The sequence below is a fragment of the Pistacia vera genome, unplaced genomic scaffold (genome assembly GCF_008641045.1).
Source record: "Pistacia vera cultivar Batoury unplaced genomic scaffold, PisVer_v2 Contig272, whole genome shotgun sequence".
NCBI lineage: Eukaryota > Viridiplantae > Streptophyta > Magnoliopsida > Sapindales > Anacardiaceae > Pistacia > Pistacia vera.
This window is the reverse complement of record NW_022196082.1, coordinates 1-60906: the sequence shown is the minus strand read 5'-3', so window position 1 is coordinate 60906 and position 60906 is coordinate 1. Positions and strand designations below refer to the sequence as shown.

Sequence of the window (60906 nt, the reverse complement as noted above, 5' to 3'; positions counted from 1 at the left end):
GATAAAAAAAACCACCTTCTTATTGTTTTTTTCTCTTCTATTTCGGACAAAAAATGTTATTATTTGAAAAAAAAAAAAAAAAAAAAAAACTCATATTCACATAAATATGGTTCCACATTTCTTTTTGAATAATTTATCTTTTATTAATAAATAATAATCAATAATACTACGTTCATAACCAAATATACAAAATGATTTTGATTAGACCAAAGAAACGGTCGTTTTTTATGAAATAATGGTTCATTCCTCACAAAAGGAATGACTGTTCCTTCGTAAAGAACAATCGTTCTTTTATGAAGGAATGACCGTTCATACCAAAGAAGTGGTCGTTCGTCTCTAAGAAATGACTGTTCGTATTTAGTTAAAGTCATTTAGTAGGTGTGGTGGGTGATGAATAATTTTACAACCTCGTAAGTGCACAAATCGCTCTCATAGTCTAGTATGCAAAAGCAAGGCTCAATCTCATATAGATTTGTAAGCATTTTACTAATCCTAACAACTATGCTTCAAATAAAAATAATAATAAGACTTAATAATAAAGAATTAAGAAAAATCACTTTAAAAGCAATGACTGAATAAAACTAAAATTAAACAATTATTAAAATTATCTAAATCCCAATTGACCAAAACCTAGGGCTCCAATTTCACCATAACTGTCCAGTTCTATGTCAACCATCTATCTATTGTTTATCAATTCACTCTCTAGGGTTCACACTCACTAAATCAAGGTATTACCATAAGGCTTTTGTGATTAACCTAGTATTTTTAACACAAAACCAGCTAGGGCGTATAGTCTAGCCTATGAATTAAAAACCGATTAAACACAGGAATACTTGAAATTAAGAACAAAGGCGCATCTATCAGGGCGTATGTGCAGACACTAATTATTCAAGAAATCATGAACCTACTAATACTCTGCCAAGGCGTATGCACAAAGTACTAATCATTCATTCACACGAGTTCTTCAAGACTAAAACGTATTATATGTCTAATCTCAACACATACAATCTAATAATTTACACTAAGTGTCGTCACACAATAATGAATATTAAAGATTACGATAATAACGTGAATGAATCAAGATTTCCATTAAATTGATAACAATAACAGATGTTTAACACATAGCCTTCCAATTAGGCTACATTGGATTTTTAGAGAAGAAATTAGTTACACATTGACATCAAGAAAACAAACCTCAATTCCCCCAAAAGCATGACAATCCAAAACCCTAGGAAGAATCTCCTTATGTTTCTTGCTACCAAGTGACTCTCGATTTAGGTCAAAGTGTCCCTAAAATAAATTATAAAGTCCTATTTATACTTTTCCTTTACTAGGGGTGCTTTGGGGAAAATACAAGTTCAAGCCGGAGTTGAGAAGTACTGTGAGATTTTTCCTTTCTTCGCGATCCATGCTGCGACATGCTTTTATGGCGTTGTAACATTGAATTCTCCCACAATCCTAAAAACCTTGTCATGCCGCAGCGCCGACTTCTTCACGCCTCGGTGCCGCGACATAAACCTTCTACCCAGATCACTCTTTTACGCCACGGTGCAATAAAACCTTACTACGATGCCATCTAGTTATTTCACATTTTTCTTCCTCTTGATAATTTGGTTTCTCTCTCTTAGCACGTCCAAGGCCTCCAACCATTGTGCGAGCATAAAATCATCACCTTTCCACCTAAAAACCTGAAACTCATATACATACCCGTGTTTCTTAAAAATAGAAATATATAAAGAAGCTTGCATAAAAATAATCCTTTAAAGTCATGAATTCCATACAATCTACCCATTAAATCATGATATATATATATAACATTTCACCACTCATCACAACCCCCAACCAACGTTTTGCTAGTCTCTAGCAATCAAAGTGATCGAAAATAACCTAAGCCTATTCTAATACTTTAAACTCAACTCTTTTCATAGGTTGACACGGTTGCATTTAGCGTATGCAATAAGCCTTTAAACCCCTAGGTCCCCCTAGTGGACAAGTTATAGTCTCGTGAGGGTTTACAGCGATGCTATACACAAACATCCAACAAATCCTAACTAACACACAAACATTCACACATAAAATTAAAAAAAAAAAAAAAAACTTTTCCAACTAATGCATATAAGTGTCTCAAAAATCGCATACACACACAACATAGAGAATAATCAAACATCATCTCAAATCTAGGAACATCCCAAACATCAATCTCACCTTCGTTCTCAACTGTCTAACTAACATCCATCAATCCACAATCTATCAATTCTAACACTAGAGATAATTCCTTCTGCAACATCCATAGACAAAAAGTTGATCCCAATAATTATGAAATATTAATAAAATTATGTAACTACAAATTTTATAGGCCCACTTTTCAACCACTCTCTACTAATGTAGAACAATCACACAACTTTAGATCATTAGGACTTTATTGAGCTTGTAATGTTTAGGCTAAGGTATTGGGTTATGAAAGAATGGAAAGAAATCAAACAAAATAAGAGGATTAATCTTACTTATTTGCAACAACATCGCTCAAAGCATTTCACATTCTCTCTAAATTTACCAAGCCTTTGTTACATCTCTCTTCCCGACTGCATTTGCATTTACGCACTTTCCATACTTCCTTGATTCATTCTTCTCTCTCTCTCTCTTTTCCTTTTCTTTTTCTTCCTTTTTTTTCAGATTTTTCTTTTCTTTTCTTTTTCTTTTTCTTCCCTTTTATTTATTTATTTTTTTTTTCTGAAATGAAACTATAGTTAGGAAGTATGGATATTACAATCATTCCCCTTGTTACCTTGATATTCACAATACACCACAACCCCCAACCCATTCTTTTGAATATCCTTCAAAATTTTGAGATAACACTCTAAGCCACACACGAACACTCTCACTTTGCATAAATTCAGATTAAATCCTCTTAAAAATCATGGGTAGAATAGTGTGTTTAAGGGTTAAAAGGGTATGTTATTGTGGGATAAATGAAAGAAAATCAAGGCTAATATAAAATCAATATTGGCACAAAGGGGTGACAAGAGATAATAAAATGTAGGGTTGGCTTGAGAGGCACAAATAGTCCAAAGATAGCCTAAGTCATTTTTTTAGTCATGTGTCGTCTAGGATTTCGCCTCAAGTGGTCATCAAATAGGTTCTAGAACTTGGGGATCTCAACAATGTCATAGGATAATCACACACAAAACACCCTAATTGTTAGAACTAACCCTCCTTACAAAGCACATTCATGAAAGTCTCAAACTTAAGCAAAACCAACATTCAAAATTATTCTTAAACTAAAGTAAAATTTGACTTGTTCTAAATGCCTATATCATTGCAATCATGTTATTATCATTGACATATAAATTAATTCAGAAAAGCTGAAACACACTCAATTAAAAATAACATAAAAACACACCAAATCTAAAAAAAATTCACAAAAATTAAAAAAAAAATATTCACATAAATTCAATTAAGAAAATTCAGGAAAAGGGAACTTTCCCACCCCTAACCTAAAACCTACATTGTCCTCAATGTAACAATTAGAAAGGAAAAACAGAGAAGGAAAGAGAAAGTTACCCCCCTTTTAAAGACATCAAAACCTGTGTGGCATCTTGGAACCATTTGCATCACGTCGCGGCATCAAGTTGTTGCCCAAATTGCATTATTTCTCTTTCTTGCTCCGCTGCAGCAGAAATATGTTGTGCCGCGATGTGAAGCTCTTTTCCTACAAAAAAATAAACCATAAAATACAATGAAATAACCTAAAACAAAGCAATGAAAACACTTGAAAACTAAAGAAAATAAAACCATAAATGAAATTAACATAAAATTCAAAGTAAGAAAAGTTGGGTTGCTTCCTAAGAAACACTTTATTTAACGTCTAGGCTAGACAAAATGCGTGATCTATCAGGCTCAATCATTGGAATCTGAGGGAAACGCCAACGAATTGAAAACTAAGAACTCCACTGTTTCCTCCAAAACCATCATGGTGAGTTTGCCATTCTAAACATCAATCATTGTCTTAGTTGTAACCATAAATGGGTGGCCAAACAAAATGGGTAAATCTCTATCATGAGTTGACGACTTCTCCATATCTAAGACTACAAAATCAACAGGAATTATCAATTTATCAACTTTAACTAAGACATTCTCTACAATACCTCTTGGATATTTAACTGAATTGTCAGCCAGCTGTAGAGACATTATTGTTGGCTTTAATTCGCCCAATCCTAATCACAGATAAGTGGAGTAAGGCATAAGATTAATGCTTGCCCCTAAATCTAGCATTGCTCGTTCTTTCTTTTTATCACCCATGGTAAAGTTGATGATGAAGCTACTTGGATGTTTCAATTTGGGTGGCAAATTCCTTTGAAGCACAACACTTACCTTTTCAAGAACCATTACTTTTTCATTAGGTTTAGACTTACGCTTGTGAGTAATCAAATCCTTCAAGAACTTTGCATAAGCTGGCATATTCCTTATCACATCAAGCAAGGGTAAATTCACATTAACTTCATATAAAATATCATAAATTTCAGAGAATGACTTATTCCATTTACTTTTCTTCAATCGGCTTGGAAAAGGAATAGGTGGGACATAAGGCTTTGTTGGAGCAACGATGGGGCTGATCTCCTTATTCTAAATGGACACACATGATTGCTTCTCTTCACTTTATCTTCCCCTCATGATCAATTAAAGACTTATTAGATTCAGAATTAATTTCCTTCTGAATTACCTTACCACTTTGGAGCACTGTAACTACTTTCGCTTGCTCAGGTTGGCTTGGTAATTTCCAAGGAACATGATCTTGTACTGCTCTACTATCTGTCCTATTTGAACCTCTAGCTTTCTAATGGATGCCACTTGCTACTGAAACCTTTGTTCAAAGTTCAGTTGGTTCCGTTGAGACACTTGGATGAAGCTATTCAATGTCTCTTCTAGTGAAGATATCATTGATTGATCATTTGTAGTTGCTACGGACTCTCCCATTTGTTTATTTGAAAATTCTTATTTTATTCACATGATTAAAACTGCATTTTGTCTAGTAACAAGCTATTTGCAAGTGTACGAAATCGTGCAAGTAATAAAGCTTGAGTAAACGAGTGTCGAATCCTAAGAGAACTACCTACCAAGTACCAAACTAGTCTATTTTATTGCTATTTGATGAAATAGAATTTTAAGAATGAATTTATGAAAAAGAAAACAAACTAAAAACTAAACAAAAATATAATTTTATAAATACTTTGGTATAAAGATCAATATGACTAAACATAGGGCACAAATTTCACACCAATTTGATCCTCTGCATTGACAATTATTGCTAACCTAATTAAGCTTATTCTAAAGGTCAAACTCCCTGATATTCCACTAACTTTCTCTTGAACAATTAGCGAATTAACCCTTAAGCAACAACCTAAAATATCTCTAAGTTGGATTTAGGAGCCAAGAGATCATTAAGTTCTATGGAATTTACCAGAGCCTCATAGATCGCGGTAACCTATCTCTAGCATTCGCTCAATCTATGGTTTTATTACCTTACACACAATAATAAAACTTAGACTTAATGCTCAATAAGAATTAACAACAATAAAGTCAACACATATTCATAAATTGGGCTACATCTTTAGCCCTAGAAAAGGGATTTAGTTCATAATTGCAGTAATAAAAACAACCATTGTATTCAATAACATGAGTTCAAGAAAGAAAAATAGAAAAACTTCTCTAGTTGGCGAATGAGAACTGCAAGATTTCTGATCTCCAAAATAGTAGCCATCCTTTCTCCTTCTCTAATCTCCTAAAAACTAATTCCATTAAATTGATAACAATAACAGATGTTTAACACATAGCCTTCCAATTAGGCTACATTGGATTTGTAGAGAAGAAATTAGTTACACATTGACATCAAGAAAACAAACCTCAATTCCCCCAAAAGCATGAAAATCCAAAACCCTAGGAAGAATCTCCTTCTGTTTCTTGCTACCAAGTGGCTCTCGATTTAGGTCAAAGTGTCCCTAAAATAAATTACAAAGTCCTATTTATACTTTTCCTTTACTAGGGGTGCTTTGGGGAAAATACAAGTTCAAGTCGGAGTTGGAAAATGTGAGGTTTATATTTTTCTCGCGATCCATGCCGTGGCATGATTTTTTGGCACCGCAGCGCAAAATTCTTCCACAACCCTAAAGCATTCTCATGCTGCGGCGCCAACTTTTTCACGCTACGACATTAACTTTCTGCCCCAAATCATCTTTTCGTGCCACGGTGTAGAAAAACCATGCCATGGCGCCATCCAACAATTTCATATTATTTTTTTTTCTTGATGATTCGGTTTCTCTCTTTAGCACATCCAAAGCCTCCAACCATCGTGCGAGTATAAAGTCACCATTTTTCCGCCTAGAAACCTGAAACTCATATACATACCCGTGATTCTTGAAAATATAAATATATAAAAAAACTTGCATAAAAATAATCTATTAAAGTCATAAATTCCCCACAATCTACCCATAAAATCACGGAATATATATATCATTTCACCACTCATCACAACCCCCAACCAACGTTTTGCTCGTCTCTAGCAATCAAAGTGATCGAAAATAACCTAAGCCTATTCTAATATTTTAAACTAAACTCTTTTCATAGGTTGACACGATTGCATTTAGTGTATGCAATAAGCCTTTAAACCCCTAGGTCCCCCTAGTGAACGAGTTATAGTCTCGTGAGGGTTTACAACGATGTTATACACAAACATCCAACAAATCCTAACTAACACACAAACATTCACACATAAAATTAAAAAAAAAAAAAAAAAAATTTTGCAACTAATTCATATAAGTGTCTCAGAAATTGCATACACACACAACATAGAGAATAATCAAACATTAGCTCAAATCTAGGAACATCCCAAACATCAATCTCACCTTCGTTCTCAACTCTCTAACATCCATCAATCCACAATCTATCAATTCTAACACTAGAGATAATTCCTTCTACAACATCCATAGACAAAAATTTGATCCCAATAATTATGAAATATTAATAAAATTATGTTACTACAAACTTTATAGGCCCACTTTTCAAACCACTCTATACTAATGTAGAACAATCACACAACTTTAGATCATTAGGACTTTATTGAGCTTGTAATGTTTAGGCTAAGGTATTGGGTTATGAAAGAATGGAAAGAAATTAAACAAAATAAGAGGATTAATCTTACTTATTTGCAACAACATCGCTCAAAGCATTTCACATTCTCTCTAAATTTACCAAGCCTTTGTTACATCTCTCTTCCCGACTGCATTTGCATTTACGCACTTTCCATACTTCCTTGATTCATTCTTCTCTCTCTCTCTCTTTTCCTTTTCTTTTTCTTCCTTTTTTTTCAGATTTTTCTTTTCTTTTCTTTTTCTTTTTCTTCCCTTTTATTTATTTATTTTTTTTTTCTGAAATGAAACTATAGTTAGGAAGTATGGATATTACAATCATTCCCCTTGTTACCTTGATATTCACAATACACCACAACCCCCAACCCATTCTTTTGAATATCCTTCAAAATTTTGAGATAACACTCTGAGCCACACACGAACACTCTCACTTTGCATAAATTCAGATTAAATCCTCTTAAAAATCACGGGTAGAGTAGTGTGTTTAAGGGTTAAAAGGGTATGTTAGTGTGGGATAAATGAAAGAAAATCAATATTGGCACAAAAGGGTGACAAGAGATAATAAAATGTAGGGTTGGCTTGAGAGGCACAAATAGTCCAAAGATAGCCTAAGTCATTTCTTCAGTCATGTGTCGTCTAGGATTTCGCCTCAAGTGGTCATCAAATGGGTTCTAGAACTTGGGGGTCTCAACAATGTCATAGGATAATCACACACAAAACACCCTAATTGTTAGAACTAACCCACCTTACAAACCACATTCATGAAAGTGTCAAACTTAAGCAAAAACCAACATTCAGAATTATTCTTAAACTAAAGTAAAATTTGACTTGTTCTAAATGCCCATATCATTGCAATCATGTTATTATCATTGACATATAAATTAATTCAGAAAAGCTGAAACACACCCAATTAAAAATAACATAAAAACACACCAAATCTCAAAAAAATTAAAAAAAAAAATATTCACATAAATTCAATTAAGAAAATTCAGGAAAAGGGAACTTTCCCACCCCTAACCTAAAACCTACATTGTCCTCAATGTAACAATTAGAAAGGAAAAACAGAGAAGGAAAGAGAAAGTTGCCCCCCTTTTGAAGACATCAAAACCTGTGTGACACCTTGGAACCATTTGCATCACGTCGCGGCATCAAGTTGTTGCCCAAATTGCATTATGTCTCTTTCTTGCTCCGCTGCAGAAGAAATATGTTGCGCCGCGACGTGAAGCTCTTTTCCTACAAAACAACTAAACCATAAAATACAACGAAATAACCTAAAACAAAGCAATGACAACACTTGAAAACTAAAGAAAATAAAACCATAAACGAAATTAACATAAAATTCAAAGTAAAAAAAGTTGGGTTACTTCCCAAGAAGCGCTTTATTTAACGTCTAGGCTAGACGAAATGCGTGATCTATCAGGCTTAATCATTGGAATCTGAGGGAAATGCCAACGAATTGAAAACTAAGAACTCCACTGTTTCCTCCAAAACCGTCATGGTGAGTTTGCCATTCTAAACATCAATCATTGTCTTAGTTGTAACCATAAATGGGTGGCCGAGCAAAATGGGTATATCTCTATCATGAGTTGATGGCTTCTCCATATCTAAGACTACAAAATCAATAGGAATTATCAGTTTATCAACTTTAACTAAGACATTCTCTACAATACCTCTTGGATATTTAACTGAATTGTCAGCCAGCTGTAGAGACATTATTGTTGGCTTTAATTCCCCCAATCCTAATCACAAATAAGTGGAGTAAGGCATAAGATTAATGCTTGCCCCCAAATCTAGCATTGCTCGTTCTTTCTTTTTATCACCCATGGTAAAGTTAATGATGAAGCTACTTGGATCTTTCAATTTGGGTGGCAAATTCCTTTGAAGCACAACACTTACCTTTTCAAGAACCATCATTTTTTCATTAGGTTTAGACTTACGCTTGTGAGTAATCAAATCCTTCAAGAACTTTGCATAAGCTGGCATATTCCTTATCACATCAAGCAAGGGTAAATTCACATTAACTTCATATAAAATATCATAAATTTCAGAGAATGACTTATTCCATTTACTTTTCTTCAATCGGCTTGGAAAAGGAATAGGTGGGACATAAGGCTTTGGTGGAGCAACGATGGGGCTGATCTCCTTATTCTGAATGGACACACGTGATTGCTTCTCTTCACTTTATCTTCCCCTGCATGATCAATTAAAGACTTATTAGATTCAGAATTAATTTCCTTGTGAATTACCTTACCACTTTGGAGCATTGTAACTATAGGATAGTAGATATAGGTTTTAATTGGTTGTTTTATTTTCAAGCTTAGAGACTTATTTTATCGCTTAGTTTGCTAGGGACTAGCAAAAACCTGGTGAGGCGTTGTGATAAGAGCTTGAAAGTATATATTTTGTTAGTGATTGAAGTGGATTATTTGTGGAATTTGATTAATTATTTCATAAATAACTTTTACAGGATCACGGGTGTATTTTGAGTATTTTCAGGTTCAAACCGATATTTGAAGGAAAAAGAATGATGTCGATGGAATTCGTGACAAGTAGGAACAAACGGTGCAAGAATCGGAGTTGAAACGAGAAAGTTGTGACGCGTCGAAGATACAACGTAAAATCTGGAAATCCTTCAAGATGAGCATACTTCGATGTTTCGATCATAACTTGAGCTGTAGAAATCAGAATTAAACGATTCTTGTGGCGTTGGAAAGATTATTCAGAGAGCTATAAAGTTTATTTTTACAACTTTACCAAATTCTGAATATCATGGACTCGTGGGACAAAAAGAATGATCGCTGCAACGGCCGTTTCTTATCGCCGCAGCGATGGGTCACGGGCCTGTTTGGGTTATTGCATTCTCCTAGTCCAAATCTGAATGGGTTAGGGCATTTAATTCTTTCCTAAGTAACCTCTAAACCCTAGCACTATAAATAAGGGTCTTTAATTAGTTTTTAGGAGATTAGAGAAGGAGAAAGGACGGCTACTATTTTGGAGATTGGAATTCTTGTAGTTCTCATTCGCCAACTAGAGAAGTTTTTCTATTTTTCTTTCTTGAAGTCATGTTATTGAATACAATGGTTTTTTTTTATTACTGCAATTATGAACTAAATCCCTTTTCTAGGGCTAAAGATGTAGCCCAATTTATGAATATGTGTTGACTTTATTGTTGCTAATTCTTATTGAGCATTAATTCTTAGTTTTATTATTGTGTGTAATGCTTTCAATTCTTAAGGATCTGAGGGTTGAATGCGTTAGAGTAGATGCCCTAGAGCCAATCAATTATTGTAGAATTGACTCTTTCTAATAATGTTCATTAATCAATAAAAGACATTTTATTCTATATCGCGTAAATCATTATTATTGCAATATGTATTGATATATGTCCTTAGAATGGTAGAACCGTGACGAGGGTATCAAGTGTTTCAAATCTTGATAGTGAGAACCCTATGAGCACATAAGGTGGCCATTCTAGAAACGTCCGTAGCCCCAGTATTATTCTGAAGTAAGGGCACAGATAATACGGTAAGGCTATCATAGTGTTGAACGACCCTGTCGAAAGGCAGTGACTGATCTCACTTGTCAAGGTTGTTTGGTGACAACCTGGTGCAACACATGGGTGTTTGTTGTAGGCGATTACACCACAGCAAGTTCACTGGACTGACCCACCAGAGGATTCCATATGGATGGTAACCCCAGTGTCTATGGAACAAATCCTCTAACGAATGGTGGTGCATGTGATCCTTAGACTTGAGATCACCGGAGCGCCTTGTGCACCGATTGGTGTAGTTTGACACTAGCCTAACGCAGTTCTTTTCAGAGCTGTCAATACGGTGGTGATTGGCTGCATCAAGGAGTGTATCAAGACTATGGTGGATTGACAGAGGATTTATCACTCCCGGGTACGGGAGAAAGTTATCTCACGGCGCAATTCAGTATATGGCAATGACACTAAAACTGTGGCCACAGTGGGATTGAGTTGTTGCTCTATCCAGTTTATAATACGGGTCATTGGTCCAGAAACTGAATAAATAATATCGAGAGTAACCGAAGGTTGACACTATTTCTATGCCTTCGTCTCGTCGAGATAACGTATGATGAAAGGATCGAATTGCACGGTAACCATATCGTTGACAGGTAGCTACTTTGCTGAATCCGAATCTATCGGGTGGCCATGATGCCTTGCTAGGGGCCAATCTTGGTCTGTGTATTAGTGAGACGATTAATTGGTGTTAATCGCAATACTATACACTGCCGATATGATGAGGAGCCTAAGGGTCACACACATAGAAGACAATTTAAGATGCAAGAAGAAAGAAGGGCGTTTTCGTCTTTTAAGGCGAAAGGGTATTTTGGTAATTTCACAGTGCAATTAAATTTGCTGAAGGTCGTAGCCTTTATTTAATTAGAAAAATTAAATAAGTGAAATTACGTTTAAATATGTGTTCACATATATTTAATTAAATCATCATTATTGTTAAATGTTAATATATAGATTAAATATATATTAATTGAGTTTAATTGAGATAATGATGAAATAAATAAAATATCTAATTAGGGAGTGTTTGGTAACATAGGGTGTTTAGGTTGGAGCCCAAGCCTATTCCATATGGGAATAGGGCATTGAAGTTTTACTATAAAAGAAAACGTTTATTTGTAAAATAAAATAATTAATTGATTAGCTCATTTTTCATTGTAAAACCAAATACACAGCAGCCCCATTTCTCTCCCACGGCAGAAACCCATTTTGCCTAAAATCAATTCATTTTGATTTCATTCTTCTTTAATCTTAAAGCCAAAGAGGATCTAGCAAATCCCTCTTTGGTTATTTGTGATTGTCTTCGTGTGGACTTCATAAGTTCGATCCTATGCTTGGGTCGGTAGCAAATACGTACAAAGACTATTTTGTAGGAGCCTCCAAACGTGCGTATGTTATTCTAAACTCTTGATTAACCTTTTGTGCAGATTTTACTTTAATATAAATTGTAAAATTATACCTTTGATCTTGGCTCATGTAAACGATCCTTGTATTATATTTTTTTGTTTCCGCTGCGTATATGGATCATTTACTAACAGAATGATATCATGGGTTGGGTTGAGATCAGGAGATGAAACCTAATTAGTCTAAGGTAATAAAACCACAGATTGAGCGAACGCTAGAGATAGGTTACCGCGATCTATGAGGCTTTGGTAAATTCCATAGAACTTAATGATCTCTTAGCTCCTAAATCCAACTTAGAGATATTTTGGGTTGTTGCTTAAGGGTTAATTTGCTAATTGTTCAAAAGAAAGTTAGTGGAATATCAGGGAGTTTGACCTTTAAAATAAGCTTAATTAGGTTAGCAATAATTGTCAATGCATAGGATTAAATTGGTATGAAATTTGTGCCTTAGGTTTAGTCATATTGATCTTTATACAAAAGTATTTATAAAATTATGTTTCTGTTTAGTTTTTAGTTTGTTTTCTTTTTCATTAAATTCATTCTTAAAATTCTGTTTCATCAAATAGCAATAAATAGACTAGTTTGGTACTTGGTTGGTAGTTCTCTTGAGATTCAACACTCGTTTACTCGAGCTTTATTACTTGTACGATTTCGTATACTTGCGAATAGCCTGTCAGGTTTTTGACGCAGTTGCCGAGGAACTATTTCGTTTTACCAATATCAATACGAAATATTTAGTTGCTAATTTGATTTGTTTTATTTTTGTTTACTAATTAATTTATATTTTTGTTTTTTTTTTGTTTGTTGTTTTCAGCTAGAATCTAGAGAGTTTACGTTTAAGAGGTGGTGGTGATCTTAATCCACTAGATTTTGAGATCAAGAGAACCGCTAAACAGTTGAGAAAAGAAAGGAGGCAAGCTGAATATGAAAAATCAATGGCTAACACAGGAATTGTCAATCCTAATATGGGAAATCAAGAGAAGGAGAATTTTTTTTTTTTTTTAACAACAATAATAAGAAGAAAGTAGAAAACACACACACAGCGCCACTAATCTTACAAGCACTCCACAACCCCCAACCAATTTCTTCGCATAAACCTGGGTTGTGGCAAAACTATACTTCCTCACCAATACTTGTACTAAGCTTGAATAACAGTTAAGTCTCTTAAGGATAAAATGGGTAGGATTGTGTTTTAAGCTCATAATCAAGGTAGGGTAAAAATTAAGTTCAAATAAAAAAAAAAAAAAATAAAAAAAATAAAAAAAACAAAAAAAAAAAACAAGGCTAAATTGTGTTTAAAAGGCTCAAAGGGTTAACTAGCGATGATAATAAAAAACGTCGGCTTGAAAGACTAAATCGGTCCAAAAATAGCCTATATCATTTCCTAAGTGATGTGAACTCTAGGATTTCGCCTCGAGTGGTTGTCAAATGAGTTCTAGAGTTTGTTGAGATCGCAAAAATATTCATGGAAAATTCACACATAAAACGTCTCTAAGTAGGTAAACTTAATAACTTCCAATCCACAAATCGCTAGGGTCTCAAACTAAATGTCATTAACATTTACAATCATTCGTAATTAAAGACAAAAATTAATGTCCTCCATTTGTTACATGTTATTGCAATCACATTCCTATTATAGACATATAAATTAATTCAAGAATAGAATCAAAATTCAAAACATAACACAAAAATAAAAAAAAATAAAAAATTCTCATAAATCCACAAATTCGAAGTCTTTGGGAAGAAACTTCCCTTAGAGAACTGTAAGAATTCCGATCTCCAAAATAGTAGCCGTCCTTTCTCCTTATTCTATTTTCCTCACATGATTACTGAATTGTGTAAGCAAGCTCAAGTGCCTTTGAATGCTGAAGAAGTTTTAATCTTGCAAGGAGTGTGTTTTACGATGCAGTTTATGCTAAATCTCACCAGTGGGGGCAGAGTAGAAGTACCTAGGACCAAAGCCTCTTCATCGACGAAACTATCCCAAAGAGATCAATTGTTGAAGTTGAATGAAGACATTTAAAAATTGAAAAAGCAACAGAATTGTCAAGAAGCCTGGATGACGTGGATGAGTGGGCAAATGAGGGTGCAACATGAGATGCAAAGATTGCAACTTGCTCATGCTGGGATAGCAGCACTAGGGTGTGAATGGACTCATTTTGTATACCGAGCGGATGAGGAGCAAGGCGATGCTCCTGATGATGATTCTGAGGAGAGTATGGAGGAGTAGATTGAAAGTTCAGTTGTGTTTTTATTTAATATTGTCACTGTAGTTTGTTTTGTTGTTTTGTTTTGATGTACTTGTTTTTTTTTTTTTTGTTACTGTTTGTTCCTTAAGTCTTTGTGAACTCCTATTACATCTTTATTGATAAAGCTCTTTATATCCATTATTTTTTTCTGCATAACAGTGATGGCCGACAAGGTCTGTTTAGTGTTTTTTTTTTTTTTTTTAGAACGAATTTGGCGTATACGAACTGGACAGCCTTCTTACATTGAGGAATGTGGTAACGTTCTCTTTCTCTTGTTTCTACTCTTAACATTGAGGACAATGTTGACTTTTTGGTTGGGGGTAGCAATTTAAGGAATATAAAATTGAGCAGAATTTTTTTTTTGAATTTAGAGAGNTTTTGGGTTCACTACTAGAATAATTAACCCTTTATAATCACTGAAAATGAAAATTCTTATTTGCAACTTAAAATTTAGACTTAAAATCTAATGTCAAATTCTAGTTAAAAAGTTAATAAAACAAATAATTCTTGATATGTAAATAAAAAATTAAGGTAATAAATTATATATCAACGTTACACAAAATAAATTTGAGTTGAAATTTTGGGATTTTATTAGGGATTTATAGTATTAATCTAATTAAATTTTGTTTACCTTTTGGGTAACCTTTTATTAGAATTTTGTCATAATCTTCTATTCTTTTATCAATTTAGAATTATGTGATAATTAATTACCTCATTCTCTATTGAGATTTCACACCTACTAAGTATAGTACTTAAGCCTAGGGGCATTCCTACTTATCTGACTGGTCTTTTGGGCTCCAAGGCTTAAGCATCACACTTGGTGGGTGTAAGATCTCGATGTGGGATACTAACATTCTCAAATTTTCTGTTTAGAACTAATGTTAGCTTAACTAAACTTTTGTTGTTTCAGTTAGAGGTGAAGAGATTCCCGATTCAGCTTTTGAACTAGTCGAATGCCTTTGGAAAGAAGTTATGCATTTGGATGACTCCCAGATTTTGAAAATTATTAGAAAACCTTGGTCGCTAATATTCGAGGCTGCAAAACAAGGAAACCTTAGGTTTCTAGACATAATTTTCCATGAATATCCTGATCTGATGTTTGAAGTTGACGAAAATAATTACACCATATTTCATTATGCTGTTATGTATCGTCATTATAACATTTTCAAAATTATTTACACCATAGGTCCGTTGAAAAATTTGGTAGTTAAGAAAATAGATAAGAAAGGGAACAACATCTTGCATTTGGCTGCAGAGTTGCCTAAACAAGACACACCCGGTGCTGAATCAACTGCAACACATTTCAAAATGTCTATCGAGATGCGATGGTTCGAGGTGAATATTAATTAACTCCCCTCTTTCTTTTGAAAAAATAATATTTTTTTCCCTTGATTGATTGATAAATCATAATATTGTAGAGAGTGAAAAGAATTTTGCATCCAGTGGCTGCTGAAGCTGAGAATAACAAAGGGAAAACTGCTAAAGCTATATTCACTGAACAACATAGAGAGTTAAGAAAGGAAGCTGAGAAATGGACTAAGGACATTGCAAATGCAAACATCATGGGGGCAATACTTATTGCCACCGTGGTTTTCGCTGCAGCTTTCACAATACCAGGTAGCACTAATGAAGAAACAGGGACTCCACATTTTGTTCGAAGAGCTTCCTTCATAGTTTTTGCAATATCAGATACTATAGCATTACTATTGTCCTGTTTCTCCATACTAATGCTCATAACCGTTATCTCTTCCCGATGTGAAGAAGTAGATTTCCTTTGGCGGATACCTTTTGATTTGGCTTGGGGGTTAACCTTACTTCTTTTCTCAGTAGAAGCAATGGTGGTAGCGTTTTGTGCAACTATGTTCATTGTCTTCAAAGATGGGATGTTATGGATTCCTATTCTTGTTGCGGTAATGTCTTTTTTCACAATCTACAAGTTCTGTGACAGAACTTGGGCTCGCTTTGGAGATGTAATGCATATTGCCGTTATACCAGGTGAGAGTTTTTTAAAAGAAGAGAAACAACTCACAGTATTAGAAAAAATCATAGCGCCAATATGTACAATGTGAGTATTTATAATTTTATATCAATGTAATATAATAAACAAGTCAATCATTATTTTACTGCTAATGATTTATTTTAGCATGAGTTTACAATAAACAAATCCTACTTTTCTTTTTTTTTCACATTTAGTTTAGACTTGATATCTTCTTTAACTAATAATGTGTACTATTGAACATCAAACCCCTTCTCAAGATGCATGCCAAGGATATAAATTTGAAATTCAATAACGAGATACAAGTTTCCAAATGATAATTCCAAGAACTTTGGGATACAAAAGAATTCTTTGCAACATAATTAAACAACAATAAGTGTTAAATTGAAGTATTATTTCAAAATTCACAATCACATTTTTAAGGATAAAGCATTTCATTAATTTTATTCAAGAATTTAACAATATAAATAAAATTATAAAATCGTTTTGTTAAATATTTATAGAACCTAAAAATAACATGTGTTGATGCAAGAAATCGCAACAAAGAGTGGTATGTGATTGATAGTGTTAGAATCACGTCGGATGTTTATGTAATCTTAATGAATCAACGATGGGACAAAACGATTTATTTGATTTTAGGGGTGAGCAGTTCCGGGTATCCTGCACTTTTTGAAGGAATCAGAATCAAAACCGACTAGCTCCAAAGATTTGGAACCGGAACCCGGTTCTTAGGTTCCCAGAACCAGAATTGTAGGTTTCGATTCCTTACCCGGGTACCCTATAAAATTTTAATTACCCCTATTAATTTAAAAAATGACAAATAAACCTTAAAAAAATTACAAATACACCCCTAAATACAAATATTATATATTATTATAATTACTAGAGTAAAAGTGAAGTTTTTGAAATTTCCCATAAGTTAATTAAATATCTAATCATTTAATTAAATAATGTACTAATGTTCATCAATTTATCATATATAATTACTAATTTACTATAGATATGCTTATAACTTGATAATTGAAGTAAATATTATTTGGTCAAATATACTATTTTTGACACGACACATTGATAAGAGCTTGAAAGTTTATTTTTGTTAGTGATTTAATTGGAGTATTTATGGAAAAATATGTTTAAAATGTGGAATTTGAATTAATTCTTTCATAAATACCTTTTGTGGGATCACGAGTGTATTTTGAGTGTTTTCAGGCTCAAATAGATATTTGAAGGGAAAAGAATGATGTCGATGGAATTCATGATGCGTAGGAACAAACGGTACAAGAATCGGAGTTTAAACAAGAAAGTTGTGACACGTCGAAGATATAAAGTAAAATCTGGAAATCCTTCAAGATGAGCGTGCTTCGATGTTTCTATCATAACTTAAGCTGTAGAAATCAAAATTCAACGATTCTAGTGGCGTTGGAAAGCTTATTTAGAGAGCTACAAAGTTTGTGTGATGACTTTACCAAATTCTGAAGAATCACAGATGACTTAGACAGAAAGAATGATCGTCGCAGCGACTGTTCTTACCGCCGCAGTGATGGGTCATGGCCTTGTTAAGTTATTGCATTATCCTAATCCGAATCTGAATGGGCTAAGGCATTTACTCTTTTCCTAAGTAAGATCAAAACCCTAGGACTATAAATAAGGGTCTTTAAGAAGTTTAAGGGAGTTTTTTTTTTTTTTTTTTTGAGAGAAAGGAAAGGACGGCTACTAGTTTGGAGATCAGGATTCTTGAAGCTCTCGTTCACCAATTAGAGGAGTGTTTATATTTTTCTTTCTTGAACTCATGTTGTTGAATATAATGATGGTTTTTATTATTGTAACTATGAACTAATTCTCTTTTCTAGGGCTAAAGATGTAGCCTAATTTATGAATATGTGTTGACATTTTCTTTATTGATTTCTTATTAAGCATTGATTCTAAGTTTTATTATTGTGTGTAATGCTTTCAATTCTTAAGGATCCGAGGGTTGAATGATATCATGGGTTGGGTTGAGATCAAGAGATGAAACCTGATTTATCTAAGGTAATAAAACCATAGATTAAGCGAACGCTAGAGATAGGTTACCGTGATCTATGAGGCTCTGGTAAATTCCATAGAACTTAATGATCTCTTAGCTTCTAAATCCAATTTAGAGATATTTTGGGTTGTTGTTTAAGGGTTCATTCACTAATTATTTGAGAGAAAATTAGGGGAATATTAGAGAGTTTGGCCTTTAAAATAAGCTTAATTAGGTTAGGAATGATCGTCAATACATATGATTAAATTGGTGTGAAATCTGTGCCCTAGGTTTTAGCCATATTGATTTTTATACCAAAGTTATTCTAAAATTATGATTTCGTTTAGATTTTAATTTGTTTTCTTTTTCATTAAAGTCATTCATAAAGTTCTGTTTCATCAAATAGCAATAAGATAGACTAGTTTGGTACTTGGTAGATAGTTCTCTTGGGATTCGACACTCGTTCACTCGAGCTTTATTGCTTGCACGATTTCATACACTTGCGAACAGCTTGTCACATGTCCCGACTTTCCTTATCTCATAGGCTTTGGCTGCACCCATGAGACTTAGGTGACCGAGAAGTGTCATGTGGGAGAACTATGAAATTTGTTTATGAATTAAAGCGTCAGAAAACTCTTCTAACTAAAACATTTATAAGCACTCTTTTTTGTTTCTCACAAATAAATATAAAATCATTTGCAAATAAACAAATGCAACTGAATTTCTACAAAATGAAATGTATGGTATCAGATTTTTCCATATCTTTTACAATCCAAGACATGAAATAAATATATGATGAAGAAGCATAAACTTTGTAACAGAAAATAAAAACACAACTATGGCACAATGATAAAATGAAGGGTGTGTTTGTTTTGTTATTTTGGGTAGGATTTTTGAAATAGTATTGTTGAGTGGAGTTGGGTTATTATTATGAAAATAGGATTTGAACAAAATATGTTTGGTAGAGTATTTTGACTTTGTTATTTGAGTTGAATAAATTGTTGAATATTTGTTTGGTATATTTTTTTATAAATGATTTATTGATACAATATTTTGCTGCATTTTGTTAAAATAATTTATTATTATAACCTAAAAACTTATCAATTTGCATTTTAATAATATTAAGCACTTGATTGGTAATAACATAACTACTAAATTAAAAACAAATTTCCTATATTAATATTAAGTGCTCATCCAATTGTTTAAAAACAATACATTAATATATATATGACAAAGCTACTAATTATCAACCCTTAGAATCGCTTGTATACCTATACTCCATTAACAACTAAAGAAGAAAGAAGGAAAAGAGTAAAATGGTTGCAGATGCTAGGTGGAAGAGAGGGTTGTAGCGGTGGTTGGTGGTTGGAAGAAGACAGACTGAAGAAATAAAGAAGAAGAAGAAAGAAATAAAGAAGAAAGAAGGAAAAGAGAAAAAAACTTGCAGATGGCAGGTGGAAAAGAGAGTTGTCGCAGCGGTCGGAAGAAAACAGATTGAAGAAATAAAGAAGAAGAAGAAAGAAGGAAAAGATTAAAAAAAAACTTGTAGATGGCAAGCCCCACAAACAAACGGTCAAAAAATGCCAGGAATCAAATTTTTTGGATACAGTTTCCTTAGTAATAAAACAAATGCACATTCTAAAAATTGGAGCTCAAATAGTATCATAAATAGTAAGCAAACGCGCCCGAAGTCGTGTGGCCCAACCTTGAGTGGGATTCAGTCCTTTGCACCATGTCCTTCTTTGACTTAAACATCATGGGGACAATACTTATTGCCACCATGGTTTTCACTGCAGCTTGCACAATACCAGGTAGCACTAATGAAGAAACAGGGACTCCACATTTTGTTCGAAGAGCTTCCTTCATAGTTTTTGCAATATTAGATACTATAGCATTACTATTGTCCTGTTTCTCCATACTAATGCTCATAATCGTTCTCTTTCCATTATGAAAAAGTAGATTTTCTTTTGCGGGTGCCTTTTGATTTGGCTTGGGGATTAATCTTACTTCTTTTCTCAATAGAAGCAATGGTGGTATGTTTTGGGCAACTATGGTCATTGTCTTCAAAGACGGGATGTTATGGATTCCTATTCTTGTTGCAGTAATGTCTTTTTTCACAATTTACAAGACTTGACAGAATTTGGATTGGCTTTGGAGATGTAATGCATATTGCCCTTATACCAGATGAGAGTTTTTTAAAAGAAGAGAAACAACTCACGATATCACAAAAAATCATAGCAGCATTATTTTATGAAAGATGAGTATTTATGTTTTAGCTCTCATTATTTGTATCAATGTAATACAATAAAGGAGTCACTCGTTGTTTTACTGTTATTATTTATTGTAGGGTGATTTTACAATAATTATTTTTGGTTTTTCTTTAAAAAAAAAAAAAAAAAAAAAAACCTGAAATAAGGTACCCAATTACAAGTTTTATTTGACACGAACTTATTTCGTAAAAAAGTATTAGCGTTAATTCCTTATAACCGATGTTTAGCACTCATCTTTGTGGCCATTTATCTAACGGAATATTAATTTTGTAGGATTAGAACCATATCTTACAAATAAGAGTGGTTGTTCTCACGTTGAATGCTACTAATAATGTACCTTTTATAAGTCTTTTTGGAAAAAAAAAAAAAAAAAAGAAATGAAAAGAAAATACAATAGAATATTTTTATGAGATCTTCAATTCTATAAATAAATATAAGAGCGGCATTTATAGTTGGATGAAATACAAATTATATAAAAAAATAAAATTAATATTTAAGTGAATAAATCTTATCAATTATAATATTAGCTTTATAGCATAATAAAAGTTATTAAAAGATAAAATCCGTATCAATTACATAAAATTATAAAATCCTTTTTTTGGGTATATTTTTAGAACCTAAAAATAACATGTGTGTAAATTTATTATGAATTTAATGTGTCTCACATGGGAATTTAATTTGACATAATGTTTTTCCTTAGAGGTCTTTCTTTATGAGTCAACACACGTATATACTATATACAAATGTCAGGGGCAAAAACATTTTGGTCCATAAGGACATCTTAATCTTTTACTTTCAAAATCGCCCTTGAAACTCACAAACGTTACTATGAAAATTATCAGACAAAGGGTATATTCATCTTTTTAGAGCTGAAAAATAAAATATTATTATTTAAAAATAAATAATCTCTCTCTCTTAAATCTCAGTAGCAAAAACGCGGCAGCCACGCCATCCCTCTCGCCAGGCCATCACTTCCCACCAAAAACAGCATCACAAGTCACAACTAATAATCTTAACCCTTTAGGGCCAACAGCTTCACAAAATTCTAAATTTACAATGTTTTGTGAAGTGAAAAAAAAAAAAAAATCTCAATCACCAAATCCCAGCAACGAAAAGTCGGGTGTGGTGGAGATGCGATGGCAGTGGAGTGAAATGGAGATTAGGAGGGGTAGGGGTTACGAGGTCGGACATAACGGTGGGTTGTAGGCAACAGAAGGTTGCATAGGGGAGCGGCTGTGATGGGCTGGGGGGCTGGATATGCACGACCTACAAACTAGCGGAGCCATGGTTGGCGACGATAGCTGTGGGGCAAGTGAAGAAACGAGTCTGATGGTTTTGTTTAAATGGGTAAAAATTATGGGTTTTGCTGTGCGGTTTGTGGTGGATTTTGTTTCAAATGAGTTGTCGTGCTGGATTATTGATTTGAATATAACCAATGCATGCGATTTAGATTGATTGTGTTTGGTTATCTAATCCTGATTTTCTTTTTCAATTTCGTTGTGTTGATGCTTGATTTTGACACCAATGACTCGCACGTGCAAAATGCTAAGCTAGCCTAGAAGTTACACGTAATATGGAAATACGTAGCAAGAGGGTAAACAAAAGAGAGTTTTTAAAGTGGTTTAGATGCTCAAAAGCAATTCCTACATCCACTATGATTGTATTAATAAATGGTTACAATCAGGTCATACGTAGCAAGCTAAGTTACAATCTAGAAGAAAGAGAGAGAGAGTGTGTGTGTGTGTATGTTGTTTTAGACTAAGATAAGCTAATCCCGTAAATGAGAGAGGAGTCCTCTATTTATAGTGGGAGAATTCAAGGTAATGATTACAAGTCTGCAACTGGGTAGGTGTTGTGCATCTCTTTTCTTGCATCCCATTGGTTGTTTGCACAAGAGATATTCTCAAATTGCGTAGGGCTTTGGCAGCTAGACGATCCCTAGCCACTTGCAAGCCTGACAGTCACCTGTTACACTGACAAGAACCATACCTCTTCCGTCATTGTATAACGTGGCAACGTCTGGATGGCACAAAGCCTCCCTGAATTCTGATTGCCTCTTGCTGACGAGAGTCCATGTCAGCCCTGACTTTTTAGGCATAATAGAAGCCCACCAGTTTTTAAGGTTTAAGGATTGAACCTTGAGAACTTCATGATTATGCCACAACTTGACTTGTCCCAAATGATGTTTGGTCGATTCGATCGAGTTGAGGAGATCGCAGCATATACTTCTAAGAATAGCACCAGCGACCTGAGGTGGCCTTCTCCCACAGGTTCAATGACTTAGGTCAGACCCTACTTAGTGCCATATCGATATGCTTTGAATCTCATTCATAGCTCGCGACCTGAGAATACTTAGCATATTTTTTACTAAAAGCAAGGAATCACATCGTCTTGAAACCGATACATTACGAAGAGTGTTTCACTCGAATGACCTCTTCAGATGTTATCCATTGCACTTGACAGCTAGTCTAGTTAATAAAATAATCTTTATTCTAACAGACATGTCTATTGCACAATAAGTGCTAGCCATACGTATTAAATGCAAGCCATGCTGAAATGACATTCTCTTTCACAGCATTAAATACGGATGAGGGCACATTTAATGTGGAGGAGATAATTGAGTCGTCGCTTGGTTGCTCCAATGGAGGGAAGCATCAACAGCACTCTAGAAGTGTGGTGATTACTTCTTCTTGCTGATTAATGACATGTGGTCGCAATCAATGGAAAGAAACGCATCCCGCCCAAGCTTCGCTTGCCTAAGGAAGCAAATCATCATTTTTTCCCCTATAAAACCCTAGGCTCTCCTTAAGTTTTATACAGAACTCATATTTTTAGAGAAAGAACAATACTCTCACGAAATCAGTCTGCCCTTTTTCCAGTTGATGGGCACTCTCCGTTATGATAAGAAGCTCATTCCCTGCAACCAAGAGGTAAAGAGGATTTCTCTTTCGTTTTCTTTTATTATTTTGCTGGTTGCTTGACCTTTACGATAATGGTGGGTATGAACTGTCTAGTAAACTTTCATGGTGCATATTTCCGGACAGTAGTGAGAAGAGAGGTTTTGTCTTTATAAAGAGTGAGAACTTAGGGCACGAATCCTTGGGGATTCATCCCTAAGGGTTTTTAGGTTTTTTCTAGGGTTTAAGGAAGGCACAATAGTGTTTCTTTTGCCCTTCCATGTCATCATATAGAACACTATACGTAGACTGAGTTATCTCTACGTGTCGCCCCTTTTCCAGACTTTAGGAGCAATGGATACCTCAGCGACCACAACAGCCGAGAGGACGAGCTTGCAGGCACCGGGTTCCCCAACGGGTCCCGTGCAAGAGACCTTGTTAGTGGCCACCTAGGATGAGATATAGAAGGTAGTAGACCAATATGTGCTTAGCATGGATGTCTACTAGCATAGAACATACACAGCTTGGAATCCCCCAGAGGGAATGGCCACAATCTCGGAGGCGATCTTCAAATGTGGGGCGTTGATATCTTTTCACTCTTTCATTAGATAGATCCTCGACCACTTTGAGGTCACGCCATTACAATACACCTAATGGGTATATGATAGCTGCTGCTATATATATCACTTGTGGCAAGAACGACCTTGGTGATTTGACGACATTGGAGCTCGCATGCTCTTATTATGTGAAGAAGAGAAAAGATAAAGATTCCTTTTACCTCTCGAAACGATCTACGATCGATGGAGGAATATTTAGTTACCCCAATAATGTCAGGGCTTACGAAACCAAATTTTTTTTTTTTCAATATGATGGCATTGCCAGTTTAGGGAGCCGAGTAGGTTTTCCTTTCTTTCAATTTGCGAACTATTCCTTTTCCTTTAGTTTTTGTTTTCTAACGAACTTTTTCGTCTCATTGCAGGAAATAAGACAAGCAGATTGATGACTCTGATCAATTTCAACCGAATTGTGGTGTTTGGTAATCTACCTGAGCAAAATCACGGCATGAGACTGCTCGTGACCACTGCCAACTTGAGAAAATACAGTTTTTTTCAATCTGTAAGCATCCCTAGAACCTTTAGTCCGTAAGCATTCTCATGCTTAGAAACTCTTTCTTTTGCCTATAGTGGCCCTTTTACTAACATGCTTTCATGCAGCGACTATGCCACCCAGAATTTTAAGTCCGACGACGAGGACTGGGGGTTTATATTTCCTCAGGTCACCCCGACTGAGCCAACCGAGGCGATCCTTGGCAATGACCCTGCCAGAGGGATACAGATTAGTGTGCGACCACCTTCAGAACAACAAGGGGAAGCTTCTCAGTGTGCGGCTACTTGAGCCCCTAAGCAGAAAACCATAGGCTAAAAAACTAAGAAAAGAAAGCAGTTGTAGGTTGAAGAATCGGAGTCCGAGCTAGAGGGCTTAAGGCTGCAGCTTAGGAGATCACAGCCTTACAAAGCTTTTTGCTCCAGTGTGCCCCTGAGGCACGCACCTAGCATTTCGGTGATCCCTGTGAGCTCGCGTAGAGGAGAGGGAGAGGTTGCGGTTGCCCAAAGGAGAGTGGGCAAGCAACGGGCCAACGAGATACCAGTTCCTTCGGGGGCAGACACGCTTGTGTTGGACTCCATGGAGCAACTCCCGAAACATCTATAGCTGGTGGTATATACCCTACTAGAGTGCCAGCTGGCTACAACACTTGAGGAGTTTGTGGTTTCCTAACCCCTGGACCTGATAGTTGTAGCGCTTCAACTGCAAAGCCAAGTAAAGCAGCTCGTTCTCATCGAGGACTTCCCAATACAAGTTGATTTTCTTACCTTTTATGACTTTCAGAAAAATGAAGGTTAGCTCTTATTTCTTTTCTCATGCAGTCTTTGCTCGCCTTGCATATGGCCCAACACAAGATCAATCTAGACTCTACTAGAGGGCTCCACAAGCTAAGGGATGAGAATGTCAAGCTAAAAAAGGACTTCACAGCTCTGGACACAAAGACAAAGGTGTATCACATCTAGGCGAATCAATACTTGAAGGAGAGAAACTCTGCCCTCTGCATAGTGGAGTTCCAGAAGACTGAGCTCGAGAAAAAAGGCAAAGAGAACAAAGAGCTCCAAAGGACAGTGACCAGACTCACTAAAGAGTCTGGCGAGAAAGAGCAAGAGCTAAAGGTAAACTCTAGGCTAGCCATGAAGGCCAAATAAGAGAGAGCTGGACTGTGGGAAAATTCTAAGAAGCAAAAGAAAGCACTAGAAATGGACCTCGAGCTTTCCCAAAGGTGATTCGCTTCATTAAGTGATCAAATGAAACGGAAAAATCGTGAACTCGAGAGGAAGACTGCTGACTGGGCAATTCATGCCATCTACAGCTTGCGACCAAGGAATCCAGGGATAAACCTCTCTGACCTCCCGATTGAATATCAGGACATCCTTGCTTCTATGGCCCGAGCTGATGATGAGGCCGAAGAGGAAGAGGAAGAGGGACAAGAGCCTCCTCCAGAGGACGACTAGTAGGAGGAATATGTTCCTGAGGACCTAGTAGCTGACTGGATGGTTGGCGACCAACCAGGGGATACAGAGGTCGTGCCCATAAAGCTTAGAGGTGGAGACCAATGATCACTTCTTCTGCTTCTGCACAGCTTTTCTTTTGACTCTTTCTTTGTATTACTTATCTCTTTTTTGGTGCCCACTATACTTATTCGAATTACATATATATAAAAGAATTATTTTTAGCCATTTGTGATAGCACTTCTAATTTCGAGTACTTCACAAAGCTAATGTTACATATCCGAACAGGAAACTAGTAAAACATCATAACGAACAAGATCATACAAGGCATATTTGTTCAAGACAAAGAGGAACGATCTTATTTACAAAGGTTACAAGTAAAAGAAATGGAAATTTAAGAGCGAGTTCGGAATTATTGGTAATAGGAGCGAAGACACTCAACATTCCAAGCCTGTGTTACTTCGAAACCGTTAAGCCTCTTGAGGTGATACATTCCTAGTCGTATTACCTTGGAGATATGGTATGGGCCTTCCTAGTTAGGTCCTAGTAACCCCACACTTGATTCCCTTGTACTAAGAATGACTTCTTTCAGAATTAGGTCGCCGACCTGAAAATCTCTTCTCCTAACCTTAGAGTCAAAGAACCTTTTTCGCACGCTGCTGGTAGGATACTATCCTTAATCGAGTCTTGTCGTGATGTTCTTCAACTAGGTCCAGACTTGCACGTAAAAATGCTTCATTGTCTGTTTCATTGAATAGGTCTCTCCAGAGTGAACCAGTCCCTACTTCCACTGGGATCATAGCCTTGCAGCCATATGTTAGCAAGAAGGGCATTTCTGAAGTAGAGGTTCTCAGAGTTGTTCTATATGCCCATAGAACTTTTGAGAGGTTATCGACCCAATTACCCTTGGTAGTGCCAAGCTTGGCCTTCAAAGTGTGCTTAATGGTTTTGTTAATAGCTTCAACCTGACTATTGGCTTGCGGTCTTGCGACTGAGGCGAACTTCTTATGGGTCCCCAGCACATCACAAAACTATTTGAATTCCTCATTATCGAACTGCTTCCCATTATTAGAGATGAGTATATGAGGAATCCTGTAGTGGCAGCTATATTCTTGAAGACGAAGTCCTTGCGTTTCTTGGTAGTGATCGTGGCTAGAGGTTCAGCCTTGGCCCATTTGGTGAAGTAATCTACTGCGACCATAGCATACTTGACGCCCCCTTTTCCGGCTGGCATGAACCCAATTAGATCAATTCCTCACATGGAGAATGGCTAAGGGCTGGTCATTGTTGTTAGTTGGTGGGAAGAAGCTCGCGGGATGTTTGCGAACTACTAGCACTTGTTACACTTTTTCACAAAATTAAAAGTGCCTTCCTGAAGCAGGGCCAATAGTACCCTTGGTGGACAATTTTGTTGGTGAGGAATCATGCAGCAGTGTGCTTACCATAGATCCCTTCATGTATCTCCCTCATAATATAGTTTGCTTATTTGTCAGTTACACATCAGAGGAGAAGGGCGCTAAACCCTCACTTGTACAACTGATCTCCGACGAGCGTGTAACGAGCAGCTTTGGTGCCCAGGATTTTTGCCTTAGTCTTGTCACTGGGCAGAGTCTCATCTCGGAGATACTGAATGATTGGAGTCATCCAAGAAATTGACTCTGTTGTAGCTACGGTATGCTCGAGTGAGCTGATACTAGGAATCTCTATGTACTGAACTAGAATATTTCTGACACATCTGAGTCTGACAATGAGGCTATTATTTCCAAGGCGTCTGCAACAAAGTTACTTTCTCTTAGAATTTGCTTGATCGTGAAGTGCTTGAAATACTCGAGTGCGACCTTAGCTTTCTTTAGATAGCTGATCATTTTCTCTTCCTTGGCTTGATTTTCTCCAAGATCTAATTAACAACAAGCTGGGAATCGCTATGAATACTGATCGCGCTTGATCCCATTTCTCTTGCTAATCGCAGACCAGCGAGCACTGCTTCATATTCAGCCTCGTTGTTCGTAGCTTGGAACACTAATTGAAAATTTTCATGGATGTGAGTCCCTTTGGGACTGAGGAGGAGAAGACCTACCTGACTCTTTTTCTGTTTGAGGAACCATCGATATAGAGGCTCAAAGTCAATAAGTTCTGAATGGTTTCCTAGGTGACTTTGTTGGCTTGCTGCTCGGATTCTTGATTCGGCTAGTACGAGAATTTTGAAATGAAATCAGCAATAGCCTACCCTTTGATGGTTGTTTTTAGTCTATAATGAAAATCGAATTGCCCTTTAATGGTTGCTTTCAGTCTATAATGCAGATCGAACTGACTCAATTCCATTGCCCATTTGAGTAACTTACCTGAAGCTTCCGGCTTCTAAAGAACTTGCCTGAGGTTAGAACATGGATTGTGTGGGCATGGAAGAAGGGTCGCAACTTCCTAAAGGTGATCAGTAGGGCATAAGCTAATCGTTCCATTTCTGGATACTGTATCTTGGTGTCCAGTAATCGCTTGCTCACATAATACAGTGGCCATTGTACTATGTCCTCTTCCTGAATGAGATATTTGCTGACCGCATGCTGAGAGATAGACAAGTACAGGAGTAGAATTTCCTTGGGAAGAGACTTGGATAGAAGTGGTGACTTTCTGAGGTGTTCTTTTATACTCTGAAAAGCCTACTCGCACTCTGGAGTCCATTCAAAATTTTTTTTGGTCCTAAGTATATTAAAAAATGGCAAGCAACGATTTGTTCCTCTTGATATGAAGCGATTGAGAGCTGTTATTCTCCCATTCAGGCTCTTAACCTGTTTTCGGTTTGGGCTTTTCATATCAAGAAGAGCTTGGATTTTCTTGGGGTTGATTTCGATTCCCCTCTAGTTAACCATATACCCTAGGAATTTTCCTGAGGATACTCCGAATGAGCATTTAAGAGGATTGAGCTTCATTCTGTACCTTCAGAGTACGTCAAACATCTCTACAAGATGCGCTATGTGATCTGAAGTGACATGCGATTTGACCAACATTTCATCAAAATAGACTTCCATCGATTTTCTGATATACTCGAAAAACATATGGTTAACCAGTCACCGGTAAGTTGCCTCAATGGTTTTTAGGTTGAAAGGCATGACCTTGTAACAATATAGTCCTCAATCTGTAACGAATGATGTATGCTCTTTGTCTGATGCATACATCAGGATCTGATTATATCCCGAGTAAACGTCCATAAAACTCAGTAGCTCATGCTTGGAGGTGGCAGTGATGAGCTGGTCAATCCTTAGTAAGGGAAAGCTGTTTTTTGGACAGGCTTTGTTGTTGTCGGTGAAGTCAACACAGGTTCGCCACTTGCCATTGGGCTTCTTTACCAAGACCGGATTTGCAACCCAGCTTGGGTAAAGCGCTTCCCGAATGGTTCGGTTTAAAAGGAGCTTATCTACCTTAGTTTTCAAGGCAGTATAGCGTTCAAGGTCCATTGCTCTTCTCTTCTAGTGAACTGGCTTGACCGCACTGTCAATGTTTAGTGCATGACATATGACATTCAGGCTGATCCCGATCATGTTAGCATGAGTCCATGCAAAAATGTCGATAGTCTCTTTGAGGAAACTTGTTAGATTTTTGGCGATTTGAGGTTGAGATTACCCCTGATTCTCAACACTCGGGTCGGCTCATTTTGGTCAACTGACACCTTAGATAAGTCCTTAATTAGCCTACTGTGAGGGCACTCTTGGATGCAAGGATCCATGTTATCCTCTATTGGGCCGGGCTGTGACTCGATCCTATTGATCGCTATGGCCTACTAGGGGATGCTTATTGGCCTTCATTTTCCCTTGCACGCCATCTGCACTGACCTCATGTAGCAGTCGCGAGATTCGTATTGAGATCTGTTTGCTTCCCCGATCCCTATCGAGGTGAGAAACTTCATTTTTAGATGGTAGATGGAGGTGATTGCTTTATAATTTCTTAGTAGAGGTCCTCCCAAAATCCTATTGAAGGCAGACGGACAGTCTACCACTAAATATTCTGTCATTTAGGTCATTTCATTCTTTTCACCCAACATGACCGAGAATGAGATCGTTCCCCTAAGAATCAGATGATCCCTAGTAAAACCATAGAGAGGGATGGAGGCAGGCTTTAGGTCTATCTCATCTAGTTGTATTTTCTCAAAAGCTTGTTGAAACAGGAGATTCACAGTGGTTTTATTGTCCACCAATATTCTGTGGACTTCACACCGACCTATTTCAGGCACGATGACAAGTGCATCCTTATGGGGGTGATGCAATCCTATCGCATCTTTCTCAAAGAAGGTGATCTCTTCTTCCTTGTGAACCTTAATAGTTCGTGGCACCGTGCTCATTATACTCATGAGGTCATGATGGGCTTCCCAAGCGTACCTCTCCTAGGCGCTTTGAGAATTCTCCATGAGGTGCAGTCCCTTAAAGGTGATCTCTACACAGTAGAGAACCTTGTGACTATGGAGCTTCTTCCCTTGTTCCTTTTGATCCTTTTCCTAAACGGGAGTCAGACCATCAACGTACTCTTTGAAATGCCCCTCCCTAATGAGGTCTTTGATTGCTCGTTTGAGAGCCTGATACTCATGGGTATGATACCCATTATCCTGATGATAGTGCAGTATTCTTTGCTATTTCTGGCTTAGGGGGGATTCTTCATAGGCTCTAGCTCTTCGAGCAGGCTGGCCTCCTTTGACTTATCCAGAATTGTCGACACTGAGACATTCAAATGAGTGTATTGATTTTTGTCACAATCGCGATGAGGAACCAGGACATAAGATTTCTTGGGCTCAAATTGCTGCGTCTTTCCTTTTCACTGATCGTCATTAGCCCTTTGTGATCAAACCTTCTACTATTCTCCCCCGGGTTGGGAGCACTGCTCGAGGGATCGGGGTCGTGGTGATTGAGATCGGCCATGAAATTTTCAATTCAGAGGTATTTCTTAGTGAGGTTGTAGAAGCGAGTGAGGAAAACATCGTCCTTTGATTGCAGTTCCTTCCACAAATCTGTCTGCGGTGAACCCTCGTGATAATAAGAGTCTGAACAGACTCCTCAGGAGTATGAGCTACTTTGTGGAGTTCCTTGTGGAACCTGTCTATGTAAGATTTGAGGGATTCATCCCTCTCCTACTATATGTTGCTTAGGTAGCTCAACGGCATTGAGAACTTCATGTTCACTTGGACGTGTCTCAGGAATTATGAGCTCATTTGATGTCATAAGCTAACAGATCCCATGGGAAGTGACCTGAACTAGCGCTTGGCATAGGCAGTTAGGGTTACTTCTAAGTAGTGACATTTGGCCAAGTTGGAGTCTTAGTGGAGTTTTATGAGGTCGTTGAACTCGTAAAGGTGATCCTGTGAATATGAATTCCCATCGAATGCCCGCATGTTGGGCATTTTGAATCTCGATGGGAGAGGAACAGCTAAAACTGCTAGAGAAAAGGGACATGCCTCTATAACCTTCCCACGCTCATTCTGCTGAGCCTTAAGCTGATCCAAAGCTCACTAAAATTCCTCAATCTGAGGCAGTGGAGCTACCTGGAGATCACTTTCCGTAACATGGCTTCGACTCACACAGTTGCGATTGAGGAAAGATATCAAATCGGGCTCTTCCTCAACTCGGCTAGAAGCTCCGATGAACCTTGACACATACTAGCTGGGGCCATGTGAAGGCATTGAATGGCTCGGGGAGTTTTCCCAGTCTCCGCGGTAGTTCGAACCAACCTATAGATGACGGGAGTTTCCCGCATGACGACGGTCGAGGTCGTCATTTCGGTGACATTGGGAATCTCACTACCTTGCACTTTTGTGGGAGTGCCCATACGACATGGCATGGGATGGCTCATGCTGCAACATGTCACCAAGTCACAATGCCATAGGTATTTTACCTGTTGCACGACTAGTGTTTGCTGGTCCCTTGGAGCCCTTTGGTCCGTTGCTCGCCACTTGATTTTCCCTATTTTTGCGCACTGCAGTACGCACGATATGGGCTTTTGTGCTTTTCTACACTTTTGACAACCTGCAGGCGTTTTTGGCGGTGGCATCGGTTCATTGGACTTTGGTGGCACGACTTGATCCAGATGGTCTAGCCTTTAGCTAATAGTTTGGAGAGTATTATTGAACCTCACTCATTATGGCTGGGTCGAGCCGTAAGGTTGAAGGAATATCTGCCATGATACTCTGCTAGACTGGCGGCACTTCGGGAGAAGTGTCATCTTGTACTTAAGGGATTTCCTCATTGTCAAAGTCGGTCTACTCAGTTTCAAAACTACGAGCCATTTGCTGATGGATAGGACCAATTAGTCAGAGATTTCTAATGAATAGCAGGTACTAAATCAGGCCCTCCTTCTAGTGCCAAACTATTGATGCTTGATTTTTACACCAATGACTCGCACGTGCAAAATGCTAAGTAGGCTTAGAAGTTACATGTGATATGGAAATATATAGCAAGAGAGTAAACAAAAGAATGTTTTTAAAGTGGTTCAGATGCTCAAAAGCGATTCCTACATTCACTACGATTGTATTAATAGAAGGTTATAATCAGATCGCACGTAACGAGCTGAGTTACAATCTAGAGAGAATATATATATATATATATATATATATAGAGAGAGAGAGAGAGAGAGAGAGAGAGAAAGACAGAGACAGAGACAGAGACAGAGACAGAGATAGAGAGAGAGAGACAGAGACAAAGATAGAGACAGAGAGAGAATGCTATTTTAGACTAAGATAAGCCAATCCCGTAAATGATGGAGGAGTCCTCTATTTATAGTGGGAGAATTCAAAGTAATGATTACAAGTCTGCAAGTGGGTAGGTGCCGTGCAAGTCCTGCCTTGCATCCTATTGGTTGTCTGCACGAGAGATATTCTCAAATTGCATAGGCTTGGGCAGGTGGATGATCCCTAGCCACTCGCAAGCTTGGCATTCACTTGCTACACTGACAAGAACCATACCTCTTCCATCATTACGCAACGTGGCAACATCTGGACGGCACAAAGCCTCCTTGAATTCTGATTGGCTCTTGCTGACGAGAATCAACGATAGCCCTAACTTTTTGGGCATAACATGTTGTTACAGGATTTTTACTTTTTATCTCTGGAATTTGTCATTTAAGTTGATTGTGCTCTGTTTAATTTGAAGAAAGAAACTCTATTTGTGGTTTTTTCCTGCTTTGCTTCTTTTGTTCCTCTACATAATGCGGCTCTCAAAAGTGATTGGAATTTGCAAGAGTGTGATTTTGAATCCACAAGTAGTATGTGCCAGGATCTCAAGAAACCAAAAAATTGCTCTTCACATTGTTGTAGGAGCTAGACATACAATATTTGTTCAAGAGCTTGTAAATATCATGACATTTGAAGACCTAGCGCTGTAGAACAAGGTTGGGAAACCAGCTCTCTGTTTTGCTGCCATATCTTGAATTAGGAAGATTGCAGAGGTGATGTTTAATTAGAACAAAATATTGTCATCAATTCGAGGCTGTAAGGGAGCAACAACATTGTTTATGGCTGCTTTGTTAGGCCACAAAAATAGGCTGGTATCTTTATTAATTGACCGAGGCAAAGTATCTAAAAGAAGAAGATCGAATTGAACTTCTTGTTGCTATCATCAATGCAAGTCTCTATGGTTATTCACCTCTCACCTTCACTATTTTCTTGAAGTTTTCATCAAATCACATTCATTGTTGCAACTTTATATCTTCTTGAGGAGCAAATTGATGAGGATTGTCTTGTATTAATTTGACAGATATGGCCTTGGACTTAAATTAAACATCATCTTGAATTAGCTTTAGCTTGTGATGGAAAAGGAGAGATGGCACTTCATGTGTTGGCACGAAAGCCTTCCACATTTGTTAGTGGAAATCAGCTTGGGATTTGGTAGAGGTGCATTTACTCTTGTTAGGAACTCCATTATTGCCCATTCCTCACTGGAATTACTCTTATGCATTAACCATTATCTGCTTATTTATTCCTTCTGAAAACAAAATGAACATTTTGGATAAAGGGGTGACTATGTCCAGCGCATTCAATTCCATGCTTCAGGGCAATCCTTGACAAAAAGTTGATGCATCTCCAAGCTCTTGAATTAGTGAGCAACTTTAGTAGCAACTAGTGTTGCTAGATGACTATTAAATTGGAGAATTCCCTCGGCAACCTTCACGATTGTTGTTTACAACTGTAGAATTAGGGAATGTTGAATTCATAAAAGTGTTGATTCGAATGTATCCTGACCTTATTTGGAAAGTAGATGATCACAGTCAAAGCATATTTCACATTGCAATGTTGCATTGTCAGGAAAACATTTTTAATCTGATTCATGAGATTGGTGCTTATAAAGGTTTGACAGCTGCTTATGAAAATGAAAATGAAAATGACAATAACATGTTGCATTTGGCCGGAAAACTTGCTCCACTAGATCAACTCAAAACTGATTCGCGTGCGGCTCTGTAATTTAGATGATAGTTGCACTAGTTAAAGCTTAGTTAATTTTCAACTATATAACTTGTCCTTCATCGTAATGAATTCTTTTGGGAAATGAAATTTAATGAAGCAAAACCTGAAAAAACAAATGCATGAATTCCAATTTTTCATTGACAAACCATTTGCTTTCTAGGTCTGAATCCTGATAAACTTTCTATTTGACTATTTTAGGAAGTTGAAAAAGTTGTTCAACCATCTTATAGAGAAACCGAAAAGTCCAAAGGGAGGACACCTCATTTTTTTTTTTTTTCAGAGCATAAAAGATTTGTACGTGAAAGGGAAAAGTGGATGAAAGGCATTGCATCTCCAAACTCATGTATGGTTGTCACAACGCTTATTGCCACTGTGATGTTTGCTACAACTTTCACTTTACCAAGTGGAAATAACAATCTTACAGGCAGGCTTATTTTTCTTCATCACAGGTCATTTTTGGTTTTAACCATAGCAGATGCATTGCAAGCGTGATAAAACAAGGCTACTCGGTTACACCTTTAAAACTAATAACAAGTCTCAATCACAAAAACTTAAGCCTTAAAATCTGAAATAAATCTGAACAATTCATTGAATATTCTATATCTTCAGAAGAAACAAATAATATGTTTATATAGGGTGGTTACAGCCAATCCTCACAAGACTTTAATTAAACAAAGAAACAAAATCCTACTTAAATACGAAAACTAATTAAAACAAGAAATCCAACTGATGACTAACTATAAAATAAGAAAATAAAATTTAACTAAATTAAAACTTCCTAAATCAACTAAACTCCTAATTAAAATAGAAAACTACTTGAATTTCTAATATGAAACCCTAAATAAATAAGAAAATCAAATAAAAAAGGAAACAAAATTAAATCCTAATTTAATACTATTTTCCCTACATCATACTCCCCCTCTTAAAAATAAACTCGCCCTAGAGTTTCAATCTAGTGGGTGATACTTGAAGTAGAGTAATAAGTCCTCCTTTGGAGCAAATAAATATCCTTTGTCATTGATCTTCCTAGGACAATTGTCACGCAGTGTAGTCTTCAAGTTGAAATCGAATGCCGTCAATGTTTCATCCTTTTGATCCTTAGCTTGTATGTGTTCTTCTTGCTCAAGCTTCTCCTTTAGAACAACTTGCTTTTGCTCAAGCTTCTCCTTTAGAAGAATCTGCTTTTGCTCTTGTTCAATCTTTTCTTCTTGGAGAACTCATTCAGCTTCAATGTCTACTTTATAGTCAATCTCCTTTGATGTGTGATCCTCTATTCGTAACATCTTATGATCTTCGTTGGCTTTAAGAATTTCTTTAGGAAGTGCTTTAAGCTTCTTGTCTTCTTCCATAACTTGTGAGCATGTATTCTCTAAAGAAGAATTCTTTTTTAATTCTTAATTGTGATTCTACATCAACGGCTAATCGAAGAACATCAAGCAACGTATGATCAAGTCGTAAATTAATTTGAGCTCGTATGTTTACATTCAACCCATTAAAGAATCTTAAAGCTACTCTATATGGATGTTCATTATAGTCAAGGTGTAGTAACAACTATCAATATTCAGCAATATATTTTTGGACTCTGACCCTGATGGCATTTTTCGTACTATTGGAACAAGATCTGCTCATAATCAGGAGGAAGAAAATCCCTTTGTAACAACTGTTTCATCCTATACCAAGTTCTAACTGGTGCTTTCCCCTCGCGAAATCTTCTAGACTGTAATCCTTCCCACCATGCAGAAGCTCCACCTTCAATCTGCGCACAACAAGTCTGACCCTTCTTCCTTCTGAAATCTTCATATATTCGAAAAACCTATTTATTTCCCCAATCCAATCCCAAAATTCCTTAATAACTAAATTTCCTCTAAAGCAAAGGATATCTACCTTTAATCTAAATTTGTTGGATTCTCTGTCACCATACTGATTTCTACATACCCCATGTTCCTTTCGGGCTCTTCATAATAACCATCTTCTTTGTTTGACTTTTCCATGTAAACTAGTTGTCTACATCTATTTGCAAAAACAGGTCTACCAATAAGCTGTTCGTGAGCGGTATCATCATCGATAGGTTACCTTTAGTCATTTGTATTTTTGTTAGCATCTACGCTCAAAGCATCAAGTCGATTGCAATTTCTTCAAAGCGTCATTCCAAACGCTAGAATCTAAGATCCATTCGTTGGTCCAATGCTCTCAATGCCACTCCTTGCGAGGTCTCAGCTCCCTGGTCTTCATCATGAGAACCACCACTACCTATAACTTCATCACTTGCCATTAGATCAGACGGATTTGACCTGGCTCTGATACCAACTGACGCAGCAAGTTAGCGTGATAAAACAAGGCTAGCACTCGGCTACACCTTTAGAGCTGATAACAAGTCTCAATCATGAAACTTAAGCCATAAAATCTGAAATAAATCTGAACAATTCATTGAATATTCTATATCTTCAAAAGAAACAAATAATATGTTTATATAGGGTGGTTACAGCCAACCCTAATAGGACTATAATTAAACAAGGAAACAAAATCCTACTTAAACATGAAAACTAATTAAAACAAGAAATCCAACTGTTGACTAACTATAAAATAAGAAAATAAAATTTAACTAAACTAAAACTTCCTAAATCAACTAAACCCTTAATTAAAATAGAAAACTACTTGAATTCTTAATATGAAACCCTAAAGAAATAAGAAAATAAAATAAAGAAAGGGAAACAAAATTAAATCCTAATTTAACACTATTTTCCCTACATTAATTCATTACCAAACGGGCTGATAATAGGGCTTGCAGCTCTCTTCATCTCAATAGCCACCATGATGGCAGCGTTTGGGGTCACTCTTTTCATTGCTCTTAGTGATGACTTTGCTTGGGTAGCTATTCCAATAGCTATTGTTGCTTGTGTTCCTATCACCCTATTTGCTCTGCTCCAGTTCCCCCTTCTTTTTGATGTGATTAGTCATTTGTATAATTCTAATCCAAATCATCGCTTGTACTATCTCATTACAAAATAACTTTTCATTATTAATTGGAAACGTTGAGTACAAGAGGGGAATTCAACAATTGGTTGAGTACAGGAGTGTCGGTTTATTTCACTTACATTTCATTGTAGTTAACCTAAAATTCAATCAGGAAACACGTATTGAACAACATACATTTAATTTATCAAATCATGAACAAATCTAAGGAACATTTAATCATTCAAATGTAAAACTTCTTATCACTTATCCAAACTGAGCTTGCTTTATTGAAACTAGGGGTGAACATGGATAGCAGGTAGAACCGAAACCTACGGGTAGAACCAGAACCGAAACCTACTCGGAACCAACAATGTGTGGGTATGTTTCGGTTCCATTTTATTGGAACCGACATTATGCAGTTTCGATTCTAGTTCCTACAGGTTCTAGAACTGAAACCTGCGAAAAGAACTTGAAGCGAGTACCCAGCTTGGAACTTGTTTGTGTTTTGGTTTTGATTGAGAAATTTTATGTGAATTGTGATGAATTGATTGAATTCAAGTGTTGTCTAGAGATTAGAGGATTTATGAGTCACATTGGACACAAATGAATGAGTAATCAAAAGTTAAAAACTACTAAATGTAGGTTTTCTTAATTTGTTAGGTGTATATCTGTAAACATTTAAGGTATTTTTGTCATTTTTTAAACTAATATGGGACTAATTGATTTTTTACAAGGTACTCTGGTAAGGAATCAGACCTACATTTCAGGTTCCGATTCCTTGAATTTAAGAATCGGAATTGACCTTTTTTTAGGAACCTGTACTGTGCTGTTCCGGTTCCAGTTCCAGTTCCCCTGAAAAATGTAGGGTACTCAACACTGCTCACTCCTAATTGAAACTGATGTTTGAGTGGTTTGTTAAAGAAGTTAGAATCTAATGCGTCTCACGTGGAAATTTAGTTAGACATTATGTTATCATTTGCTATCTGCTTTACTTGACTTAAAGGTCTTTCTTTATGAGTCCATATATGTATATACAATCGTTAGGGTCAAAAACATTTTGGTCCATATGATATCAGTCTACTCATCAATGACATCTTTATTCTTTTACTTTCAAATCGTCCTTCAAACTCTCAAACGTTGTTACGAAAATTAACAGAAAAAGGGTATTCTTGGAGATAGTTGTATTTTGATTGAGTTATTAATATGTTATTGATTGAAGGTAAAACTGAAGAAAAGGAAGTGAGGTAGACCAAAAAATACTTCTTTGAACCGAACCAATCAAAACAAAAATCCTTCTATATATATATAACACCTAATTCCTAAATCACCGCGGCAAAAACCCGGTAGCCACAACTCCCCACCAAAAACAACATCACAACTTTCGGTTTCTATGACTTCTTCACAATTAATCACCCTAACCCTTTAGAGCCAACAGCTTCACAAAATTCTAAATTTACAACTTTTTGTAAAGCGAAAAAAAATTTCAAAATCAAACTCAAATCACCGAGTCCCAGCAACAAAAGGTCGGATGTGGTAGAGATGCGATGGGAGTGGAGTGAGATGGATATTAGGAGGGGTGGGGGTTGCAAGGTCGGACATAACAGGTGAGATATGGGCAGCGGGTAGGTTGCATAGGGGGAGCGGCTATGATGGGGGGGGGGGCTGGATATGCATGACCTGCGCAAGTGAAGAAACGAGTCTAATGGTTTTGTTTAAATGGGTAAAAATTATGGGTTTTGCTGTGCGATTTGTGGTAGATTTTGTTTCAAATGAGTTGTTGTGACTCACGCTGGATCATTGATTTGAATATAACCAATGCATGCAATTTAGATTGATTGTATCTGGCTAAGTTTTTTCTTTTGTGTCTAAGATTTAGATTGATTGTGTTCTTGGTGGAGGATCTAACCTTGGTTACTTTTATTCTTGTAGCTCTTTTTCAGTTTCGTTGTTACATTGTCGCTAAATATCATCTTGCTATTCCTTGAGCCTCAGTATATAATATTATTTCTCTTACTCTTCCCTATTTTAGGCCCTTCTTCTAAATAAGCTAGTTGTAGATTGCATCCAAGGTGTCAAAACAGGTGATCTTTCAACCCATTTCTTCTACTTCTTCTTGATTTGTAGATGTGAAGTATGAACAAATTTAGAGAAGAAAGGGTTTGTATATTTCAATTGATTGAGAATCGATACAAATAAGAGAGAGCAGTCGCTCTTTTATACTGACACTGTTACAAGGTAAAGTAAGCTGAATTCTTTACTTAAAACGACATCACTTTGACTAAGTATTATAGCATCCAAATACTTGACAACTTTGCACTTTCACCCTATTATATCAACATCTCCTCTCAAACCAAACCTGGTTTGAGTACCTAACATCTGTGCACTTCCACCACTTTTTTATGTCAACATCTCTCTTAAACCAAACCTAGTTGGAGGACCTAATTGTTAGCAGCATTCACTGCCAGTTTCAGTCATCAGAAACTTCTCAAAAGCAGCAGAAATATCAGTTCCAACAGCAAAAAGAAGACAGCAGTCATCAGAAACTTCATCCAAAAAACAGTAGGAAAATATCAGTCATCAGAAGCTTCATCAAAGATAACCAAAAAAAAATCAGCTCCAATATACAGATAACAGAAATCATCAACCATTAGAAATGCTCTGCAGATATCAGAAATGCACTGCAGATTTAAAATAGCACTGTAGACTTGAAACACAAGTTGTAGATACTGAAACTGCAGATTGAAATACCACTCCAGATTTGAAACACAGTTGCTGCAGAAAGTTACTGCAGAAATCAGCAGCCAGAATTCAAATTTGAAAGCAAGCACCATCAAGAACTGTCATTTTTTGTCTGAGCTCATTGAATTGAGCAGCTGAGAGTAGGGGTGAGCACGGGTAGCGGGTAGAACTAGAACCGGGGGTAAGAACCGGAACCAGAACCAGAACCTGCACTGTGCGGGTAGGTTCCGGTTCCAATTTTTTGGAACCGCAACTGTGCGGTTTCGGTTCCGGTTCTTACCCCCAGAGGAACCGGAACCAGAACCTGTAAAAAGGGTATCCTATTTGGAACCTGTTTTGGAACCTGTTTGGAACCTGTTTTTGAACCTGTTTTGGAACCTATATTGGAACCTGTTTTTTGAACCTGTTTAGAACCTATTTTGGAACTGGACTATAATGAATATTTGTGAAATGTAAATAATGGGGGAGTTTCTATTATTTTACATATAAAAAATTTAAAATAGAAAAAGTTAAATTTTTAGAATAACCTAATTAAATAATATACAAATACATTATACTTATTACATATAAATCACACATATTAAAAGCTTTAATATTATAATACTTAATATTAAGTTTTGATCAATTAAGTGAATAATTGGAATTATGATCCAATTAAAGTGTTTATATTTTAATGTTATTAAAAGATTATTTTTGAATAAAAGTATATTTGATTGAGTATATATATTATTAGTTATTTACTTCAATTATCAGTTCTAAATATATCTATTAAATTAGTAATTAATTATTATATATGATAAATTGATAAACATTAATATTTAATTACTAGTTAAATATCATACTTAATCAATTATAACATTACTTATATTAATGATTACTTAATTAATTATAATTTTATAACATTACTTAATTGATTTATAATATAATTAATTATAGCATACATTAATTGATTACTACTTAATTAATTGACTTTATTATAAACATTAGTACAAACTTAATTAAATGATTAAAAATTTAATTATTATATATTACATTAAAATTTATAGTATGTTATTAATAGTTAATTCACTATAACATTACATTATAGTATGATTATATATTAATTATAACATTTTTAAATAATTACTTAATTGATTATAGTTATGATATTATGTTAAACATTAGTAATTACTAATTTGCTATATAAACATTAGCACAATACTTAATTGAATGATAAGAAATTTAATTAATTATAACATTACCTTATATTTTCATTATAACATTAATTAAACATTACTTATAGTTAAATATTTACTCATTAATTATAATATTATATATTACATTTATATTATGATCACTTTCTTATTATAGCATTACATAGTTAAATGATTATAAATTACAATTAGTTATGAATTTATCCATTACATTATAACATTAGTAATTTACTAATTTACTATATTATTACATTACTTAATTAAACGATTAAAAATTTAATTAATTATAACATTACCTTATATATTTATTAATTACTTAATCAATTATAACATTCTATTAACATTAGTATATTATCATTGATTGAAATTTAATTATTATAATATTAAATTATAGATTTATAGTATGATTATTAATTCTTATAACATTACTTGTACTATTATAGTATGATCATATAAGTAATATACATTACATAATTAAATATTACTAATTGATTATGAGTTATGATATTATTTTTAAACATTAGTATTACTATTTACTATATAAACATTGCACAATACTTATAGAATGATAAGAAATTTAATTAATTATACATTATCTTTAAACATTTCATTATACACTAATTAAGCTTACATTATAGTTAATAATTATTCAATTAAATTATAATATTTAATATTACATTATATATGATTACTTACTTATTATGCACTATATAGTTAATGATTACATAATTACTTATTAGTTATGAATTTATAACATTACATTATAACATTGGTAATTTACTATACTATTACATTACTTAATTAAACGATAAAAATTTAATTAATTATAACATTACTTTATATATTTATATATGATTACTTAATCAATTATAACATTCCATTATAAACATTAGTATATTAATTAAATGATTTGAAATTTAATTAATTATAATATTAAATTATAGTTTGTAGTATGATTACTTAATTCATTATACATTACATTATACTATTTATAGTATGATATAATTAATATACATACATAATTAAATAATTACTTAATTGATTATGAGTTATGATATATATTTTAAACATTAGTAATTACTAATTTACTACATAAACATTAGCACAATACTTAATTAAATGAAAGAATTTAATTAATTATAACTTACCTTATAAACATAATTAATCATTATATTGTAGTTAAATATTCTCAATTAAATTATAATATTATTATATACTATATATTATGATCACTTACTTAATTATAACATATATATAATAATTACATAATTACTTAATTAGTTATGAATTATAAACATTACATTGTAACATTAGTAATCTACTATACTATTACATTACTTAATTAAACGATTAAAATTTAATTAATTATAACATTACTTTATATATTTGTAATATAATTACTTAATCAATATAACATTCCATTATAAACATTAGTATATTAATTAAATGATTTGAATTAATTAATTATAATATAATTATAGATTTGTAGTATGTTACTTATTCATTATAACATTACATTATAATATTATAGTATGATCATATAATTATATAACATTACATATTAAATAATTACTTATTGATTATAAGTTATGGTATTTATATTTAAACATTAGTAATTACTATTTACTACATAAACATTAAAACCATACTTAATTAAATGATAAGAAATTTAATTAATTATAACATTCCTTAAAACATTAATTAAGCATTATATTATAGTTAATAATTCTCATATTATAATTTATTATATTACATTATATTAATCGCTTACTTAATTATCACTTATATAGTTAAATGATTGCATAATTACTTAATTAGTTATGAATTTATAACATACATTATAAACATTAGTAATTTACATATTATTACATTACTTAATTAACGATTAAAAATTTAATTAATTATACATTACTTTATATATTGTAATATAATTACTTAATCAATTATAACATTCCATTATAAACATAGTATATTAATTAATGATTTGAAATTTAATTAATTATAATATTTTATAGATTTGTAATATGTTACTTAATCATTATAACATTACATTATACTATTATAGTATGACATATATTAATATAACATTACATAATTAAATGATACTTAATTGATTATGAAATATATTATAAACATTAGTAATTTACTAATTTACACAATATTTAATCGATTATTTAATTTTATTAATTATAACATTATTTATAAATTTATGGTATGATTATTTAATTAATTATAACATTCTATTAAACAATTTATAATACTTAATTAAATGATTAACAATTAATTAATTTAATATTACATTAATATTAAATAATTATTACTTAATTAATTATAATATACAATTTACTTGTAGTATGACTCACTTTTAATTATAACATTCTTGTTCTAATATTAAATTTACATTTATATTGGTATATTATAAATACCCAATTACCCATTATAACATTAAATTAATAATTTATAAACATTAATATTTTATTAACTTATCAAATACCCTGGCAATGGCAATGTTGTAATTAGTATTAAGAATTGTTGTTTGTTTAAATGATTTGGTGAATTTATTTTATGTGAATTGTGTGAATAATTGTTTGTGTTTGGTTTTGATTGACGAATTTTATGTGAATTATGATGAATTGATTGAATTCAAGTGTTGCTAAGAGATTACAGGTTATGAGTTACATTGGACACAAATGAATGATAACGAAAATTTGTTAGGGGTGTATTTGTAAACGTATAAGGTGTTTTTGTTATTTTTTAAACTAATAGGGGGTAATTGATTTTTTATAGGTACCCTGGAAAGGAACCGAACCTGCATTTTAGTTTCCGGTTCCTTGAATTGAAGAACCTGTACTGTGCAGTTCTGGTTCCGGTTCCTTTTTTGGGAACCTGTACTGTGCGGTTCCGGTTCCGGTTCCCCGGAAAAGTGTAGGGTACCCGGAACCGCTCACCCCTAGCTGAGAGATGTTTTGTTAGGAGATCAGCAATTTGAAGTTTTGATGGCACATATTGAACCACCAGCTTCTTGGTTAAAACTTGTTCATCAATGTAGTGTGTATCAAATTCAATATGTTTGGTCCATGCATGGAAGACTAGATTAGAAGCAAGAGCTCTAGCACTCACATTATCACACCATATCACTGGTATTGTAGGAAAATTTAGGTCCAATTCAAAGAACATATTCTATAACCAGGCTACCTCAATAGCAGTTTGGGCAAGTGCTTTGTACTCAACCTCAGTTGAGGATAATGCTACCACTTTTTGCTTGTGAGAACTCCATTGAATGAGATTTGGACCTAAGAAAACACAGCACCGACTTGTGGACCTTCGATCATCAAGACTACTTCCCCAATCGGCATTAGCATAACACTCAATATGCAAGGATGCTACTAGCTTAAAATGCAGTCCAAAACGGAGAGTACCTTTGATGTAATGAAGGATCCTCTTGTATGCTTGCCACTGCAGATTTGTTAGGGCTTGCAAGTGTTGACTAAGCTTGTTAACAGGAAAGCTGATGTCAGGATGGGTGAGGGTCAAATATTGAAGAGCACCAATAGTGCTTCTATACAAACTGGGATGTTCAAAGGCTGGACTATCAAGTGAACATAACTTGGTGCCAACGGCCATTAGAGTTGAACAAGCATAAGCTTCAAGCATATTGGTCTTCACAAATAAATCAGTTGCATACTTAGTTTGTTTGAGATGAATTCCAACTGGAGTTCTAGTTGCTGCCAAACCCAAGAAATACTGCAGAGACCCTAAGGTTTTTAGTGCAAATTCAGCATTCAAGTCTTTCATCAGTTGACTAATATAAGTAGGATTAGACCTGGTAATAAGGATATCATCATCGTACACCAAAACATAAGTAACAGCAGAATTTTCCTTGAAAATTAACAAGCTAGAATATGAGATGGAGTTCTAAAATCCCTTAATCTGAAGTGCAGTTTTTAATACCATGTGAAGTATGAACAAATCTTGAACAAATTTAGAGAAGAAAGGGTTTGTATATTTCAATTGATTGAGAATCGATACAAATAAGACAGAGTAGTAGTTCTTTTATACTGACACAGTTACAAAGTAAAGTAAGCTGAATTCTTTACTTAAAACGACATCACTTTGACCGATTATTAAAAGCATCCAAATATTTGACAACTTTGCACTTCACCCTTTTATATCAACAGTAGAGTCTTAAGTTAAATTCATTGATTTGTATTTTTTAGTTTGCTATATCTATCTACACTGCCAACATATTGATTATTGAATTTGTATTAGCTAATATCTGGAAGTACTTGAGATAAAAGATTGTTATTCTATAATATTCATTCCCAATATGAATCTAGTTTAGCTAAATCTTCAAACACTCGTTCCATGAAGTCAAAGATTTTATTTATTTTTTCTATGGAAAAAAATACATTTTCTCCCTTGAGATTTCACATTGTTATAAACAAACCCACATATTTCTTTAAGTGTACATGGACCCGATCCGTTAAAAATTATTTCATTTAAAGATGCAATGGATTGAAATGATAGTATACTTCGAAAAATGATAATAATAACATAAGGTTCATTTTATTGTACCAAAATTCATTGTCTAATACTAACACATTGTGAGGTTCATTGTAGATCCCACGAATAACGAGCTAATAAATAATGAAGGATAACGTTGCGTTAGGATGTACCTCAACTGAAGAAAAAGTTGAGATTGTGATTGCTGCACCTCATAAAAAAATGGATGGTACGTTTTGACATTGCAATGAATGCTGTTATTAATTTTTTGTTTTCCTTTTATAAATTAAGATACATTTTCTGAATACCCTTTTACAAATTTAATATCCAAGGGCTAATGTGATATACACTACCTAAGTTTTTTAATGTCATATGGACTCCTCTAGTACCTAGTTTAGTTTGAACATGCTTAATGATCAGGAGAAATTGCAAATGTCAAGATCAACAAAGTTAGTGAAATAAACTATCAGAATAACTGTACTCTTTTTTCTCTTAATTTGAAACATCAGAGAATGTGGAACTCTCGAAGGACTTTTCAATCTCAATGGTAAAAACAAATTGAATCTTCCACGAAAGAAAAAGAAACTGCCCCGGTAAAAACTTCATCTCTGATTATATGAACTGGTTTTTTTTGGATACTTAAGAGGTGAAGTCTTTTTATTATATGATTGTAGCATCACAATTTTGGTAAGTTCATATGTAGGCTTCTTTTCTCAAGTAAATAAAATAGTAATGTGTTTCATTAGATTTAATCAATATTATCAGTATCAGAAATTGAAAGAGTTTCCTAGCTTTGTTTGAGGGAAGATGTTAAGAGTCTTACTCAGTTTAGTTTGAAGGAAGATATTAGTAAAGAAGTTTAGAGTCTGTTTAAGCTGTTAGGTTTGTTAAGCAGTTGTTACTGCCGGTAAATGTTGGTTATCTTTCAGTTCAATACTGAGCTTACTGTAGCTTTTAAAATCCTCATTGTAAACTGTACTCATTAAGTGAAAAACACAAAAAAGAAATATATTCAGTTTACTCCTCTTTCTCTTCTCTTCATCGTCTTTTTTCCTCTATTTTTGCTCTAAACCTAACAGATATTATTTTTTCCCTATTGGATTTTGGCACAAAGATGGGAAGGTCATTGTGCGAAACGAGAAATAGACACTTCATATTGTATCGGGCTGCACTGGAAGGTGATTGAAACACGGCTGAAAAAATATACAATGTACATAAAGTTGATAAAATTACCAAACTATCAAAGGAAGGGGACACAGCTCTCCATATTGCAGCTGCAGCAAAGCACACTGGTTTTGTCCAAAAGCTTCTTGAACAGGTGAAAATATAGGATTTAGCTATACAAAATAATGCTGGTAACACAGCTTTTTTTTGTTGCTGCCTCTGGAGAGGTTGAAATCGTCAAGGCCATGATGAGGAGGAATGAAGACTAAGCAAAGAACAGAGGTAATAATAATGGCATGTTACCACTTCACATGGCAGCTCTGATGGGAAACAAAGAGATTGTACAATACCTTTATGGAGCATTATTTATATTCGGCCCATTAGACTTTTAAGCATCCATTGGTGACATAAGTATCTGACATGATAGTCTTGGGGTATTCTAGATCTTTTTCTCCATATTAATTTTGGCTTGGTGAGTACAACTTTGAAAATGGCTTTTATTATTTGATCATATCGGTCCACTAAAGAAAGGTTGGATCCAATTGATATTGTAGGGTATAATCTATATTTTTTATGATGTAGATTGTTGTATTACTAGATGTTGCGCTGGATTTGGTACAGAGGCACTCGGAGCTAGCCACTGCACGACATAAAAATGAGGAGACAACATTGCAGTCCTTCGCTCGAATGCCTTTATTGACACGTGTATTCGATCTAATAGCATGCACATGGAGTTTTGAAAAGAAATTTTATTATGTGTTAGTCCTCTCTAATCTTTAACACCTTCAGAATGTCATAATTAGTTCTTATTCCTATTATTATTATTATTATTTTTTTTTTTTAACCATAGAATTTATATTTCCATCTATTAGAGTTAAATATTAATGTTGGGTCACCTATTATAATCTAAGTTTAAAGTGTGGTTACTTAACATGGTATTAGAATGGTATTGAAATCAAAGATCTCAACTTTGATCCTCAAGTGAAACTTNACGGTTTGACCCAACTTTTAAACCGGTTTGATATGACCCGATGACCTAACTAGATCACTCATCAGGTCGTGTTTTAAAACCTTGAGTATAACCTTTTGGTTGTTCAATTGGATTATGAGTCATTTGACACAAAAGGTAATAAAGAGAGGAAAGTTCTGCACATTTTAATAAAGAACTTTATATTTACATTTGTTTATTAGTACGACAAAAAATTAATGCTTATTTCAGCCGCAAAGATTTTAATGCCTTTATGATTGCAAATTCTAATAGAGGACAGGTTTTGTTCATGAATCATCCAACTTACTATTTCAAGTTTCAACTTACTATTTCAATCAAAGAACCTTTAGATGGTACTGCTACTATCGGAAATCTCACCTAAGAAATATTAATTCTATTTAAAACACAACAGGGACTCGTTATTGAAGATAAAGCAAGACTTAAACTTAAAAAGGGGCTTATCAAAAAAAGTGTATAGGGATTTCAGTGTCGAGTAGTCACATTTGATCACTATTGTTGGTAGTGAAAGTAGGCCAAATTGGTCAAAAAAGAATCAATTATCTCATACTTACATACTCTCTAGTTAATGTTTATGTTCTTCTGGGTCCCGATGATCACTTTCTCTTAGTGATTAAAACTTTTAGATTTATATCTACTGTCCTCAAATTCTAGTGAGGTATATAACATTTCCATGCTATAACATATAAATCCATCAAACTAGTTCTATGAGATGGAGTTTGAAATTAAAATCTTGCTTCGAACTTGGAGTGTCTGTCAAACCCTATAATTTATATATAAAAAAAATTTGAAACAATAATAGTTAAATTTGGTTATATGGGTGCTCATAAGGAGATCCAAACTTCGAACTTTATGAGAGCAAATCACATGTACTGCCGTAAACATGAAAGATGTAAACATGCTTAATGGTTGTAATATTTGTCTTCCTTTCCCATGCGTTACTAGCTAGTTGCATTATATAATAGAATAGAGACTTTGTGGAAAAAAATAATGTTTCTCCAAGTCATAGAACATATAGAGATTGTTTTAAATATAGAGGGTCAAGAATGTGAAGAAAACTCCAAGGTACAAAAGGATCCAATTGTCAGGCAGCACTTCTAAAAGACATTGATCAATGCTCATGAGCTCTTATATGCAACCATTAAATCCAAAAGAAAAGGCTATATATATATATATATATATATATATATATATAAAGAAGCATCACTATCTCTTGTTAAGAAGTTGATTTTTTTTTAATTCAGAACAAAAGATTTGATGACATGACATGTCGACATAATAGAGTTCAAAGCTAAAGGTGGCCATCCAATTTATGTAAAGGGCACTTGTCTATGGCAGTATCAGGAGAAAGACAAGAATTAAAAAAACTTGGCTTTGCTAAAACAACCAAGTGTGTGCTTGTCTTTTGGAATATCTTTTTTCTTCTCTACACGGATAATCTATAAATCAAAGAAGTCTATGATTATTAAATGACACAAACCCATGAAGTACGACTAAAGAAAAAAAAACATTTATTATAAACGATGTTGAAATAAGGATTCCATACATATATCCGCCCGCCCCATGTCATATGGTACCTTTCCCGAGCATTTTTGAATATTATATCACTAAAAACAATTCTATTATAAAGAATTCTTTTCCTCTTATTTAAAAATTTATTATATCAATTTTATTAAGTAAAAAAAGTATATATTTTATGTACAGCATTTTCAAGATTTTTTTTTATATTTTTTATATCTAATTATTATTTTAATTGTTTAATTTATAATCAGATAAGACAAAATTGTTTTTGTGTTTTTTACATGATCTTCTTGTTAAATAATGGATTTGAGTAACGGCAGTTATCTACGGATGAAATAGTCATTATATTATAATATTTGAGTTTGTAATGTCACTTGGTTATATACCTCTAGAATATAATTGCCCTAAATTAATTGATTTATAAATAAGAACTTTGACGGGTGCTGCTTATAGCTAGAAATCGCACTAAAAGATTGTATAGAGAAAAAACGAGAGAAGATGCCAGATTTCCATGTAATCCTCCATCCTCCTCCTCTTGAAACTCAAAACCCTGCCTCCATCCAAAGGTTTTATTCTCTCTCTTTTCACTTTTCTTTTTCATTAGATTCATATTCATTTTCAAATTCATATAAATATGATAAGGATGCAGTTTTTTTTTTTCATTAGATTGATATTCATTATTAAATTCATATAAATATGATGAGAATTTGTTTTGTAGGGAGCAAAACTTTATTTCCTTGGCGCAATTCAATGAGGCCTTTAGTTTGTGCATTCCGGTGCTTTTGGCTTTTTTATGTTGAAGGACAAGTTGGCATGGATTGTTACGTGGCAGTTGAGTCATATTAAAAGGTTGTTAAACGTCAGAGTGTGTTAGTGTAATTAGTTAAGAATCAGAAATGCATGTGTAAACAGTGCATGCGTTTGTATATAAGCTGTACAGTGTCACGTGAATAAGTGAAAAAAACTGAATTCTTCTTCTCTTCAAGTTATTCAATTTCTTCTTCTCTCAAATCTTAACATGGTATCAGAGCAACCGATAAGGGGCCAGATTACTTGATTTCTTCAATTCCTCAATTTTCTTCAATTCCTCAGATCATTCTCTTTTCGATACAGTTTCTTCTCAACAGAATCAGGAATCAGACTTGATTCATTTCTTGTTGAAAGGTTACAGTATTGTTCTTGATTCATTAACCTAAGAGAACCTCGATCTTTGATTCTTGTTTCTTTTCTGTTCAAAATCAAAATCATGACAACTGAAGGAGCTAGCTCAACCGAAGTTCAGAACGCGCGTTCTTCAGATGAAATTGACTTCAATCATCCTCTGTTTTTGCATCCTTCCGATACACCAGGTTCAATCCTTGTATCTTTTCAATTAACTGGTGTGTATAATTACTCTCTTTGGAGTAGGTCAATGAGAATAGCCTTGTTAGCAAAAAATAAACTAGGTCTTATAGATGGATCATGCACCAGAACTTCTGTTTCTGCAAACATGCATCAACAGTGGGATAGGTGTAATGCCATTGTATTGTCCTGGATTATGAATTCTGTAACTAAGGAATTGTTAAGTGGTATTGTGTATGCATCTAATGCTCACTTAGTTTGGAAGGATTTGCAAGAACGTTTTGATAAAATCAATGGATCCAGAATTTTTCAGTTACACAGAGACATTGTCACCCTTACACAAGGCAGTTTATCAATTTCTGCATACTTTACTCGTCTGAAGTTACTATGGGATGAGTACTCCTCAATCATTCAATTGCCTTCATGTGAATGTGATATGTCAAAATCATACGTTGATCATATGCAAAATCAGAAACTGCTTCAGTTCTTGATGGGATTGAATGAAACATACATTCAAGCCAGAGGATAAATCTTAATGATGACGCCTCTGCCATCAATTAATCAGGCATATTCCATGTTAATCACTGAGGAGAGTCAGAGAAACATCAACACTGTTTCACCAGTTGATACGCCGTTAGAACCGACTGTACTATTCTCATCTTCACATCAATCAACCAAATCAAAGAAAAACTGGAATTTGGTCTGTGAGCACTGTAATGTCAAAGGCCACAAGAAGGAGAACTGTTATCGGTTGATTGGATATCCCCCTGACTTTAAGTTCACCAAGAAGAAAGGACAGTATCAAACATCATCCGCTGCTCACAATGTCACTTCTTCTGATCAGATAGCTAATTTCCACACAATTTCCTCAGCATCAGACTCATCTAAGTCTTCAGCACTTTTCACGAAAGAGCAATATGCTGAGATCTTGAAGCTTCTGCACAGGGATATTCCACATTCTCCTTTGAATGATATCAATGCTAACATGGCAGGTATACATTGTTATCTTTCTTCTCTTAGCAATAAGCAATCCTGGATTTTGGATACTGGTGCTAGCCATCACATGTCACACTGTATTGAGCAGTTGGTTGACTTGGCTACTCCTGCTCTATCTCCATCAGTAAAACTTCCAAATGGTCATGTATCAGAAGTTTCTCACATAGGCTCTTGCTTCCTCAGTCCAACTCAAAAACTCACCAATGTTCTTTATGTTCCTGACTTCAAGTTTAACTTGATCTCCATTGCCAAGCTCACTCAAGACTTATCTTGCTATGTATCTTTTTTTCCTGATTTTTGTGTTATTCAGGACCTCTCAAATGGGCAGGTGAAGGGGATTGGTAGACAAACTTAGGGCCTCTATTTTCTACTACTGCCATCGTTACCAACAGCACAGTCATCATCAGAGTTTGTTAATTCAAGATTACCTGATACTGCTGTTTTACATACTGATATTCCAAGTGTCCCAGTTTCTAATAATGTCAAGCAATGTATGAATAGCTCTTATGAGTTGTGGCACAAACGTTTGGGACATGCACCCATTGACAAGCTCAAATATTACTCTGTAATCAAACATGATTTTGTTAAGAATGACCATGCATTTGATTGTCATATTTGTCCTCTTGCCAAGCAAACCCGAATGCCATTCACAACAAGTCACCATAGAGCTTCTGCACCTTTTACTTTAATTCACATGGATGTATGGGGACCATACTCTCAGCCTACGCATACTGGTCATAGATTTTTCTTGACATTGGTTGATGACTTCACCAGAGTTACCTGGATTTTCTTAATGCAGCATAAGCATGAAACTGTCATACATCTCAAGACCTTTATTGCTCTTGTTCATACTCAATTTTCTGCTTCTCTGAAGATTGTCAGATCAGACAATGGGTGTGAATTCTTTAATTCACAATGTGCTGAGTTTTTTAATTCTTTGGGAATCATTCACCAAAGTTCTTGTGTAGCCACTCCTCAGCAGAATGGTGTAGTCGAGAGAAAGCATCGGCACCTTCTTGAAGTAGCAAGGGCATTACGGATTCAAGCAAACATTCCCATCCTTTACTGGATTGAATGTCTTCTCACTGCCTGTTACATCATAAATAGACTGCCCACTGCAGTTCTTTCTAACAAAAGTCCGTATGAAATGCTTCATTCCAGACCTCCTTCCATTGAACATTTCAAAGTATTTGGTTGCTTGTGTTATGCTGCTAATTTCACCTCTAAAGATAAGCTTGGCCTCAGGAGTATTCCTTCTGTTTTTCTGGGGTATTCATCTACTCAAAAAGGCTACAGACTTCTCTCCCTTGTTACTAAGAAGTTGTTTGTGAGTAGAGATGTACGCTTCATGGAACATATATTTCCCTTCCAATCTGCCATTCCATCTTTCACCATTTTTCCCTCTATAGATCCTAATGATTCTTTGGATCTTGACTCACCTTTTCCATCTCAACTTCATACATTGCCTCCTGAACCACCCCTTTCCTCACAACAGTTTCCAACCACTACCACTGATATACATGTTTTTCCGGACGTAAATGTTTCTCCGGACATTCCTCAAGATGTTATTACAGCTCCTCGAAGATCATCTCGCAGCACCAGGCCTCCATTATGGCTTACAGATTATGTTTCTCCTCATGCAAACTTTGCTATTCAGAAATATATTTGCTATGATCATCTTTCTGACCCTTATCACTGCTTCCTTTCTTCTATGTCTAAGTATATTGAACCTTCTTCTTATGAAGAGGCTGTCAAATATCCTCACTGGATTGAAGCTATGCAAGCTGAAATCATGGCCTTGGAAGCTAACCACACTTGGGCATTAGTATCTCTTCCTCCTGGCAAGGCCACAATCGGTTGCAAATGGGTTTTTAAGGTGAAGTATAAGTCTGACGGCACTCTTGAGCGTTACAAAGCCAGACTTGTAGCCAAGGGCTACAACCATCAGGCAGGAATAGATTTTACAGATACCTTTTCTCCTGTTGCAAAAATGGTGACCGTGCGTACTGTCCTGGCTTTAGCTTCTGTTTCTCAGTGGCCTTTATATCAGATGGACGTTTTTAATGCTTTTCTTCATGGTGATTTGCATGAAGAGGTGTATATGGAACTGCCCAAAGGGTTTCGCAATCAGGGGGAGCATCGAGCATGTAGATTGCTCAAGAGTCTTTACGGCTTGAAACAAGCCAGCAGACAATGGAACTTAAAGCTGACTGAAGCTTTGATTACAAATGGTTACATCCAAAGTAAACATGATTATTCTATGTTTACAAGAAAACATGGCAGCAAGATTGTCATTCTACTGGTTTATGTAGATGATATCTTGATCACCGGAAATTGTGAGGAGATGATCAAACAGTTAAAACACATTCTGCAGAAAAGTTTCAAGATAAAAGACTTGGGAGAGTTAAGATACTTTCTCGGTATTGAAGTAGCTAGATCCAAAGAAGGCATAGTGTTAAACCAGCGGAAATATGCTTTGGAATTGATCTCAGAAGCTGGAATGGGAGATGCTAAACCAATCAACACTCCTTTTGAGCAAAATCAGAAAGTTACTTCGTTTGAATATGATCAGAAATATCCACCTACAGAAGAAGATAAACTGCTGGAAGATTCTTCTGTGTTCAAGAGATTAATAGGCAGATTGCTTTATCTAACTATGACTAGACCGGATATTAGCTTCTCAGTTCAAACTCTCAGTCAACATATGCATAATCCAAAGAAGTCACATTTGGAAGCTGCACTGAGAATCGTTAAATATGTAAAAAAGAGTCCAGGGCTTGGACTCTTACTATCGTCAAACAGCAGCATGGGATTAATAGCATACTGTGACTCTGACTGGGCTGCGTGTCCAGTGAGTAGAAAGTCTGTTAGTGGATATTGTATAAAGCTAGGGGAATCACTCATATCATGGAAAACAAAGAAACAAAGCACTGTGTCCAGGTCATCAGCAGAAGCAGAATATAGAAGCATGGCAAGCACAACTGCAGAGATTGTGTGGCTTTTAGGACTGCTGAAAGAGTTAAATCTGGAGAAGATGCAACCTGTAAAACTGTTCTGTGATAACAAAGCTGCTCTTCAAATTGCAGCCAATCCAATGTTTCATGAAAGAACGAAACACATTGAGATTGACTGCCACTTTGTGAGAGAAAGGATTCAAAATAAAACCTTAAGCACAGAATATGTATGCAGTGGAGAACAAGTAGCAGACATCTTGACCAAAGGACTGGGTAGACAGCAGCATGAAAAACTGGTTGCAAAGCTTGGACTAAGAGACATCTACAAGATACCAACTTGAGGGGGAGTGTTGAAGGACAAGTTGGCATGGATTGTTACGTGGCAGTTGAGTCATATTAAAAGGTTGTTAAACGTCAGAGTGTGTTAGTGTAATTAGTTAAGAATCAGAAATGCATGTGTAAACAGTGCATGCGTTTGTATATAAGCTGTACAGTGTCACGTGAATAAGTGAAAAAAACTGAATTCTTCTTCTCTTCAAGTTATTCAATTTCTTCTTCTCTCAAATCTTAACAATCTGAATTCCCAACACTTTCTAGTTTTAGAAGAAGAGAATTTCAACTTTCATTACATAGTTCTTTCTAACCCATGGAAATGGGTTATCATTCCAATTGCCTCACTTGGTTGTCTTCCCAGTCATGTTATATTTATTGTAAATAACACATCAATTTGTGCTTGATGTTGGATGCGTGAGTGGGCTGCCGACACTGCTATTCTTGTATTGCTCCAGATTTCTGAAAAATCAATAAAACTTATCAATCTTAAATGCTGGACGTAATTCTCTGAATTGGGAATGGATCAGGGTAAATTGATTGTCTTCTTTTACTTTTTTGGTTGAATGATTTGTGTGATTCGGCGTTATATTCCACACTTGATACTAACTAAGATCTAGTTATTATAAACTTGATAGAAATGTTGAACTGAAAACATAACAAAACCAGAGCACCATATTACAACCAAACTTTCTTCAAAGAAATAATATGCCAGTGCATGTCCTTGGCTCTTTTTATTTCTTAAAAGTGTTCCTCCACCTATAACTCGTCACTTGCTCAATTGAAGTAGCATCTTTCGGTTGGCTATTTTCAATCTAATATATGCAGAAAATATGAAAATGGAAATCATTTTAATATTTATGTTTCTATTACTCAGCCACAAAAAAAAAAAAAAAAAAAAAGTGATTAACTTTGAAAATTAGATTTAACTTTAGGGGTTTAAGATTATACCTCATTTGTGCATTAAGCAGTATTGAATTTCAATTTTCATTCATTTTAAGCACTTATTTGTCTTTATCTGCATAATTTTGTAAAATTCTAGAGCATTCTGCTGCTGTTTTATACTTGGATTTATGTATTTTCGTTTTGAGGACTTTTACTATGAATATTTCAGTTTGTAATGTACTTTATTTATGTTTTATAAATGGACTTTTGTGAAACATTTTCAAAATCTTTCATTCTCCTCTTGGGATCCTGAGTCCCCAGGCGCGTCTGTATCATGTGGATAGGGACACCCAGGAGGAGGCATGACAAAATTGGCACCCCTAATATAGATCAAAGTCAAAATACTACGGTTTTTTTTCATTCCAATTCAATATTAAAGATCATTAATTTTAGGATCCTGAAGGATTAGTCGAGGTATATGTAAGCTAACTTAGACATCCTTGGTCACCCAAAAAAAAAAAAAAAATACGAACAATTATTGATAGTTTAACAACTAACAATAATTTGAAGGAAAAGAAAACAATGAATTTATATGTGACTGAAAAAACAATAAAATATAATTTGAATTAAAAAAAAAAAAAAAAACTGAGAAGCACTAAAAAAACTTATAATTTTATATTGTTTATAACATGATAAATCATATTGCAAAAACTTTTTGCTTCATTAAACTATTCTTTAGTTTTAAAAACTATATTAACTTTATCATAGTATATTTGAATAACCATAAAAAGATTTAGGGTTTATGAACTGGGGTGTCAAAAACATTATAACATGTAATTATAAAAATCATTAAAAAGTGGGACTTCTTTAGTCTAATAATAGGATACGAATACAACCACTATTATAGCTTTACAGAGTTTTCATGAGCTTAGAAAATGAGCTCTCATGTACTCAATTGGGTCAGGTTTACATGATATATGATTAATTTAAATAGTATTAAACTGAATTTCCTAAATCAAACCATAGCAAGAAAAAATAATGGAAATATTCAATATTACTTTATTTTCATTGTTTGAATCCATCTTCCATCTCTATAAAAAATATTTTAAATGACAACATAATTCCCAAACAAAGAGTTCAAATTAGTCTTTGAAAAGAAAAATAAAGGATTGAGAAAAAGAGTTATTTAACAGATAGACAAAGACTGTACTAAAAGAATAAATACCCTTCTTGGTAATTACTAATTAAAAAAATATATATTTAAAAAAATCAGCGATTTAGAAAACAATTTGATAGGGTGTAAATAACACCACTCTTGCAAATATATTGAAGATTGGGCTTTGGTTCAACATTGAGCCCATGATCCATTTAATTAATTATTTATCATTCGGGCTCTATCAGTAGAATTATAACTGGAATGGTTCTATTGAGTCATTGATCCCACTATTGAAATTAAAGAAGTTTACTTCTTAAGGCACTCTAATTTAAAATTTTAAAATTAAATTTTTTTCTTATGACACCCCAAAAATTTCATAAAACCCTTTATTTCGTTTTTCTTTTTAAAATAGTAAACGCTTTGTTCTTCCCTTATGCTATTCGTTCTTCAGTTTTAAAAACTATTTTAACTTTATCGTAGAATATTTGAATGAGAATAAAAAGACTTAGGGTTATGAAGTGGGGTGTTAAAAGCATTATAATGAATAAGGAATTGATGCTAAGATATAGGGATAAATATGTAATTATAAAAATCATTAATTAAAAAGTGAGATTTCTTTAATCCAGTAATAAGACGCGAATACAACCACTCTTATAAGTTATAACTTTACAAAGTTTTTATGGGCTTAGAAAATGAGCTGTTAGAGTTACAACAATCATCATGTACGTTCAAGTCAAATTATTTTATTATTTCAATCCAAATTTAGAGGGTTTCTAATGTGAACGTGGGCTAATGACGATTGTATATTGCAATTAACAAAGACCTGTTATTATAATACTTATCATCTTTAAGCTTGTTTCAACTTTTCAAATTAAGCTTCTTTCAACTTTTCAAATTAATGTTAAGTTTCATTGTTTAATATTTTGTTTAGTAATTCAATGGGCTTTATTATTATTATTATATAATTTATAATAATAGCTCGTGTTTTAATAAAGGCTAGCTCGATCTACAAATAACCATTAATTTATTAAGCATGATCAATTATATTTTTATTAAAAAAATTTTATATAATAAAATTATGGTTGTTGACCTCCATTGATGCAACTCTTTAGGATATAATATTGTCGTCATGTAAAATAAAATAATCGAACTTAATTTTCATATTAAAGTTTAAATCAACTCAGATCATTAAGTTATTTTCTTGGCAACATTATACTAATCGTCAACTTCGGAGGGTTAGGTTTAAGCATGAATTTAGCCTTTTAATATGAACGCAAGCTAATGACAGATATTAATTAATTTCTGACCCATCATATATGTAACTATCACATTTCAGATATTTATTGAACGCTCTCCCAGAAATTTTGTCACATGCATGCTCTGATTTGTATACTTATTAAAGTTTAATGAAGTCAAATTATTGTATCAATTTCTAGGCAAAGATTACACTAGTAATGAATTTTAGAGGGTTAGGTTTTAGCTTTCCAATGTAAATGCAATAATGTATGTTATATAAGGCTTTGGCTATTACACATCATTACAGCTGGAAGTCACGTATGAAAAAATTAAGTCACAATATCTTAATTTCGATATAAAAATTAATTTAAGAATGTTTCATCTTCTATATTGCCTTAATGTGTGTTCTAACAATATGCATAAAAGATATTAGAAGATAAAAACTTTCGAATTTTGATATTTTAAAATTATAATTTTATTTTTTTTGTCGTTATATATAATATACGTCAACATAAACATGTACATGTGCCCTAAAGACACATGTTAAAATAACTCTTATCTTGTGGAAATGAGGTGGTGCAAAAAGCAGAGGTTTTGGATCATAAAATGGTTTAAAATGTATAAAATAAGAGTAATGTTACATTCATAAACTTTTCTCACAAATTTTCTCTCACAATACCAATGTGATAGTTTACAATTGGTCAACATGAGACACATTACGAGCTGACCAATTACGAGTTGTCACGTTATGATTGTGAGAGGAAGTTTGTGAGAAGAAATGGTGGGTATAACATTTTCCATAAAACAATGGAAAGGCAAGATATTACATTTGCTACAAAGATATGGAGATTACAAAATTAGTTATAAATAATTAATAATGTTTTACAATAATACAAAGGCAAGATTCAGGATATGCTACAAACAAAATTAGGCATGGAGCTTCCTTTCTTTATTAATTACATTATTACAGCTAAATATTACTTCTTTTTCTTTTTTTAATCTATTAATCTTTACTTTCACTTTAAGATTCTACAATTTGTGAATATATTCTCGTTAAGGAATTAAAATCAAGCAAGAGAAGATGAGAATTAGAAATCAAGGGGGAATTTTTGTGGACACCCCTCAGGCTAGGGTGAGCATCCTTATCAGCCATAGGTTTTGAAAACTAAAAATACGACCCCCAACCGTTAGTAAAACTGTTAACTTTTACTATAGTGATAATGATACGTTATACGCCAGTGGAGAAGCTAAGAATTGAGGAGAGGCAAAAATATCCAAAAATAATTCATTTAAAATTATTATATATCAAATGAATGTCCAATAATTTAACCTTAAAAATAGAAAATTAGTAAAAAGAATATGGGAAAAAGACGCTCTGCGAATTCATTTCAATAAATAGAAGTTAAAAGAACTTTCTTCCATTTTGACTCAGAGAATCTAACAGAATAAATAATTCCCAGCAAAATTTTCTCCCGGGGAAGTTAGTGCTTTTCCAAGAGATGAAATGAATGATTACAGTTGTTTCTATGTATTGGCTTTGGGCTTTTGAGATCCTTATAGATAGTACTTGAAAATAACTTACAGAGCAATCTTTGTCCTAAACTGATATCGCCAATGGATTCTGCTCAACCTTTCACTAACTTGGTTGAAAGAAAAGGAGATGAAATTACAGAGGTAAATGAAAGTGCATCGGGTGAGCAACCAGCAAAGTCTCAAAGCCATAAGAATGATGAAGCTGTGAATGCCGAAGGTAAGTCAACGACACTGATATTTGTTGGAGTTGGGCCTAACTCCTCACCCAAAAGGCCTTATTGAGTGGGAGGATTGCCCACTCTTATAAATCCATTGGCTTGAGTGTGCCTAGTCGATATGAGATCTCCAACAATATTAAGTGAAAATTAATGCATTGCAAAATTTTGATTATATCGTTTAAATTCTTTTATTTATTGACATACTTTCTCATGTGTACATGATTTGGAATATAACAGCGAACAGTAGGAGTATAAAAGGCAATCTTGTTCAACCTACGATTGATCAATTTTTAAGCAAAACAGGACAAGGAGTCACTGAGGTGAAGCAAGGTGATTCCAGGGAACAAACTGCAACAACGCAAAGCAATGAGAATGATGAACGTACTAATGCAGAAGGTTAATTAGTTAAAGATATGTATTGATGTGGTGTGAAAGTTCTTGTAAAACCCCATTCCTGATTTTAGTTAGATCATGAATTGTATTTAAGTTAATTAATTTTTTTTAATTTTTTTATTTATTTATTTGATTTTTTGGTATTGTGGTAAGATAGGGGTATTTCTGTCAGTTTTTAAAGCTGTGTTAAGGGGGTGAAATCGAAGAAATAAATCCTGATGGGTTTGCATGTATCAAGAGGGAAAAATTTGGACATTTTTGCTAAGGAAAGCTTATGTGGCTGGGTTAAACTG

General features: G+C 34.5%; 2 protein-coding genes across 2 annotated transcripts; one reads left to right on the top strand and one right to left on the bottom strand.

The window, feature by feature from the left end:
• Window positions 1-14143: 14143 nt before the first annotated feature.
• LOC116133668 (ankyrin repeat-containing protein NPR4-like) lies at window positions 14144-16402 on the top strand. Its single transcript, XM_031419357.1, has 3 exons — window positions 14144-14300; window positions 15244-15668; window positions 15752-16402. Exons 1-3 carry the CDS (start codon window positions 14144-14146, stop codon window positions 16400-16402), a joined length of 1233 nt encoding a protein of 410 aa, XP_031275217.1.
• Window positions 16403-39890: 23488 nt separating this feature from the next.
• On the bottom strand, window positions 39891-45172 carry LOC116133667 (uncharacterized mitochondrial protein AtMg00810-like). The gene is made up of 3 exons (XM_031419356.1): window positions 44565-45172; window positions 40078-40217; window positions 39891-39988 (listed from the first exon to the last, which is right to left on the bottom strand). The coding sequence occupies exons 1-3, from the start codon at window positions 45170-45172 to the stop codon at window positions 39891-39893; spliced, it is 846 nt and encodes a 281-aa protein (XP_031275216.1).
• Window positions 45173-60906: the final 15734 nt, after the last annotated feature.

Excerpts from the sequence above, each read along its gene's own strand:
- LOC116133667 (XM_031419356.1), bottom strand. The coding sequence starts at position 45,172 with ATGAAAGACTTGAATGCTGAATTTGCACTAAAAACCTTAGGGTCTCTG. Across the intron at positions 40,218-44,564 it reads ACTGCTATTGAGGTAGCCTG|CAACTGTGTTTCAAATCTGG; the intron begins GTTATAGAATAT and ends AACTTTCTGCAG. Across the intron at positions 39,989-40,077 it reads TCTAATGGTTGATGATTTCT|TTTCTGATGACTGCTGTCTT; the intron begins GTTATCTGTATA and ends TTTTGGATGAAG.
- LOC116133668 (XM_031419357.1), top strand. The coding sequence starts at position 14,144 with ATGACGTGGATGAGTGGGCAAATGAGGGTGCAACATGAGATGCAAAGA. Across the intron at positions 14,301-15,243 it reads TGATGATGATTCTGAGGAGA|TTAGAGGTGAAGAGATTCCC; the intron begins GTATGGAGGAGT and ends TTGTTGTTTCAG. Across the intron at positions 15,669-15,751 it reads TCGAGATGCGATGGTTCGAG|AGAGTGAAAAGAATTTTGCA; the intron begins GTGAATATTAAT and ends ATAATATTGTAG.